Source organism: Alosa alosa, chromosome 17 (assembly GCF_017589495.1).
Source record: "Alosa alosa isolate M-15738 ecotype Scorff River chromosome 17, AALO_Geno_1.1, whole genome shotgun sequence".
Taxonomy (NCBI): Eukaryota; Metazoa; Chordata; class Actinopteri; order Clupeiformes; family Clupeidae; genus Alosa; species Alosa alosa.
In genome coordinates this window covers 22,322,821-22,375,891 of record NC_063205.1, presented here as the reverse complement: position 1 = coordinate 22,375,891, position 53,071 = coordinate 22,322,821, and the positions used below count along the sequence as shown (strand labels likewise).

The following is a 53,071-nucleotide window of genomic DNA, read 5'->3' as shown; positions in this document are numbered from 1 at the left end:
GGTTAAATTGTTTAACAGTGAAATATTGTAGTGAGGACTTTTTTTTATTTTGAAACAGTTTTTGGCAGAGGAAGCAGTTGAATAGGGGTGTGTAGTCTTAATAGGGCCAGTTTGTATGCTTAAAGCCTGAGACTGGCAGTTGATGCAGGTGGTCCGGAACACCTGCCATAGGATTCTAATTGCTTAACGGCTCTATTGTGATGTCATCAGCCCATGTTAAGTCTATGGGGAAATTTTGACTAGTTTTTAATTAATAGTTTAAAAAGTATAAAAGTTACAAAGTTGAAAAATACAAAGCCCACATGTCCTAAGTAAGACCTAATTAACATAGTTTGAATGAAGTTTCTAATGTTAAACGGTTTAAGCTGCATTAACTGCGTTAGAAGAAGAAGAATAAGAAGAACTAGAAAAGCATTTCCTGAAGGAAATACAGTGCATGAAAATGCAAAAAATATACAGAGTAAAAAAACAAACTATATTGGTTGCTAAGTAGATGAGGTTTAATATAGTTGGAATGACTGAACAGTTAAATAGGTGGATAGTTTAAAATGGTTAAATTATTTAGGTAGATAGTTGACGATAACTGACAGTTGGAATGGCTCTAATGTTTGCTAGTAGTTATGCTAACTATGTTAACAAAGATAATAATATTAACAAAGTTACTATGCTAACTGGCATACTAACACGCTAGCATGTAAACTATGCTAACCACGTTACTTAACTAACTTAGCTAATCATTTTAAGCAGTTTTGCTTAAAAGTTAACTAGCATGCTAACATCTTTGCATGCTAAACTATGCTAACCATGTGACTTAGCTAATCATTTTAAGCAGTTTTCTTAAAATCTAATTAACATGTTAGCATGTTAATGCTTATTGACTTAGCTAATCATTTTAATTGTTTTTTTTAGCAGTGTTTTTGCTAACCAAAAAAAAAAAGCAGTTTTGCTAAAAATGCTAACCATGCTAACCTAACCATGCTAACCACGTTACTTAGCTAATCATTTTAAGCAGTTTTGCTTAAAATGTTAATTAGCATGCTAACATGTTAGCATGCTAACTATGCTAACCATGTGACTTAGCTAACTTAGCTAATCATTTTTAGCAGTTTTGCTTAAAATGCTAACTAAAATGCTAACATGCTAGCATCTTAACTATGTTAACCATGTTACTTAGCTAACTAGCTACAGTGGGTAGGAGTCATAGTTGATGATAAGTAACAGTTACAATGGCTGAACAGTTAAAAGGGTCAGTAGTTTAAACGGTTAAATTGTTTAACAGTGAAATATTGTAGTGAGGACTTTTATTTTGAAACAGATTTTGGCAGAGGAAGCAGTTGAACAGGATGTGTAGTCTTAATAGGGCCAGTTTGTATGCTTAAAGCCTGAGACTGGCAGCTGGTCCAGGTGGGTCCAACACCTGCCATAGGATTCTAATTGCTTAACGGCTCTATTGTGATGTCATCAGCCCATGTTAAGTCTATGGGGAAATTTTGACTAGTTTTAATTAATAGTTTTAAAAAGTATGAAAGTTACAAAGTTGAAAAATACAAAAAGCCCACATGTCCTAAGTAAGACCTACGTAACATAGTTTGAATGAAGTTTCTTTGTTAAACGGTTTAAGCTGCATTAACTGCGTTAGAAGAAGAAGAATAAGAAGAAGAACTAGAAAAGCATTTCCTGAAGGAAATACAGTGCATGAAAATGCAAAAAATATGATGTCAAATATCATACAGAGTAAAAACAAACTATATTGGTTGCTATGTAGATGAGGTTTAATATAGTTGGAATGACTGAACAGTTAAATAGGTGGATAGTTTATATAGGTAAATGATTTACTTGGTAGATAAGGTTTAATATAGTTGGAATGATTGAATGGTTAAATAAGTGGATAGTTTAAATTGTTAAATTATTTAGGTAGATAACTGACACTTGGAATGGCTCTAATGTTTGCTAGCAGTTATGCTAACTATGTTAACAAAGATAATAATGTTAACCAAGTTACTATGCTAACTAGCATGCTAACAATGTTAAAATGCTAAGTATGTTAACCATGTTACTTAGCTAATTATTTTTAGCAGTTATGCTAACTATGCTAACCATGTTACTTAGCTGACTTAGCTAATCATTTTAAGCAGTTTTGCTAAAATCTTTAACTAACATGTTAGCATGCTAACTATCTTAAGCATGTGACTTAGCTAACTTAGCTAATCATTTTAAGCAGTTTTGCTAAAAATCTTAACTAGCATGTTAACATGCTAGCATGCTAACTATCTTAACCATGTTACTTAGCTAACTTAGCTAATCATTTTTTAGCAGTTTTTTTAAAATGCTTAACTAAAGATCTTAACATGCTAGCATGCTAACTATGTTAACCATGTTATTTAGCTAACTTAGCTAACTAGCTACAGTGGGTAGGAGTCATAGTTGATGACAAGTAACAGTTACAATGGCTGAACAGTTAAAAAGTTCAGTAGTTTAAAGGGTTAAATTGTTTAACAGTGAAATATTGTAGTGAGGACTTTTATTTTGAAACAGTTTTTTTGGCAGAGGAAGCAGTTGAACAGGATGTGTAGTCTTAATAGGGCCAGTTTGTATGCTTAAAGCTTGAGACTGGCAGTTGATCCAGGTGGCCGAACACCTGCCATAGGATTCTAATTGCTTAACGATTATTGTTGTGATGTCATAATCATAATGTTAAGTCAATGGGGAAATTTTGATTAGTTTTTTTAATTAATAGTTTTAAAAAGTATAAAAGTTACAAAGATGAAAAAATACAAAGCCCACATGTCCTAAGTAAGACCTACATAACATAGTTTGAATGAAGTTTCTCGTTAAACGGTTTTAAGCTGCATTAACTGGGCGTTAGAAGAAGAAGAATAAGAAGAAGAAGAAGAAGAAAAAAGCCTTGGAATAACAGTACAGTGCATTTTTATGCACTGTAAAAAGCCTTGGAATAACAGTACAGTGCATTTTCATGCACTGTAAAAAGCCTTGGAATAACAGTACAGTGCATTTTCATGCACTGTAATGACCATGGCATTACGCTAAACAACATAAATCCCAATTAGCAACATAGCACTACATCTCCTCCTCCCTATAGCTAGCCACACAAGAAATTAATGATACTAAATCTCTGCTTAGCATGCTTCTCCGCTTAGCATTCTAATAACAGAAGGGGCACATTTATGTTGACCACTACAACATGACTCATTATGTCTGTAACGTTAACTGTAACACTTACTTTCATAAAGGACGCACACCATCCAGCACATGGAAACCGATATTTTAGGTTCTTGGCCACAAACTCAAAACGTGTCTCTCTGACTCCCTGTTCTAGAATCTTTGCTCTGAAGGCTGTGTTGCTAAGGCAACATCAAATAAACGAAATGATAGTCTTTCAGTATTAAATGTGTACGTGTGATTCCGAATGGATGTGTGTGGTTTGCAATTAGAATAAACAAGAAATAACATTTCCAATAATTTCCCATGATAAATTACATAATATTTGCACCTTCCTTACTTGGGAATCTCACACCGTATTTCAAGTAGGCTACACTAGTGAAATGTAATACAACGTTGCCACCTAGCGTTCAGATAGTTCTAGGCTATTTAACATTAACGTGACATTGATTGTTTATTCTTTCGTCAACTCCATGCTTTTAGGAAAACAATCTTTTTATCATAGTACCCTCTTCAATGAGCGATTACCAGCTCGTTTTTGTAACAGAGATAGCTGTTTATTATCCCTAGGTTTACAGAAACACCTATTCATATTAATACGTAGCCTATGGAGTGCTGCCGACCACTGTTCATTACGGCCCAGAATCCCTTGCATGTCTTTACAACAAAACAACACAGTAAAACCTAAATGCCCGTAAACATATGCATTTGCATACTTGTAACATTTTTAATAATACTCTCCCATCATGATATTTAACAATAATGAAAAATGTAATTTGAATACCGTCAATGTGAAAACAACTCTATTATGTAAGCTATATATGGTTACTGTTCTTATTGTTATTTAAGTTCGTAAGTCCATACTATCCCATGGCAGAGCAAGGACTTCATGATTTGGCAAGGTTTCCTGGAGACATTGTGCATACATGGAAGGCATTGTGATAGAAGGTGAATGGTGTGAGTTACCAAATACCCGTGGGCGGTTTGCCAAATGATGGAAACTTTTGGAATATTTCTTTTTTTTATTTTGCCTATGCACCCTCACACTGGAGTCCCCAGTTCATATACAAAATTTGGTATCGATATGTGACAGTGTTCCTGAGATATGGACGACTTCCTGTTTCGGAGCTTCACCGCCGATTTCGTTTGGCTGTGATGGGCAAACGCTTTCGAAAATCAAAAATCCTTCCGCTAACATTTGTGAGGCTTGGTCCAAGGAAAATGTACGTCAAGTTTCGTGGCGTTCGGACCAAATTTGTGACCTGTGAAAATTTAATTTCGCTTTCTGTTCAATCCAATATGGCGGACGAACGGCACGCCCACCTGACGTCATCTTCGCGACCAACTTACACCGGTACTGACCGGACGTTTTAAAGTTGGAACGGTGTCTCTGTCTCAAAGGGCCTAGGCGCTAGGGCTGACAAAAAATTAGGGAGACGGGAAAAATAACAATAAAACTTAAGAAGAACAATAAGTGTGCTGCTTTGCAAGCACACTTAATAATAAAACTTAAGAAGAACAATAAGTGTGCTGCTTTGCAAGCACACTTAATAATAATAATAAAACTTAAGAAGAACAATAAGTGTGCTGCTTTGCAAGCACACTTAATAATAGTGGATAATGCTGCTATAATGCTGCTAGCCTACTACTGATACTAGGCCTACTACTAGTTTATCAGTTAATTTGTCAGGGGTCTTGCACATGTCAAGCCAGAGTTATACAGCTAATTTACATCTGTGCTCCCTGGGAAAGGGGATATAAAGACATCTAGTATGACTACTACTCTTACTACAAGTAATAACAACAACAATAATGATGATGATGATGATGATGATAATAATAGTCTAATAATAATACAAGGAACTTTCTTCATATAAACAACAAAACAGAATGGTAGCACTTGCACTAATGCTGTCTTGCTACAAATAATCACACTTAGTTTGTGTAGATGTATGGTGTTATTGTTAGGACTTATTAGCAAACCTTTTCTTTGTTCAGCACTTTGGCTCAACCCCTGTTGTTTTAAATGTGCTATATAAATAAATGACTTGACTTGACTTGACTACTCACTAATCATATGTGTGTGTGTTTACTTACTCCTTTATCTAGCCTACATGTAGCTATGGCTGTCAAACAAGTAGTGGGGAATATGGAGAAGCAGCTCAATCCATCAGCCTTTCCTCATCCATGTTCCCTAGACTCCTCACCCGAGGTTGACAGGCATGGCCTCTTATATGAGATCCTGCAGCTTACCTCAAGGTATGTTCTGACAACAGTTTATCTAATTCTCAGTCATTATGGTGCATTTCTCAAAGATCTCAAGATACCTTTTACCATACCATTATATTTTACATTTACATTTAAGTTTAAAAGCATGGGTATGAAACTGAAATATTTTATAAATTAAACTTCATCTCTCTGCTCACAGGCCTAAAGATCTTGATAACACCACAGTGGAGCAATTTTCCTGCGAGCAGACAGCAGATTATATCAGCTGTCCAGGAGATGGAGATGGCAGCAGTGGTCCTGATGCTGCCTTACAAGCATCCAAGACACCTGTAGACCAGTCCATCTCATCTTCACCAACTTTTGCACAGCAGGATGAGAGCATACCCTCTGACGGAACAGCTGCCTTGAGAAAGCAGATGACAATAGTCCGTCATCATCTGGAGGAAGAAGGCACAGCGGCAAACAAGATCAATGTCCTGATGTCGGACAGAGTCCTCGGCCCACTAGTGAAACCCTTGGTGGATCAGGTGATGGACCACACGAGCAACAACAGCAGCTCACCAGCCTGCAGTGCCCCCTGCAGGTTGTCACCGGAACCCTGTCTTTCTGAGACGCAGGGGAGTGGACTCGTGGAGGGCAACTTAGAGCCTTATGCCTTAGCAGCAGAGGTGGAAAGTAACGAAATACATTGACTCACGTTACTGTATTGAGTAGTTTTTCTGTGTATTTTGTATTTTTTAAGTAGTTTATACAATCGGTATTTTAAATTTTACTTGATTACATTTTGAGTGAAGTATTGTACTTCGCTACATCAAAAATCGCATCCGTTACTTGAGTAAAAAAAAAAAAGTTAAGACTAACGAAAACAGAAAGGGAGAGAAAAGAAATTGCGCCCTAAACCACTAGCCTAGTGATAATGATCAGCATGTAGGCTAGCCTACAACAGGACATGAATCAAGCTGGCGCCATGCAGTCTTTCTGAAAGTGATGGAGATGGAGCTGGATCACGAGATGCATCAGATTACATGTGTATGTATTTTCCGCTATTTCAATGAGTTGTCTCAGTTCGTTTTAGCACTAATGATTGCGGAGATATTCAAGCAAACACCATGGAATTTCGTGTTTTGACGTTTGTGCTCACCTTTCTTTGGAAATAAGTTTATTACCAGTTGTTTCCCCTCATTTTAATGTCTCTCTCTTTTTCCTGTTATGGCCTTTGTTTTTGGTAACCTGACTTGGCTTTCTTGGAGAAAGGCATTGCACCAGCAGCACAACAATTAGCGGTCCACTAGGCCTACTAGCGATGCTCAACTTAATAAACAAAAGATAGACTACCTTATGAATCGTGCAGGCGGACTAAACCATTTAGCTCTTTAGCAAGGAAGAGTGAGTGACCGTAGACAGTTTTCACTATGTTGTATTCAAAATCCAGTCAGTCAAACTTTAAATTTCGTCTGACATTCATTTTGACATTTAATTTGGAAGTTAAAATATTCAGGTAAAATAAATATAGGTGGAAATAAGTATTGAACGCTTAAATGTTTTTTCAATAATTAGCCTAAACTTCCAGTGAGTCTATTTGAAATTTTCACCACACATTATATCAACACATATAAAAAATCCAAACATAAGAGTTATGTGTAATAAAAGTGGAATGACACAGGAAAAAAGTATTGAACATGCCTAGTGAAATTTCTTCAATACTTTGTGGAAAAGCCTTTGTTTGTAATGACAGCTTCAAGACATTTCCTGTATGACAAAACGTATTAGTCGCAGTATCAGGTGTGATTTTGGCCCATTGTTCTAAACAGATTCCAGGGGTCCCTCTTGTGAATCCTGATCTTTAGTTTTTTTCCAGAACTGTTTAATTGAATTGAATTGGCTGCCTTCAAGTCTTTCTGGAGCTTTCTCTGAGTGGTCCTTGGCTCTTGGAATTGACTATTCTTCTGACTCCCTGGTCAGAAATATTGCGAGGAGATCCTATGCATGGCCGGTTGATGATGCAATGATGTTCCTTCCACTTGCAGATAATGGCTCCCATGCTGCTTACTGGAAGATTCTGAAGTTTTGAAATGCATCTGTAACCAGTTTTCTTGATATGTTTTGCAACAATAAGGTTGCAAAGGTCTTGGGAGAGCTTTTTGCTTTTATCCATCATGAAATGTTTCTTGTGTGACACCTTGGTAATGAAAAACCTTTTTATAGCCCATCAATATGTAGGCTACTAACCAAGCTTATATTAATTTGCACAGATAGAAAGGATAACTACTCTCTAACTACTTACAGATTCCAGCTCATTCCTTCCCTTTCCTTGCCTTAGTGCTTTTTCTTAGTGTGTTCAATACTTTTTCCCTGTGTTATTCCACTTAATTACACATGACTCTACTTATGGAGTTGTTTGGATTTTTTATGTGTGGATTACCTATTATTGGGGCCCTATACTTCCCACTTTCCCCGCCAGTTGGATGGCCTTTAATCTGCTGAACCTTCTGCTCGTTTCCAAATATAAAAAAACTCAACTCAACATTGGCCTGCCTGCCTCAGCTGCCTGTGAGGGGCTTTTCAGTTGTGCTGGATTACTGTTCACTGCAAAGTGACCAAGGATGACTGCAACTAACTTTGAAAATCAACTACTGCTCAAACTTAAAGGAGAATTCCGGTGATTTTTCACATTTCTGACATTTTTCAACGTCACCGAGTACTGTCGGTATGAACAAAACTGAAACAATCGGTTTTACCTAGCTGGAGTTGTTGCAGCTACAGCGCTACACACTGGGAGCATGAACATGGCTGCCGTAGCTGTTGGTTGCAGCAACTTGAGCTAGGACCAAAGTCCTTTTAGGCAAGTACTTCCACTCGGCGGCCATATTGCACCGCTTTTTGAGCACTTATCGGGCATCTATTTCGGCAGAAATGCGTGTGCGTAAGGCTTCACAACACCAATCTTGCTCCAGCGGCGAGATCACAACAGATGATTGTCACGATGTCTTCACAGCACACCACATGATTGGCTCAATGTATTCACAAAACACCACATGATTGGCTCAATGTAGTCACATGTCGACGTTTGGCCGCGGAAGGGTTGTGATATGTGTAGACAAACCAACCCCATGCATTACTATGGAGGATTTTTTGAGTGCTGCATCTCCTCATTAGAAAGTCTCTGGTAAAACTGGTTGTTCTGGTACCCCCATCCCCAAAAAAAAAAAAAAAAAACTTTTATTTTTGTATTAAATACTTTTACTTAAAGTACATTTTAAATAAACTACTTTTTACTTTTACTTGAGTGCATTTTCAGATCGGTATTTTAACTTGTACTTGAGTAATATTTCATCAAAGTATTGGTACTTTGACTTGAGTACAATATTTTCGTACTTTTTCCACCTCTGCTTAGCAGAAAGGCTTGTGGAGTATCTGGTTCTACAGTTGCTGGGGATCCTCCTCCCTTTGTCAGGGCCAGCTGCTGATGCCTCTGAACGTCACGGAAAGGACATGGCCACCAACATCGTACTGTACCAACAGAGGCCATCGAGAGAGTGTCAGCCAACACCAGGCACTCTGCTGTGGAAGACAGCACCACCAGTAAGTCTAAACTGCTGATATTTTGTTGGAAGTTGGATGAATGGTTATGTGTCTTATACTGGATGTGCACACACACAAACACTTTCACATGAGTATGCTGTGTGTGCATGTGCCTTTGGTTAATATATAGATTATCCATTTATATATGTCTGTATATTGTGTAATACATATTATAGCACTTGAATGAATTAATGTTATGTAAAATACAGTATTACAGTATGGATATATGTACAGAGTGTGTAAGATAACGTTAAGAGAGCTGGTGGACCTGCCTGCTTTTTCTATAGGCACGACCAAAAATCGCATGCCTGTGGACAGGGATGACGTCCCAACAGTGAGCTGTTTCACAGGTGTGTCGAAAATCTTCAGAAGAGCGTTCAGCAAATGGCGAAAAAAATCTAAGGTGGGCCCATCCAGTTGAGAGGTGAGCTCCTGTAGATCTGCACTACAGTTGAGACATGAGCTCCTGTAGCACCTTGGAAATCTGCCAAACAGCTGAGACGTGCGCTCTTGTAGAGCTTTAGAAATCTGCTCTACAGTCGAGACATGCGCTCCTGGAGAATTTTGGGAATTGGCCTAATTGAGACATGCGCTCTTGTAGAGCATTATAAATCTGCTCTACAGTTGAGACATGCATAATTGGATAATTTTAGAGATCTGCTGAACAGTTGAGACATGCGCTCTTGTAGAGCTTTAAACTGCTCTACAGTCGAGACATGCGCTCCTGGAGAATTTTATAGTAATACATACAGTTGAGACTTGCGTCTAAGAAACCTCTGCCACATTTGAAGCTCACGCTTGCGCTCCTGCAAAATTAGGAAAAGATTGGATTGGTCTGTATGTGTGTGCATACACATCTCAAACACACAGCAAATAAAAACTTCTAAATGACCAGATGGACTGTTTTTAAAAATGTTCTCAGTAGCTTTGGTGCATTTCTCAAATCTTTATTAACGTTTGCCCAACAGTTAGTATCTCAAAACAATTAGCGCAAACGTCACCACATAGTGGATACAAAACTAGACAGTTACACATTACTGTGTGTGGGTTGATGCAAGAGAGTGGATTTGTTTCAAAGTTTTTACTGTTGACAGACTTTATGACAGTATAAAGAAGGCTTTTACAGCATTGTGAAAATGAATGTTGTTCCTCTCTGTCAGATGATATGTAGGCCTATATATGATAGACTTACTATGACAGCTAGTTATGATAGGTAGTTCAACACTTTTGGATGCAACGACTCAAGCTATGAATTAATGGCAGTTTTTTTTCTGGGGTAGGACTATTCAGCATGAAACAAGTATAGTGCATTTTGTACAAACTCAGTTGCATGGATGTATTAACGCAGTGCTGTTTGCTCAAGATGGGGAGAAACTGCGTCAGTGATGTGCATGATTAATAATGGTAAGAGTGGTAAAATGATGGAGTTTGAACAACCAGTTTTGAGAATTTCAAATTCTGATCCGAGAAATGTGCCAAAGCGACTTTGAAAACTGTAGGCATAACGTAATGTCTGTCCCATAGCAAACAAACACAGCCAACTAGCTTCAGATGCAGAGCGGGAAAAAGCCATGTCTGTCATTGGTTAACAAAGTGTGGGGAAGTGCTTTATATGCTGCAGGAATCTGGCTGTATCTCAAGCCTCTTTGGGGGAGAAAGACAGCGTCATCCACAAGCAGATGAGCGAGTGAGAACCGGATGGTGAACCGACGACGAAGCGACCGGCATTCTGCCAGAAAAGATATAAGCACACACACACACACAAATATAACACGCCTACGCCTACACAGTGTTATGACTCACATGTGTTAGTGTTAGAAGCCCCTCCCTCAATACGCAGGTTACTAATGTAATTCGGTTACATTAGTAACCTGTAGTGAATACCCCCACTATTTTGAGCCGTTGAGGAAATTTTAACCACAACACTGACTAACCACCACCCTCCCAATCCCCCACCCAGCTGGAGAAATGGAGGAAATGTTTAACTGAACCCCGACTAGCTACTGTCCTTCCCCCTTGTTCCCAGCTGTGCCCCGGAGAGGCGGGAAGGAGCATCCACCACCTCAGATTATCGGAGGACTGACCTACACCACACCCTGGTGGAGAGAGTGAGGCCCTGCACCACCCCCTGGTGGAGAGACTGAGGCCCTACACCACCCCCTGGTGGAGAGACTGCTCTCCCTCGTGGAAGCTGAGACGTCAACCCCCTGGATTACGTTTTTTACTTTTATGCACTGCAAAGACACTTCTACAGACTTTATTCAATACATATAATTGTTTAACTCCATATTGGCATCCTGGCATATTTGGAGGTTGCAGTTGCTCCTCAGTGTAGTTGGTAAAAGAGGCGGTGGCACATGCAATTGCCTTCATGGAATCATATGGTCATTAAAATGCTATGAATTTCAATCCCACAGAATTAGCTTGACCATACATGAACCAAGATGTATGAAATAGGCTGCTTTTAAGTGCATCATTGGCACAGCTTCTTAAAGGGGAACTTGGCAACTATTTCAACTTAATAAACCCGTTTAGAAATCATTTGGATGGTTAAATGACCTGTTCCGGTGAAAATGGTGACTTTCCCCGCTGCGCCTAGCGTCCCCAGGCGGAAAACCAACCTTGCAACATTGAGACTACCGTCCCGGAAAGAGAAGTGAGAAACAAGAACTGGATTTTTAAATCGTGTTTTTACCTTGTAACATCCACATAGTTCTGCCAAACTTATGCTAACAGTTCGCTAGCTTGTAAACAAATCCATGTGCTTTATCATTACCTTTTCACACAGTTTGAAATAGCATAATGTGCAATTTCTCCAGCAGAGGGGGGAATCCTGCCAAGTTTCCTTTTAAATTAAAAAGCTCAGTCAACATCATGTGAGCATACTGTGTCCTCCAGAGTTATTGACACTCCTGGTAAAGTTGATGAAAAACAGCTATCAAAAATCTTTTGGTGATTTATTGTAATCTCACAATGGAAAAAATCCAACCTTAAAGGGAAGCATATATATTCTGAGAAACAGAAATGTCTGAAACTGGAAATATTTTTTAACAGAAAGACAATGACACAATTGTTGTCTCCGCTCCATGTTATACCTTATTACGCCCTCCTTTGCCAATAAAACAGTTCATAATATTCTCCTATGACATCTCATAAAGTTGAAGAATACAAATGAAGGGGTTTGACCATTCCTCTTTCATAAATCTCTCCAGATTGTGCATGTTCCTAGGTCTTCACTTGCGCATTCTCCTCAATGACTCACGCCACTGTTTTTCTAGTTAAGATTAAGGGATTGAGATGGGGGGCGGGGCTTAGCGACAGGTCAATATTCCTGAAGCATATATTCTACTAGTTATACCAGGGGTCTCCAACCTTTTTGGTAATGAGGGCTACCTGAAGGACCCAAAATTATATGGAGGGCCACTCATTTGAAACAAACAGACCCTCACTCCTTTTTTGTGAGGGTAATCCTCCTAAATAATAGGCCTATGTGATTTTTACATTTAAGTTATCAATATTATGTAGACCTATGAGCCTTCATATACTAAAGGTTGTATCAGCGTTAGATGAATGTGATCATTTATGTTTGGGTAGCCTAGAAATTTAGACGCACCTTAGCGGCAGCAAATTACATTTGCTTCCAGGGCTAGTCTAGCAACTCTCCGTTGGCTTGTGAGTTCGAAAAATTAAACTTTTATCAGGCCAATCAAATCGTGTAGTCGTTAGGTGGGCTTAACATAGTGATTGATGGCAGAGTTGCAACGGTTTGGCTTGAACTCTTCTAAAAATCACTTTAATAAGAAAATATTGCACAACCTTACAACAGGCCTTTAATAAAGAGATAAATTATGAATATAATAACATAAATAATAAATTGATAACATGAGAAATATTCTGTTAAAACAGATACAAAGCACCCCCCCCCCCCCTCAATACAGAGGTACTGGTATTAAATGCCCATAGAATTATCATACATTTCCCTACTGCTGTGATATAATCAGAATCTATATCAGGTATTTTTTTCTTATCTGTATAATGATATCAATATATATCACATTTGATGTAAATACAGCACAATTAAGACATTCTTCAAATAGCACAATGTGTGTACATAAAAAAAAAATCATCAGAGATGGGTGGTACCTAACAAGTATAAAGGTCAAAGGTGAAGTAAATACATTCCTAACGAGTACTACACTGCTATTGAAAATCAAATGGTATGATTCTACCTCCATTAGTACGAAGTGAATTAGGTGGAAATGAATTAGGTGGAAGTAAATATATCAAAGGGATATTTGACATCACAGGCCCAATGAAGTGTTTAGGTTTTTAATGATGTGGGATCAAAGTTAAAGGTGCATGACATCTCTCAATGTTCATCATTTGGCTTCTACCATTAAAAGTTTGATCTCTTCACATAAACATCAATAGAGTAGGTCCTGAGCAACAATAGTCCAGCAGCTTTGAATAATGTAAAGGTGACACTTGTTAAACTTACATCAGCATGACATTTACTGAAGGTAGAAAAATTAAAATACACCCAAAGCTGAAAACCCTTGACAGTGTCAGACCTACCTACGTGACTACATGCACAGACGTGTGACGGTATGCACAAAATGAAAGCAGTCATATAACCACAGCCTTTATATTTGTGTGTGTGTGGTGTGAAAGAGACCTTGTCACTCACTATTCCTCTAACTCCTCTAACTTAAAGCTACGTGACTACATGGAGAGACTATGACGTTATGCACAAATTCAAATGAAAGTAGACATTAGTAGACCACAGCCTTCCTATCTGTGTTGAAATATGCTGGACTAGTTCACTGAAATCTTTCCACACTATTAAAAAAATCTGTACAGTTTTTATAATTCTCACCACATTTACATTGATTCATTTAGCACACACTTTTATCCAAAGCGACATACAAGGGCCATTCTCATCAGAGCAACTCAGTACAGTGGCCGACAGGTGCAATAACCTGCAATTTATGACAACACAGGCAAACAACAAAACCCTTACAAATTGACAAAACCCAAACAACTTAGGCAAACATCATCAATTTGACAACTACAAAAAGTGCATAGTCTGCCTACTGCCCTGCAGGCAGGTTAAACCATTTTGCGCTTTAGCAAGGGTTGAGTGTATCATTACTATTTTTTATATACAAATTTCAGTCAGTCATATATTCAACCAAGTTATGCAGCATAGGGTGCAGATGAGAGGGATTTGAAACCAGACTTTTTAACAGATTGGGAAGGCACATAATATATTATTTACTTAAAGCAGGAACTGCAAAACATATCTGGAAGAAATCATCTTGAGGCAAATGTAAGAAAGTCTTACCCCAGAGAACTATGAGAGCTGGCGAAACTGTGGCACTGGACAGTGGCGCCGCCAGCCGTAATCCAGTACGCACTGTGCATACAATTTGTCAACGCTTTATTCATGAAATTATTAAATATTACAACAACAAAAATAGCTTGTGTACTGTCTTAATTGAAACATGCTTCGGGCACAAATGATGTTTAGGGCAAAGAGAATGGACATCTCAACATAAGGATACATTAGAAGATGATTGGTAAACTTTGTCACGACATGATAAGCAGTTCTGGCGCTTAAAAACGCAACGTTCCATTCAGTCATAAATCATTCAAGCGTAGTGCTCGTCATGAAAAGAAAACAGCAGCTTAATATTTTTCAGGTGTTTAACAGTAATAGGAGCACTGTTCTTAGCAGGTATGCCGAAGGCAGTGAGATTAGGCATTGCATCCTACAGTCACGCTGTTTGGAACATATCAGTTCGGGTTTCAAGATAAGATTCAGTTAATGCGGAGTATGGATCATCTCAAAGTTTGGGAAAACCAAACAGCAGTGTAAGCAAATCATTATTGTTAGGTTACCATAGCTGTCCTTTCTCTAGGCCTATCGCAAATTGCGACATAGGCCTAAGCTTATATTGGTTTCTTTTTTCTTTTCTTTCCCTTGTTCGCGTGTTAGTGAAGCGATAGTTAGTGGGTAGTGAAGCGATAATGCATTTAAAGCAATGTTCACGTCATGTGAGCCAGAGCCGATATGGCCAGAGCTGCTTGCTCTGTAAAGGTATTAGGTATTTCTGTCCCACCCAAATTGCGTTAAAATGGTGTGTTTAGCAGCCAGAATCTAAAAGAAAATTCCCGGGGGTGAAATCTCCCTCATCCCATAAAAAGCTTGAAACACCTCTACGTGTAGGGTATCCACCGTTCTTTTTTTTTGGGGTGATTAGCCTAGCGCCTTTGGCCATGGTGCGTACTATGGAATACAACCCTAGCGGCGGCCCTGTCACTGGAGACCCATGCATTGTAGCTTAATGATGCATCGGACTGTAAGTTGCACCACCATAGTTCAAACTATTGTTTTGGGAAACATTTGTGTTATAGCCTACATATATTCAACCATGTTAGTTGCTACAGTAACTATGCTTTTGGGAAACGCCCCCCTGGTCCCCATGCTTACCCCAACGTGGAAGCGGTAACCTTTATGCAGACTGTGCCACCTGTCAGTATATCGACTGTATCTACAGTATACGGCAGTGGTGTTGGTATGTTTGGAGACACATGGAGTAGCCTACGAATATGGCCAACGCGGAGAGCTCCGAACGAGACAAAAGCATCGCGCCCTACAACATCGGGGCGATGATTTTTGTTGTGATCTGTTGCGGAGCAGCGGCGCTAATTTACTTAATCTTAGAGGCGTTCCTTCGTCCACTGTTTTGGGCTGTGCTGTGCGGGACTTTATTGCACCCGTTTAAAGTCTCTCTTGCCCATGTCTGCCGCTCTGGGCTTGATGGACTGAAGAAGACGAAAACCCCGCTGGTACTGGGGACGTTGTTAGTTCCAGTTTGGTGTGTCAATTATGTTGTTGACATGTTGGAACCACGCTGGGTGCTGGAATGGTTGAAAGTACCGATGGTCGCGGCAGTAGCTTCGTTACTTGCACTATACCCGCCCTGGAGCCTCAATGGAATGCAGGTGATCCTCGGGCACGTCTCGACTGCCATCTCTCTTGGGCTGGATTGCTTCAGCGCCGTGTGGGTAAGAGTTTACAAAGTGACTGCTAGCATGGCACACACAATTACAGGTGGGTTTCAAAATAATACAATATCGTGGAAAAAGCTATAGTAGCATAGTAATCTATTTCAAAAAGTGAATCTTTCATATTCATTGGATATAAAGTGAAACAAGGCATTTAAATTTTGTAGATTACGCTTATAACTCATGAAAACCAAAAATCAGTTTCTAAAAATATTAGAATAAAAATGTTATAATACAGAAAAGTTGGTGTCCTGAGCCTTTAATGTCAGTCTGGTTCAGTAAACACCACCACAATTGTGGGAAACACTGCTGACTTGATAGTTGTCCATGAAGACACTCATTGACACCTGGGGCGCTGCTAGAAAATGTGGGCCCTATGACAGAAAAATGGTTCTGGGCCCCCCAAAATGCTAAGGGATCCAGGGGCAATTATTATATGATAGCATATTACAGCCTATAAAAACCTACACTGGTATTTAACATTTTGAATTTTCCTAACACCATTTTAGGCGAGTCTATTGGGAGTTTGATCTCTTCACATAGACATCATCAATAGAGTTCTTGAGTATAGTCTAGCAGCTTTGAGTAATGTGAAGGTGACACCTCAGCATGACATTTACTGAGGGTAGAAAAATGAAAATACACCCAAAGCTGAAAGCCCTTGACAGGAGGGGACATAAAACTAGCTGTCAGAGCTATGTGACTACATTCACAGACTATGTGACAATATGCACAAAAAGAAAGCAGTCAGAGAACCACAGCCTTCCTGTGTGTGTGTTTGTGTGTGTGTGTGTATGTGTGTGTGTGTGTACAGTATGTGTGTGAGAACAAGAGACTATATATCACTATTCCTTTATTCCTCTAACTGACTACAAATTCAAATGTAAGTAGACATAACCAAAGCCTTCCTATTTGTATGGAAATATGCTGGACTAGTCCACTGAAATCTTTTCACACTGTTAAAATGTACAGTATCCAACACGTTTATGTATTCACTTAGAGGTACATTTTTATCCAAAGTGACTTACAAGGGCCATTCTCATCAGAACAACTCGAGTACGGTGGCTAACGGGTGCAAACGATTGGCAATTTATGACAACACGCAAATCGACAAAACACAAGCAACTTACAGCGATGGTTCGGAGTAATTTCACCCTAGGGTCCTTTGCACCATGACCCCGAGCCAAACACCCTCCCAGAACCTGTTTTCCCTTGGTCGAACCCTGGTCGAGTAGCGCTGCAGTCGTAATGGTACCAACTTTTATCTCGTAAATTACCCCACTAATAATGCCCAGGAGTTTATTTAAATAACACTTGCCTGATGGATGCTACTATCTGCTACTATACCGCTGAGTCAACGTTACTTCCGTGATTTGGGAAAAGCACGTAAAAGAAAAAAATCCAGGAATGCACTAATATTTTGTTCGTAGTACCAGTTTGCAACAATTATTAGTTAACACTAAGTTGTTAAAGGGGAACTTGGCAACTATTTCAACTTAATAAACCCGTTTAGAAATCATTTGGATGGTTAAATGACCTGTTCCGGTGAAAATGGTGACTTTCCCCGCTGTGCCTAGCCCCCCCAGGCGAAAACCAACCTTGCAACATTGAGACTACCGGCCCCGAAAGAGAAGTGAGAAACAAGAAACTCGCTTTAAATCGTGGTTTCTTACCTTGTAACATCCACATAGTTCTGCCAAACTTATGCTAACAGTTCGCTAGCTTGTAAACAAATCCATGTGCTTTACCATTACCTTTTCACACAGTTTGAAATTGCATAATGTGCAATTTCTCCAGCAGAGGGGGAAATCCTGCCAAGTTTCCCTTTAACACTTCGGAAAAAACGTTGATGTAATCACTTCCTGCCAGGACTTTTACAGGCTTTTCCCAAATCACGGAAGTAACGCCATATCATTAAGGTACGTTTTGAATACACGGGTTTCCCGTTTACCAACAAAACTAGATGCGCGACGCAGCCGTGGGGCAGAAGACGCTTTGGTGGCGCCCACAACGCTATAAACTTAACCTAAATAGTCGGCTGCTGTAAGCTACAATCAGATTTTTTTGTATACCCCTGTTGTCTCAATGATAAAAACATCTCATTTCAGACTATATTTCAAAGTTTGCCGTTCATTTGCATTATTAATACAACATCGTATTTTGTCATTTTTGGCGAAGACATGCATTCCGTTAGGGATATTGAACATATTTAACATTCTCTAACCATCGTGATTTCGAATTGGTGCAGTTTTCAGCACAAAAACTAATTTTATTCTTTTGCTCTTTTGCATCGCTCTATGCTGTTCTATGGTGCTTTCTGCCTCTTGGTTGCGCACGCATGTTTTCGTGACGTTGAATAGAAATCCATGTATATCAAAAAATTTAAATATCAAAATATCAATAACATTACTCATGCTATTATTTTTGTTTGATCGTGTGTACTTACCTTGTGCTATCAGCGGAATCAACACATGGTTAATTTACGCCAGTTAAGGTGAAGCACACACTAAACCAGAGCAGTAAGCTGCCTGCTACAGCGGCACACAGGGAGCAGTGAGGGGTTAAAGGGACACCAGGCAAAGTTTTCGTAAGTCGGTATATGGTTAAATGACTCATTACGGGGCGAATGAAGGCTCTCTCGCCCGCCCCTACTGCCTGTAGGAAGAATATCCCACTTGCAAGTTCGGTGTATCCTACCCGCCGACTGAAGCAGGATCAGTTTACAGCACAGAGGCAGGCTAACGTAACGCTAGAGATTGTTGCAAACGTGTATAATGGCAGAGCCGATTTAAGAAGCAGCTTAAAACCCTTTGACGGAAGACGCAAAGAAAAAGAAAAGAGCTTCAGACCGAGCGAGGGGGAGTTTCGTAGAGAAAAAGTATCAGGCTTGCCTGGTGTCCCTTTAAGTGCCTTGCTCAAGGGCACTTCAGCCGTGGATGTGGGCATAGGACAGCAGTGCTCAACCAATTTCCCCGCCCTCATTTTTTAAAATTAAGGCATTAAGAACAATTTCTAACAGATGATTTTATATTCTTCTTTTTAGTCAACTTTAGCATGGGTTCAAATACTTTTTCTCCCCACTCTACGTAAAAAGGTTACATCTGTAAACATATAAATATATAATATAACAATGGTGTTCTCTGTGACTCAATCAGGTGGGCACCTTAGTGGTTGGCTATGTTCTTGCAGTGGCCTTCAAGTGGACTCCAGGGACGGAGGGTTACCTGTGGAAAATTTATTTTCCTGTGTGGATTGTTCTCATATTCTACCTTGGTGAGAAGCGAACCATTATCACGCACAATTATACACATTCCCATTCACACACAAACATATACTCGTTAGTAGTACAACATTAGTGCACTACTATGTGACTTTCAGCTTAGGCTTCTTTCTCTTCTTTGTCAACTTCACCCCTGGTCACACACCATCATGCAGAGCACATGTATTCAGCCTGGGCCTTGGCTTTGATTTGTCAGTTGCCACACGTTTGGAGAGTTCTAGAACACAGCCGTGTCTTTCTCAAATACTGTCCCTGTAAACGGCATTACACAATACACACAACTGCTCACATTTCTGTCACAGTCATTCTGGCATTGAGCTGGCCCAGTTCTACCGCATTCCTCTCCCTATATTTTACATCTCTTCCTCTTATCTATATCCCCTCAATATCCCCTTCCCCACACACACACCTCTATCTCAGTGTCTTTGGCAGGGTCGTGGAGAGTTCCTGTGTTTGTATTAGCAGTGGTACTGCTCTTCATTTGGTCCCAACCTGGTAGAAGTAAGCAGCCTCGAGATTCAAGTGTTCAAGTTCAAACACTTCAGATGCATACCTTGTGAAATTGAATGGTTGAATCTGTCCCAGACTCCCTCAATGTGTCGTTCTCTCTCTCTCTCAGAGTCATTTGATGCCATTTATGGCCTTTACACGGCCATGTCCAACAACATACTGGGCTCCATGTGTCAGCAGAAACGGGCCAGTGACATCTACTTTGTGCTGCTGGGATGGGCCTTCGTTGTGGTACAGATATTCCTCAACCTATGGATCAGACAGCTGCTCCTCATACTTGTAGTTGGTACAGTCTGTTTCTGTTTCTCTCTCTGTCCCTCTGTGTGTGTGTGTTTGCAAGCTTTTGTTAGGGCCGGGACACACCAAGCTGAAAGGCTGACCGTCGAAAAGCAGTCGCACTGATCAGTCAGCTCCCGACTCCCCGAGTCAGTCAAAAAAGTGCCTTGGAACACACTGAAGCAACGTCGCCGAGCGTACGTTCTGCGCGTGCACAAGATGTAATACATTTCCATAACAGCAGGTGGCGCTAAAAGATTCATAGCCGGAAAGATTGTCGAGTTAGTACCAAGATTAATCTTGGTAAGGATTCGCCAATGGAACGAAATGGCACTAGTTTCGGACTTCTCTGATTAAGCAATAAGAAAATATAAATATATATTGTGTACTATTTTATTGTCATTGCTTGTGTGTGATGCCAATGAAACGTTCGGACACAGAATAAATAATTGATTTTTACACGTTAACCAAGCTAGCTAGCTAGCTATATAATGAATATAATGAATTTAACACGATAAGCCCGGCGGCAGTAAGAATAAACAGGTATGATAAGGGTGATTCCAAAATAATTCAGTAGGGGAAATGCATGGATTCCAGTTTCTTCCAGTAGCAGCAACTGGAATCCATGCATTTCCATGGAATTATTTTTGGAATCTGATCGCTTATCATACCTGTTCATTCTTACTCGTCGTTCGACTTATCGTGACTAAATTCAAGATGGGCTGCAAACGCTAAACTTCGTGAAGATACTGTCTGTATAAATCGTCTTGTAAGTAAACTACCAGTGTTTTTTCAAAGTTCTCAATGTCTCGTTTTAAATGTCAGGGCCCTCGGAAGTCTACCAATGAAGTGTGGAGATACATTGAGCCTCGTAAATGGTGTAAAACAGTTATTTATTTGCATGGCTAGCCCGATGCGAAGCACCACTATTGAAAAAGCTGTTGGTAGCATCGGCTAACTAGCGCCAGATTTTGGAGTGCAGGGGACAAGCCGAGATGGGCTATGAGACATACGTTCACACTCGGTATCATGTTTCAACACACTTTATGTCAATATCACCTTTAAGTTTGCGTTACATTGAATGGTTTCAGCAAAATCCTAATGGACAGTCTGTGATGAACTGTATGTGTATGTTTGACACCAAATATTAATGTTATGTATATAACCACAGTTCTCTGAATGAGAACACAAGGCGTTAACCAATGGGAATGCATTCCCCGATCATATGATCGACACTGAAGAAGTCCTCTCACAGGTTCTGCTAAGGCTTTCTGGGGCGAAACAGCCTGGCTATATAAACGGGCACAACCAGCAGCCTTTACTCTAGTCATTCTGAAGCGAAGTCATGACATAATTTCAACAAACATTACATGCCACAAAGACTAGGTGGCCACAAAGGGTTAACACATCGTTTTCTCAACCTTGGGGTTGGGACCCATGTGTGGGCACCTACAATTTAAATGGGGTCAGCTGAGATACTGCATCTCTCAAAATTGACCAGTACATTACATAAAAATAAACAAATCAATTAAACAAATCCATATCCAAGTTAAGTAACAAATCCTTCATTACAATCTAGCTAAGTAAAATTTCACGTAGACAACCCGCATGAGATGTTTGATCGACGGAATTATGCTTGATCAATGTTTGGAACAAAGTAGCAAAACAACCAGGCACGCAAGGACATTTGGGGAAAATCAAAGTACATGTGAATGATTGGGGTCGTCAACATCAAACCTGCCAAATTAAGGTTGGGAACCCCTGGGATAAGGCCTTGTCTTCTCTTTCAGAGAACTGTGGTTATGTACATAATAGGGCTCTCAAACGATTAAAAAAAATGAACTAATTAATCTCATATTTTGAAATGATTTAATCTAGATTAATCACAATTTAAAGGGACACCAGGCAACGTTTTCGTGTTAATTAATCATCTTCGTAAGTCGGTATATGGTTAAATGACTCATTACGGGGCGAATGAAGGCTCTCTCGCCTCGCCTCTACTGCCTGTAGGAAGAATATCCCACTTGCAAGTTGGTGTATCCTACCCAACACCGAAGCAGGATCAGTTTACAGCACAGAGGCAGGCTAACTAAACGCTAGAGATTGTTGCAAACGCGGTGTATAATGGCAGAGCCAGCTTAAGAAGCAGCTTAAAACCCTTGGACGGAAGACGAAAAAAAGGAAAAGAGCTTCAGACCGACGAGGGGAGTTTTGTTGAGAAAAAGCATCAGGCTTGCCTGGTGTCCCTTTAAAAGTATATTTCCTCCCTAAAGACTAAAGCTTCTTAAATGACATTAAATACAACATTAATATACAAAATTAAAGAATAACCACAGAGGTAAAAGTAAAACACTTTTATATTATTTAAATGATAATAATGTCACAGTAATTTTGTTTTAAAGTATTAATTTCTTAAGAAATACTACTCATTTGATGCTGTTTAACTCATTTGTAAATGGTGCACTGTCACTTTAAGCCCATTGTGTCCACACATCTTTGTGTTCTCATAATGATTTTTTTTTTTACCAGCTCCATTCAAGTATAGTCTATGGCTAGTCCACAAACTCTAACATTGTTTGTGCCACATGTATAGCACCCACAAACGAAATAGGTAAACACAATGTGTTAATTGCGTTAATATTTTGTAACGCATTATGTATTTCAAAATTAATTGTGGCGAAAAAAATAATTGTGGCATTAGTTTTGACAGAGAACGTTAAGGTTATGTACTAATGCTATCAGTTGAACGACTTACTTCAACCGACTAGGCTGTCAGAGGTGTTCCAGGGCATGCACGGACACTCCTCCATGCCACCGCTTTGGCCATTGCCCACAACGGCACACTCAGTGTTCCCGGGGGGCGTCCGTAAGAAACACGGTCACATTCAGGCATTCACCAGTCCCTGCCCACGAGTCGTGGGGAGGGCGATGCACAGTCACAATGCACACAGTTCTAAGCACCTCGGCTAGACACATGAGCTCGCCCCATGCACTACATTATGGGCAGTTAGCCCTGGCGCGCCGAGGACACACATACCGGCTGGGGGCGTCAAAAAGGTGCTGCAGAAAAATCAGTATTTTCCATTGAGCACGTAAATGCATCGTGAGCATGCTCTTGACACCAGTCCACCAGCCGTCCAAAAGTGAGCCGTGCCTCTCTGGTTGCTCAGGCCATGCGATTCCCAGCAGCTGGGTGGCATGGCCGAGAACCATGGCAAGCTCCCGGGAGACTGGGGCAGACTCTTGATGACCAATTACTCAAGCAAACGCGCACGGAAAAGGACAGCCTCTGGCCCCAGCCTCTCGCGGTGCAAGCAGAAGTGGGAAACCGCCAAAGGCTGTCTGGGCGTAGCGGGGATGAGTCTCCCACACCCCTGGGCATACCACTTCATATTTTGGGCAGGTTCCACCATGAGTTTTGCTTTTTAGATACAGGAATAATTGCTTTTTAGGATGCCATGAGGTGAGTAAAAATCTTATTCCAAAACACCGGCTTATATAGCTGGCTCGTTTTGCGTCAGAAAGCCTTAGTAGTATCTGTGAGAGGACTTCTTCAGTGGCGATCACATGATCGGGGAATGGATTCCCATTGGTTAACGCTAAGTCTTTCGACTGATAGAGAACTACATAACCCACTCAAATACAGAGGGCCAGATGTACTAACGCTTTTGCGCCCACTTCAGGCGTATTTGTTTCGCAACGTCTGAGTAAAAACATAGCGAGGTATGTACAAACAGGGTAAAAGCACAGACTGCCTGTCGTGGAAGCTGAAAATGGCAAATTGCGTATTTCCGTGTCATGCATATATGCATTCAAGGGAGGGTCAAGGGGAAAGTGGGAGTTTAGCATAAAAAGATGGGAGGGGAAGCGTAAGAGGGTCTAATTATGTATTTTGCGGTATGTGCAAAAACTGTCAGAGAAAGCGCATGTCTATTCTGCACCTAAATATTTTCTCCTTCTAAAAGCAGGTGTTAAATGCGGTTTGCGGTTAAATGTGTCAATAAGAGAACCTTTCAAAGACAACATAATCGCTATTTAGAGCACCAGTTTAGTGTCTTTGTGCTATATCAAAAGCAACCTTAAAGGGACACCAGGCAAGCCTGATGCTTATTTTCTCTACGAAACTCCCCCTCGCTCGGTCTGAAGCTCTTTTCCTTTTCTTTGCGTCTTCCGTCAAGGGTTTTCGCTGCTTCTTCGCCGGCTCTGCCATTATACACACGTTTGCAACAATCTCTAGCGTTTCGTTAGCCTGCCTTTGTGCTGTAAACTGATCCTGCTTCGGTCGGCGGGTAGGATACACCGAACTTGCAAGTGGGATATTCTTCCTACAGGCGGTAGGGCGATGAGAGCCTTCATTAAGCCCGTAATGAGTAATTTTAACCATATACCGACTTACGAATTGATTATGAATTGATGATTAATTAACACGAAAACGTTGCCTGGTGTTCCTTTAACAACCAAAGCAACCTTACGTCCACGTCATCCACTTAAACTTTCTTCTACTTGCTAGATTTTACCAATCTTCCATAGCCTACGTGCACAACTTAGAACTACTGATCTTCATTATCTCCCTGCTTGTTGACATCTTATCATGTATTGTATTATTTCCTGATCGCTAAACTTTTGATTTTTTTTTAATGTTCCATCAGTTAACATTCATTCAACTGTGCTTGTAGACTATGCCGTTCAGTTGTGGACGTTCATAAATTGTGGTAGGGGGCGGAGAAAGGCGCAGATAACTTGATGAAGTGAAAGTTTGATAAATACAACATACACTGCGTTTGTTATCTGTGGCTTGTCCATGGCGCTGATAACGCTACGTTCGCAAATGTACGTACATCTGGCCCAGAGTGTCTGAAAGTTTGTGTTGTTTGGTTTATTCAGATGTTTGTGGTTTTGTCATGACCGTTCATTTTTGGGTCCCTAACCTGAATCTGTGTGTGTGTGTGTGTTCTAGTGTCTTTTCTGAAAAAAGCCATAGTGCGCTTTGTTCTGAAGGATTTTGCAGAGTGCAGTCTGTCTTCCTGGTGTGTCAGACTTCAGCAATTCGTTGGAAAGAGACAGGAAGTGCTTCTGCCTGGACCAATCAGGGGCCTCTCTCAGAACCTGCTTTATGTTGACACCAAGGTAACACTCCTCGTGGCCTTGCCTACTCTCAGATCGTGTCCCCTACATTAGTTGAGTGCTGTGAGTTTGAAGGCTGAATATCAGTCCTTGTGGGAAAAAATGCTACTCTGAGACACACTGGAACAAGACACACTGGAACAAGATTCTGCAAGCCAAGTCTTTACTGAGTTCAGCACCACACTCCACAGTGAACCATTGCAGTGGCCTGTCTATGTCCAGAAACATTTGTTAGTTGAGTAAAGGCCCATTCACACCAAGAACGATAACTATAAATACATTTCGTTCTTGTTAATATGAACAACGACGTTCACACATAAACTATAACAATAACGACATGAAGAACGAAGAGGATATTCCAATTGAAAACAATGTAGTCTATTTAAACTGATTTTTTATCAGTAATGCTTGCTCACATAGCATGTAGTAGAGCCATGTAGCCAGCTATTTCCAATCAGTTCTGTCGTTGTTCAGTGTGTGTGTGTGTGTGTGTGTGTGTGTGTGTGTGTGTGTGTGTGTGTGTGTGCTGCTCTGCATGAAAGTCACCGTCAGAGTTTAACAAGGTAAATGGCTTAAAGGATAATTCCGGTATTTAGCATTACCATTCATGCGGGACTATTAGTAAGAGTTTGAAATAAATACTTATTTAACAGCTTCAACTATGAAAATACTTATTTAACAGCTTCAACTATAAAAATGTGAAATTAACTTAATATTTAACATGTTGTTAACAGTAGAATAAGCGGGATAATGGACTTCACTCCATTAGATTATCCGAAAAATAAACGCACTACGAGGTTGATCCCTTCACAGATTGCAATACATTCAAAACTCTGCAGCCAGGCTCCTCACCCATACCAAACAATCTGCACACATGACCCCCATTCTCCATCAACTCTACTGGCTACCAGTTCCGTCCGGTATTAAGTACTACTACTCACCTTCAAAGCTCTCCACAACCTTGCTCCCCCTACATCTGTGACCTCTTGACCCCTTACAATCCTTCCCGCTCACTCAGATCCTCCGACCATAATCTTTTAACTATCCCCCGCACCGGACTCTCCACCCTGGGTGGCAGGTTCTTCAGTGCCTTGGCCCCCAAACTCTGAAACTCCCTCCCCCAACCTCTTTGTGACTGTCCCTCTCTTCCTTTCTTCAATGCATATCTCAAGACCTTTTAGTTTAATGATTACTTCTCCTCCACACCCAACACATAGCTCTATAAACTTAGCTTCTTGTCCACACCCAACACATAGCTCTATAAACTTAGCTTCTCTTTGTTGTATTGTTTTGTTTGTTTGTTTGTTTGTTGTACATGTATTTTCCTGCCCACTATGTAAAGCGACCTTGGGTTTGAGAAAGGCGCTTTATAAATTAAACTTATTATTGTTATTATTAGTAGTACATGCCTCCATAAGGTAGCTTGTAAGCAATTTGGCTGACAGCGTCAATTTTTTTCCGAAAAATCTCCCTGAAAAATAGAAAGGGGCCGATTGGAGTGATGCGACGGCGTCGGTCGCCCCGTCGTTCCACTTGCCGCCATGCGTTGCCCCATTCACTTCAATAGATTCTAATCAATTTTGCTGGTCGCCTGCCATATATCGCCGTTTCCAACTGTGTGTGACGGCCTTTTATTCTAATATTCTCATGATCTTGAACTGTCAGTTTGGTTAGATAGGCCTATTTAATTAACATTCGCCAAGCATGCATTTGAGATTAGTTTGAAACTTCTCTGAACTCTTTATTAAAGGTGTTCTTAGTGATTTTTTAGTTTTGAGGCTAAAACTTACAGCAAACATCACCTCACCATCCGCTAGCTGTCTGTGTCCTGAATGCACTGTAAAAAAAATGCGATCTCTGTGGACAACCCAAGTTCCAAAGACAGCCACAAAACAACTTACTGTAGGCAATTACATTTGCTGCTGCTAGGGTGCGTCTAGATTTCTAGGCTAGGAGAATGTCCCATTCTTACGATAATAGGAATGTTTGATTTTATTTGCCGATCGACATATCAAAATTTAAGGCTGGTTGCATGTGACGGCTTTATTTAAATTCACCAACAGAGAGGTCTTGCGTCTCGCCCATTTCAGAGTCCCTGCCTTCCGGTTATTGCTACAGCTTCACCGCAAAACTTGCCTCCTTGATGTGCATGGGGAAATGACATGCAGGAAAAAAAAGAAATTGGTACTAACAGCTTTCCGTTGCATTAGCTGTGTTCTCACTCCCATAAAGGCACAGCTATGAAATTCCAACTTACTAAGACTCCCCGATGACTAATTAATCAGCACGTCTGTTTCCCAGGTGGTGTGTGTTTTTTCGTGTGTGCATATGCTCAGTGAGGTGACATGCTGAATGCTGACTCATGGTTTCCAAGGCCTCTGAGTCTCAGGGCTGGGACAAGGACCTGAGAGGTCTCTAATTTCAACACATGGGCGCACATGCACACAGATATTTCAAAAGTTATGTCTAATTTAGTGCTCCACTTTTTGCCCTCTCCTTTCCATCTTCTCCTTCACTCTGTCCATCCTCTCTCTATCTCTCTCTACAGATGATCGGGTGGCTGGAACATTGGCGGGAAAAACTTATTAGCATCTTCATCATCTGTCTGCTAGTTATTGGAACTCTGATGATGACCCTGCTGCTAACAGCCATGGTATTGTGTCCCCACTGGCTTACCATACTGCATCATAGTCGTTTACAACATATCAAAGGCTGCAGTGTGTGCTGCAACACCATGCTGACTGTCTGACCTTTGATGTGTAGGTACACCATGAGAGTGTTGAAATCATTGAGGTCACAAGTAACCTGATCAATGAGACAGTCTCCAACCACCCAGAGTGGGCAAAGTAAGAGCTCTTTAAACAGTTAATCACTAGCACTACTACTGCAATACACTGTAAAAAAGGAAAAGTCAGGGCGGTCCATTTTATCAAACAATGTTACCTTACAATTGCATGAAACAATCGAGTTTTTAATTAATAACAGCCTTATTGTGTTCAAATAGTCATTCCAATTGAGTAATCATTTTTTCTAATGAATCAAGGAAGATAAGCATATATACTGTGGAAAAAAGACACTTTGTCACAGTTACTAAACCACAAAACATGAAATTAAACTAAATGTTTTTCTTTCAAACACAATGTTATTACGTTGAACTGACATATTTTGCCACAGCAATGAATTTATCCAGCGGAAGATCAATGTGAAGCACCTAAGTACTGAACCAGTAAGGCAAATAATACACATGAGATGCCTTGGTGTCAACCAATTTATTGTGTTCCCATTAGCCTTCACAAGAACACTGAGATAATCATGTAGCTAACAGTGTTGCCAAAAGTTTTCACATGAGTTTTCTTAAAGAGGGTCATGCTTAGAGACCAGTAGAGTTTTATCTTATGTTATGCTTTGAGTATGGGTTAAGTATGACTATGAGCATGTGTTAGGTATTGAACATGCAAAAGGTACAGTATCGACATGGCACATGTTTTCAACCTCAATGAATGCTTTTTAATACTGTGGCACAACATAATCAGTATGTTTCATTTTAAGACTTCATCTTGAAGTCTTTAATATCAAAATGATCTTCCTTTAACATTGATGTTGCAATACTAAGTACATCGGAATGCCTATCCTCAGTACTTGCCACCTGTATAACACAATGACATTGAAATACATGAATAATTCATGTAAAATTAACTTTCAATTAAATATTAATTATTAAAAATAATTTAATTGGCATTACTTTATCAAATTGGGTAACCACAGCATGAATCAATTTTGTAAACCAAAAGAGATATGCTGGACTAATTCTAGACATTTCATTCAGTGCAACCGATGTACACAAGGAAATCAAATTCAGCAGTTCTTTTTTTTCAGTGTAGGACACAGACTATACACAGTGCAAGCACTCCCATTATTAGGAACATTTTGTAGCACACAGTACAAAACATTTCACAAAATTATGAAATGAAAATAATGAAAAACACTTGTTTTAATCTCTAACGTTTGTGTGTCTGTCTGTGTGTGTGTGTGTCATATGTGTGCATGTGCAGCTGGCTTCCAGAGGCACGAGTTGTCCAGAACGCCTTTAACTCGGCTGCGACCAATGTCTACCAACATGGTCGAGAATGGATAACACACAAGGTGACAAGTTTGTGTTTAGGCGATAAAGTTTTTGATCTTAAAAGGGGGTATGTGTGGCACGTGTCTGCATTCTCCTCATTCATATGAATTTGTGGTGTGCACTCATGTCTACTCGTATGGTTCTGAGCAGCTGCACAAAATGTTGGGGGACAAGGTGAATCACACGATAGTCATAGAGAACCAGGTGCTGGAAGTCTGGGACAGATTGTACCACTCTTGGTTTGTCAAGGTAAAGCTTTTTACTACTCTCTCTCTCTCTCTCTCTCTCTCTCTCTGACATACAGAAACCCTTACAGTAAGTCAGTTCCATGTATAACACACACACACACTCACACTCATCTAGTGGGTTTGTGTTGCAGAATGCCACACACACTGAGCACCAGCGCCAGTGGCATGTGCAGAGACAGAACAGCTGGTTTGGGGACATTTCGGTCGTCTGGCATATTGCCTCCTTCCTCCAGGTGAACATTCAGACCCTTCCAGCGGTGAGTGAGGGTAGGGGATGCGCACACTACATCTTCAGTTGTCTAAATTCAGTTGCTTAATAAGTAAAGCTTTGGCAACAATGACTTCATTCATGCCAAAAAAGCATCTTTGATTTGATGTGAGACCTCCTTTTCTTAGCATATTTGAGCCTAGTGGTCTTTTGTGTTTGAGAAAGAGTGTGTTTAGATACAGTGCTCTTAATCCTAGGAGGACTTGTGGATCCTGTGTGTGTTTTAATCTGCCGTACATGTTGAATGTTTGGCAGATTTTGGAGTCTTTGTGGATAGTGATGAGCCAAAATGTGAGACTTCTAACGACCACTCTGTTAACGGTCCTATTTCACAGCGGCACGGCGCTATTCAACTTGGTTTTGTCTCTGGTAACTCTCTCAGTCTGCTTTCTTGATGATGTTTCATAGGATATTGGTATTATACTAATATGTACAGTATAATAAAATGTATAGTAGATATGTATCATTTTATACAATGCTGTCAAACTAGTAGAATGATGGCACATGATGAAGTTTGTTAAGTTAAAAAAAATTAAGTTAAAAAGTTGTGGTATGCCTTTATCAGAATATTCACAAACTTAATAACACATGTGTAATCATGGACAGATCAAGAGGGAGGAATATCACTCACAGTCAATTCAGTAGCCTTTGCTATGTTAACAATTCAGCCCAGGCAATATGAAAACGGGTGCTGGTATTTTTTGCAAATTTGGTTTTGTGGTTCTCAGTTTTGGGCCCAAAAGATGAGTTACCCAAAAATATGAGCTGCAAATACCTCATGACCAATGACCACTGAAAACTGTTATGTTGATTGGCCATACTCAGAAAAAAGGTTGAGAGACAGCTATGAGAAACAACCATCTTAGCACATTATTAGGGCAGCTGGGAAATAATGTAATTACTGAATATAACTTATAGAGCAGCACAGAGGTTTTAGAAAGCAGCTGAGGGAAGTTTGATATTCTTACAGCTAATGATTCTGCAGTCACACGCACGCTGAATGGTTTGTTGCTATAATTGGCTGAACAGGAATCTCTCTCTGTTTCTGCCATTCAATCTGTTGTGTGTGTCCCGTTGCTGTGCAGGTGATCTTCCTGACCACACTCTTCTACCTGCTGAGCTCCTATGAAGATAAATATAAGCCAGTCGAATGGCTGATCAACCACACCCCTCTGTCCCAGGTCGTTACCTCGTCCGACATCATCAGCCAGTCAATGGAGGAGGCTATCAGGTGTGTCCTGACAAACACCTCCACAGACACACACAATATTACTTCCATATGCTGCAAACATGTTTGCATACTCACACATGTTAAATAGATGTCGTGGAGGCTAAACGCAAGTAAACACAGTTTATCCACCTCTGAAATTTCAGAAATAGAGTTTGAGTCAGGTGAGTTTAAATAGAGTCAGGTGAGTTTAAATATTTTTTCATATGTCCATCTATGCTCCCTCTGCGTCTTTGTAGTTCATTGTTTGCATAAAAATGGACCTTCTATTCTAAATGTCTGGAGTCCATTTTGGGTTTCTGATTCTGTTCGTGTGTGTGTGTGTGTGTGTTTGTTTGTTTGTGTGTGTGTGTTCGTGCGTGTGTGTGTGTGTGTGTATGGGGGGTCTCTGCAGGGGGTGTTTCATGCATCACTGAAGATGGCGGGCTTCTACGGTCTATACACTTGGCTCACACACACCATTTTTGGCCTCAACATTGTCTTCATCCCCTCAGGTGAGTCAGGCTCATGACACACATACATGTGAAACACACCCACCTTCTCCCAGCCCGTGTGTCCCTGTTGGCTTGGTTTGTCTCTCCCAGATCTCGTCAGAGAGACTTTAGGAAGTATTTATTTTTTACATAAATTGATGACACAAGAATTTTTGTCACAAAACTGTGCTTTGAATGCATTCTGACAAAGTTTGACTGACTGTGAGTGAATAAAGTCACATCATTTACAAAGCTTAAACATATATTGCAAAGTTGTTTAATATTTCTAATTGACAAATATTAATTCATATTTCTAATTGAACTTTAAAGAACTTTAATTTAGGTCAAAGTTGCAAGTTGACTATAGATATCCCTCTTTCCCTCCCTCTCCATGTCCTCTCTCTCTTCCCTCTGTCGGTGGGTTAGCCATGGCTGCTATCTTGGGTGTGGTGCCATTTTTGGGGACGTACTGGGCAGCTCTGCTGGCAGTGCTGGACCTGTGGCTGGCTCAGGGGGAGGGGTTCAAAGCGCTGCTCCTGCTGGGCATCCACGTGCTCCCCACATACTTTGTGGACACCGCCATTTACTCCGACATCTCTGAAATCTCCGGGTACGTGTGTGTTTGTGTGTATGTGTGAGAGAGAGAGAGAGAGAGAGATAAAATAGTACTTCTAAGACTGCTGTATATTTATTACATACTTGTGTGTACATATGTAATACATATACATTTTAAAACATGATGTTGGCAATTCCATAATTTGTGTGTGTGTGTGTGTGTGTGTGTGTTTGCTAGTGCCGTGAGTTAGACAGTTTGCAATGCAGACTCTGGTCTCCACCCTGTATGAATATTTAAAGAGCCCTCATCAGAATCAGATTTGTTAACAAGCTGGGCAAGAAGGAGGCTGGTCAGCCAAAAATCATCAGACAGAATTAAGAACCTGGCCAGACTGGGGGCGTATGTGTGTTTGCACGAGCACTGGAGTCCTGCCCATGTTGTCTATAATACTAATGCCAAACAAAAAAATGGTGTGTGGTGAATTTTAGTTTCCTTTCTAGTTGCGTGCAGCCACATATGTTTAGCAGCAGAGAGAGCAACATACTGATGATGGGGTGGAAGCTAATTGGATGAAAAGCCTAAAGAGCGATCTGTTAGGCCTAGCTGCATTCAAGTGCTCAGTATGTTAGGGTAAAAGTTTATTTGTGTGTGTGTGTGTGTGTGTAGTGGAGGGCATCCTTACCTGACGGGTCTGGCAGTTGCGGGAGGCGCGTACTATCTGGGCCTGGAGGGGGCCATCATCGGGCCCATCCTGCTCTGCATCCTGGTGGTGGCGTCCAACATCTACAGACACAGAGCTGAGGTAGACACACACACACACATTTAACACATACACACACACACATTTAACACACATACACACACACACACAGACATTTAACACACATACACATTTAACACACACACACACACACATATATACACACACTTAAACTCACTCACACTACACCTCTGCATGCACTCAAACACACTCATGTTTACATTTGCAAACAGCCTGAAGCTAGTCTTGTCTATGTTCCTGGTGATATAGGATATATTATTTTGATGTACATATGCTTACAGACATGGCAGTAAATGCCTTTAACCAATACTGACTCTTTTCCTTTCATCCATCTGTGCTCTCTCTCTCACCATTTGTGGACATCCCGCTGGTGCCGAAGGAAAGGAGTGAGTAAAGAAATGGGTGCCCTGTCTGCAGTGTGTTTGTTGTAATTTCTCTCTCTCTCCCCATCACCCTTCTCTTACGCCTTCGGGTGTGTATCTCTCGCGCTGCTCAGCAGGGGCTGTGCTGAGGCACCTACAGCAGACAAGCACCAACCCCCCTCTTCCTCCTCCTCCCTTTCCGCTAGATGTTATTGTGGCAAGATCTGTTTTTTTCTCCAATGGGTGTTGCCTCTGAGCTCCCCCTTTGCAAGACCTTTGCAACATTTTTGAACTGTTTCAATCCCTAGAGTGAATCACTAGTGACTAAAGTGTGCATCAGAGGGACACCCGTGGAGGGAGTGATGTCACATGCTACAGCGCCCGTACCATATATGGGTCCGAGTGCCCACAGGGACCCAAGTTTGAATCCGACCTGCAGTCATTTCCCGATCCCGCCCCATCTCTCTCTCCCACTTGCTTCCTGTCTCTCTCCACTGTCCTGTCCAAATAAAGGCTTATTGAAAAAAGAAATGGGTTCCAATTCATTGCATTTTTATGCTAGCCTAATAATTGTTTTACTCGGTTTGAAAAAAATGTCACTAGTTAAAACGTCAAATTTCTAAATATTGTACACCTGGATTGTTTTGCATGCTGTGACTTTCAGTTCATAAAAGGCTATTTTTCCAGTCATATTTGATCATTGAAGATTTCTTAAAAATAGTGTTATCGTCGTAAATATCGTTGTCTTGTATATCGTCACACCCCTAATTCAAATACCATATGTACAGTGTTAGGAGGGATTTAATCCCAACACAAAGCATGTGAAGGTGAGAGAGAGGAGATGAGCATGACTGAATGTAGGCATATAGACCCTTTCAACAAGGTAAACAAAAACAATGCTTGAACGTTCTATTTGGGCCCCAATCTACTTCCTCTGCATTAAGATAACATATGGAATGTTAAAAAGGAAGTCTTGTGGGGCCAACTATGATGCTGATAATGGAACTCTCTTGAAAGGGTCCATAGGCATGTATGTGTGTACACAGTGTGCTTTATTTCAGTTTTTTGAGTGCTACCAGAGCAAATAGAAGAAGTGGGGGATGGCCACAATATTCAAAACGTTTTTTCAGTGCAATCAGTCATCATTCTGAGACTTTGCATCATTTGAATACCTATGTGCACACATTAGGTCTTCTCCTCAGATTTTGTTACTGACTATTTACAGGCCTCGAAAAAACATTCAGCTAAAGTATTTATTGAAAAGCTAGGTGAACTGCTGTCAGCCATTTGCATATTGTTTGACCGTCTTATTATATCAGGGGATCTAAACATACATGTGGATACTCCTAAATCAATTATGCCAAGGAATTAATTGCATTACTTGATGCTTTCTTCTTAACACAACATGTACAGGGGCCAACACACTTTCTTGACCATACCCTCAACCTTGTTATCACAGTTGTAGAGTTGTCTCTACACCTGACCTAGCCTTATGCGATCACTCTGCGTGTTCTTTGATGTGTCTATGTCCCAACACACAGATCTATGATGGTCGTCACGTCAATTGTTAGATTCGGTAGAAGACTTATTGAATCATTTTTTAAAATTAAAAAATGGAAAATATTACGGATGACATTTCTCCATTAAAATTCAAGAAAGTTAAGATGTGGCCCGCGGGCTGCTATTTGGGGAACCCTGCAATACACATTGTTGTTTGTGGAGGGGGTTGATGCGAAAGAGTAGATAAAAGTTTTTACTGTTGACAGACATTGTGACCAGGGAGTAAAATAAGAGGTGGGTAAAGTATGAATTATGTGATCTCAGTGACATGGACTGTGCCATGCAGTATCGATTTTTTTTAAAAAGGCATTTAGAACATGTTTGATGATGGTGGAGGTTATTGTCCAATGTTTATAACAAAACCAGTGGTATTATTATGGTTCCTAGAGTGTTGATGAGTGTACATATTGTGAATGTGGATAATAAAGTGGGATTTTTGAATAATATGAATGACGACGTTCACATATAAACTGTTACGATAACATGAAGAACAATATCGTTGGGAATCACTTTCGTTCTTGAGAACGATAAAAAGCTAATAGCCAATCAGAACTCAGAAATTTTAGCCTTCACATTCATTAACACAAGGAGAGACTTGATCGTTGTTCAGTGTGAACGCTTTTTATCGTTATGGTTAGTTATAGTTATCGTTACCAATATCATTCTTGGTGTGAATAGGCCTTAATTCTGGAGTAGAGGGCAAATATAAGCTTATTTCCAAACAAGTTGATGTGTTCCTTTAAGAGTCTAAAAAAATACTCCATGTATGAAATGTGTTCATAAGCTTGTTTTGGGGGGTAAAGAAGATCCTTCTTTGTTTTATTCCAGGGAGTTACTTTGCCAGAGATGCCTCATACTCTCACAGATACACCAGCTGTGAGGGAACCAGGGCCATGTTTGTCTGTCGGGTTCTGGTAGGGGAACCCACTCAAGGCAGCTCCAGCCTCCTCCGACCAGCCTAATTAAGATCATTTCATTTAATGCATGGGAGATGGAGTCTTTTTGGTTTGTAAATTAACATTTTAATACATTTTCCCTTTTTAACTACCAGAGCACCATCTACTGTTATTAGCTTCGTAGGCTACTACGCACACGAGAGAAATTAATATTTTGATGTTTTGTTTACCTTGACCTTTACATAAATGCATTTTCTTGAACTCTGGTGGTTTCAAAGTTATCAGATACAGAATGGGCACCCAAAGGTTAGTGGGAAATGACATCTTAAGTGTTTTTCTACTGTGTTTGGTTCCAACGTGAGGCACTTTTGAATATTATTGGCGGCCATCTTGGATTTGACCTCTCCCGGGCCTCAGAGGTCAAATTTGACTTCCCTCCAAATCTGAAAATAAACCTTATGGTATAACCTAACTATGGTAGAAGTTTCATGTTTCTTTCAAAAAGTGCACAATTCCCCTTGATTTGAGGGCTTAACCGCTGTACTATAACATTTTCATAGTGCGTCCTGCTCTACCTCAGCAGCAAGCCTTCCGTGACCTTCCGGTAAGTTGGTAATAATATATGGTTATAGTTAATGTAATTAGCATTATAATAATGGTAATAGTGATGATAAGAATAATAATAGTGCATAATGCTGCTAGCCTACTACTGATACTAGGCCTACTACTAGTTTATCAGTTAATTTGTCAGGGGTCTTGCACATTTCAAGCCAGAGTTGGCTATACAGCTAATTTACATCTGTGCTCCCTGGGCAAGGGGATAAAAGGACAACAAGGGGATATAAAGACATCTAGTACGACTACTACTATTACTACAAGTAATAACAATAATGATGATGATAATAATAATAATAATACAGGGAACTTTCTTCATATAAACAACAAAACAGAATGGTAGCACTTGCACCAATGCTGTCTTGCTACAAATAATCACACTTAGTTTGTGTAGATGTATGGTGTTATTGTTAGGACTTATTAGCGAACCTTTTATTTGTTCAGCACTTTGGCTCAACCCCTGTTGTTTTAAATGTGCTACATAAATAAATGACTTGACTTGACTTGACTACTCACTAATCATATATGTGTGTGTTTACTTACTCCTTTATCTAGCCAAGCTATGGCTGTCAAACAAGTCGTGGGGAATATGGAGAAGCAGCTCAATCCATCAGCCTTTCCTCATCCATGTTCCCTAGACTCCTCACCCGAGGTTGACAGACATGGCCTCTTATATGAGATCCTGCAGCTTACCTCAAGGTATGTTCTGACAACAGTTTATCTCATTCTCAGTCATTATGGTGCATTTCTCAAAGATCTCAAGATACCTTTTACCATACCATTATATTTTACATTTACATTTAAGTTTAAAAGCATGGGTATGAAACTGAAATATTTTATAAATTAAACTTCATCTCTCTGCTAACAGGCCTAAAGAGCTTGATAACACCACAGAGGAGCAATTTTCCTGCGAGCAGACAGCAGATTACATCAGCTGTCCAGGAGATGGAGATGGCAGCAGTGGTCCTGATGCTGCCTTACAAGCATCCAAGACACCTGTAGACCAGTCCATCTCATCTTCACCAACTTTTGCACAGCAGGATGAGAGCATACCCTCTGATGGAACAGCTGCCTTGAGAAAGCAGATGACAATAGTCCGTCTTCATCTGGAGGAAGAAGGCACAGCGGCAGACAAGATCAATGTCCTGATGTCGGACAGAGTCCTCGGCCCACTAGTGAAACCCTTGGTGGATCAGGTGATGGACCACACGAGCAACAAGAGCAGCTCACCAGCCTGCACTGCCCCCTGCAGGTTGTCACCGGAACCCCGTCTTTCTGAGACGCAGGAGAGTGGACTCGTGGAGGGCAACTTAGAGCCTTATGCCTTAGCAGAAAGGCTTGTGGAGTATCTGGTTCAACAGTTGCTGGGGATCCTCCTCCCTTTGTCAGGGCCAGCTGCTGATGCCTCTGAAGGTCACAGAAAGGACATGGCCACCAACATCATATCAACAGAGGTCATCGAGAGAGTGTCAGCCAACACCAGGCACTTTGCTGTGGAAGACAGCACCACCAGTAAGTCTAAACTGCTGATATTTTGTTGGAAGTTGGATGAATGGTTATGTGTCTTATACTGGATGTGCACACACACAAACACTTTCACATGAGTATGCTGTGTGTGCATGTACCTATGGTTAATATATAGATTATCCATTTATATATGTCTGTGTATTGTGTAATACATATTATAGCACTTGAATGGATGAATTACATGAATGGATATATGTACAGAGTGTGTAAGATAATGTTAACTGAGCTGATGGACCTGCCTGCTTTTTCTATAGGCACGACTAAAAATCGCATGCCTGTGCACAGAGATGACGTCCCAACCGTGAGCTGTTTCACAGGTGTGTTGAAAATCTTCAGAAGAGCGTTCAGCAAATGGCGAAAAAAATCTAAGGTGGGCCCATCCAGTTGAGAGGTGAGCTCCTGTAGATCTGCACTACAGTTGAGACATGCGCTCCTGGAGAATTTTGGGAATTGGCCTAATTGAGACATGCGCTCTTGTAGAGCATTATAAATCTGCTCTACAGTTGAGACATGCATAATTGGATAATTTTAGAGATCTGCTGAACAGTTGAGACATGCGCTCTTGTAGAGCTTTAAACTGCTCTACAGTCGAGACATGCGCTCCTGGAGAATTTTATAGTAATACATACAGTTGAGACTTGCGTCTAAGAAACCTCTGCCACATTTGAGACTCACGCTTGCGCTCCTGCAAAATTAGGAAAAGATTGGATTGGTGTGTATGTGTGTGCATACACATCTCAAACACACAGCAAATAAAAACTTCTAAATGACCAGATGGACTGTTTTTAAAAATGTTCTCAGTAGCTTTGGTGCATTTTCAAATCTTTATTAACGTTTGCCCAACAGTTAGTATCTCAAAACAATTAGCGCTAACGTCACCACATGGTGGATACAAAACTAGACAGTTACACATTACTGTGTGTGGGTTGATGCAAGAGAGTGGATTTGTTTCAAAGTTTTTACTGTTGACAGACTTTATGACAGTATAAAGAAAACAAAGGCTTTTACAGCATTGTGAAAATGAATGTTGTTCCTCTCTGTCAGATGACATGTAGGCCTATATATGATATATGTTACTATGACAGCTAGTTATGATAGGTAGTTCAACACTTTTGGATGTAACGACTCAAGCTATGAAATAATGCCAGTTTGTTTTATGGGGTAGGACTATTCAGCATGAAACAAGTATAGTGCATTTTGTACAAACTCAGTTGCATGGATGTATTAACGCAGTGCTGTTTGTTCAAGATGGGGAGAAACTGCTTCAGTGATGTGCATGATTAATAATGGTAAGAGTGGTAAAATGATGGAGTTTGAATTTCAAATTCTGATCCGAGAAATGTGCCAAAGCGACTTTGAAAACTGTAGGCATAACGTAATGTCTGTCCCATAGCAAACAAACACTCAGCCAACTAGCTTCAGATGCAGAGCGGGAAAAAGCTGTGTCTTTCATTGGTTAACAAAGTGTGGGGAAGTGCTTTACTGTATATGCTGCAGGAATCTGGCTCTCAAGCCTCTTTGGGGGAGAAAGACAGCGTCATCCACAAGCAGATGAGCGAGTGAGAACCGGATGGTGAACCGACGACGAAGCGAATGAAGTGGAACCGGCATTCTGCCAGAAAAGATATAAGCACACACACACACACACAAATATAACACGCCTACGCCTACACAGTGTTTTGACTCACATGTGTTAGTGTTAGAAGCCCCTCCCTCAATACGCAGGTTACTAATGTAATTCGGTTACATTAGTAACCTGTAGTGAATACCCCCACTATTTTGAGCCGTTGAGGAAATTTTAAACTCAACACTGACTAACCACCACCCTCCCAATCCCCCACCCAGCTGGAGAAATGGAGGAAATGTTTAACTGAACCCCGACTAGCTACTGTCCTTCCCCCTTGTTCCCAGCTGTGCCCCGGAGAGGCGGGAAGGAGCATCCACCACCTCAGATTATCGGAGGACCGACCTACACCACCCCCTGGTGGAGAGAGTGAGGCCCTGCACCACCCCCTGGTGGAGAGAGTGAGGCCCTGCACCACCCCCTGGTGGAGAGACTGCTCATCCCTCGTGGAAGCTGAGACGTCCTATCAACCCCCTGGATTACGTTTTTTACTTTTAAGCACTGCCAGGACACTTCTACAGACTTTATTCAATAAATATAATTGTTTTAACTCCATATTTGCCTCCTGGCATATTTGGAGGTTGCAGTTGCTCCTCAGTGTAGTTGGTAAAAGAGGCGGTGGCACACGCAATTGCCTTCATGGAATCATATTGTCATTAAAATACTATGAATTTCAATCCCACAAAGTTAGCTTGGACCATACATGAACCAAGATGTATGAAATAGGCTGCTTTTAAGTGCATCATTGGCCATCCTATGTAAAGGGGTAAGTCTGAAATCGAACTATTTCAACTAATAATAAACCCGGTTTAGAAATCATTTGGATGGTTAAATGAAATGTTCAGGTGAAAATGGTGACTTTGCATTGTGTTGCTCAACTTTCAAAGAAAAGCAAAACCAACCTCCACAGTGAGACTACCGTCCCGATTCAAACAAAAGTGAGAAACAAGACCTTCCTTGTTTTAAATCAGAGGACTGTTTCTTACCTGTTAACATCCACATAGTTCTAACAAAATATGCTAACAGATGAAGTCCTAGCGTAAAGAAATCCATGGTTTTATCATTTACCTTTTCAAACAGTTTGAAATAGCATAATGTCTAATTTCTCCAGCAGAGGGGGAATCCTGCCACAGTTTTTTTTAAATTAAAAAGCTCAGTCAACATCATGTGAGCATACTGTGTCCTCCAGAGTTATTGACACTCCTGGTAAAGTTGATGAAAAACAGCTATCAAAAATCATCTTTTGGTGATTTATTGTAATCTCACAATGGAAAAAAATCCAACCTTGAAGGGAAGCAAATATATTCTAAAAAACAGAAATGTCTGAAACTGGAAATATTTTTTAACAGAAAGACAATGCTACAACTGTTGTCTCCGCTCCATGTTATACCTTGTTACGCCCTCCTTTGCCAATAAAAAAGTTCATAATATTCTCCTATGACATCTCATAAAGTTGAAGAATACAAATGAAGTGGTTTGACCATTCCTCTTTCATAAATCTCTCCAGATTGTGCATGTTCCTAGGTCTTCACTTGCGCATTCTCCTCAGTGACTCACGCCACTGTTTTTCTAGTTGAGATTAAGGGATTGAGATGGGGGGCGGGGCTTAGCGACAGGTCAATATTCCTGAAGCATATATTCTATTAGTTATACCAGGGGTCTCCAACCTTTTTGGTAATGAGGGCTACCTGAAGGACCCAAAATGATATGGAGGGCCACTCATTTCAAACAAACAGACCCTCACTCCTTTTTTGTGAGGGTAATCCTCCTCCTAAATAATAGGCATACTTATGTGATTTTTACATTTAAGTTATCAATATTATGTAGACATATGAGCCTTTATATAGGTATAAGGTTGTATCAGCGAAAGCCCTCCCCCTCCCTCCTGTGCAACTAAAACTCTCCTAAACGCGCATCTCCTTAGTTATTGGTTGAATTTTGGTTGGTTTTGGTTAAGTTATTTGGTTGGTTTATTTTGCCTTTGTGTGGGTTGCCAACTGCAATAACTGCTTATCTAACAAAATCTAACCAAGTGTTATTAATCTTATATCAAGATAAAAAAAAAAACTAGTTGGTATTGTTTTCAGTATAAAGAGACTTACCTAGCGCTTTCTTGTGAAATCATTTGACTTAATTTAAAAAAAAATAAAAATTAAAAACACGCAAATTTGTCTGCCAGTGCGTTGAGCAAATTTGTCTTGATAAGACTCCTTAAAATAAGTTAAAGTCTTCTTAAATTAAGTCAAAATGATCTTTTGAGAGGGTGCTAGGTAAGTCTTTTCATACTAAAAACAATACCAAATAGATTTAATCTTAATATAAGATCAATAACACTTGGTTAGAATTCATTTTTTGCAGTGTAGCAATTTTTTTTGTGTACAGATCTTGGAGCCTAGGCTGCCTACAGAGACGCGTTTTTGTGATCATTTATGTTTGGGCCTTTTTTGGGCCTGAAATCGGGGGGGGGGGGGGTTTCTTTGAAGTTTTACATTTTAAAGATGTTGTGTGTAGCCTATTGATGATGGCAAATAATAAAACACATACATTAACAATGAAGTTGATTATGATAAGGTCACATTCTTAAGTGGACATAACACAAACATATAGTTTAATTAATTATGAGAGACATAGAACTCTTCTAAAAATTACTTTATTAAGAAAATATTGCACAACCTTACAACAGGCCTTTAATAAAGAGATACATTATGAATATAATAAACAACATAAATAATAAATTGATAACATGATAAATATTCTACAAAGCACCCCCTCTCAATACAGAGGTACTGGTATTAAATGCCCATAGAATTATCATACATTTCCCTACTGCTGTGATATAATAAAAATCTATATCAGGTATTTTTTTTCTTATCTGTATAATGATATCAAGATATATCACATTTGATGTAAATACAGCACAATTAAGGCATTTTACAAATAGCACAATGTGTGTACATAAAAAAAAATCATCAGAGATGGGTGGTGCTTAACAAGTATAAAGGTCAAAGGTAGAGTAAATACATTCCTAGACCCTAACGAGTACTACACTGCTATTGAAAATCAAATGGTGTATGATTCTACCTCCATTCGTACAAAGTGAATTAGGTGGAAGTAAATATATCAAAAAGGGATATTTGGCATCACAGGCCCAATGAAGTGTTTATAGGTTTTTAATGATGTGGGGTCTAAGTTCAAGGTGCAGGACATCTCTCAATGTTAATCATTTGGCTTCTACCATTAAAAGTTTGATCTCTTCACATAAACATCAATAGAGTAGGTCCTGAGCAACAATAGTCCAGCAGCTTTGAATAATGTAAAGGTGACACTTGTTAAACTTACATCAGCATGACATTTACTGAGGGTAGAAAAATTAAAATACACCCAAAGCTGAAAACCCTTGACAGTCAGACCTACCTATGTTACTACATGCACAGACTATGTGATGGTATGCACAAAATTAAAGCAGTCATATAACCACAGCCTTCATATTTGTGTGTGTGGTGTATATGTGAAAGAGACCTTGTCACCATTCCTCTAACTCCTCTGACTTAAAGCTACGTGACTACATGGAGAGACTATGGGTTGTATTTTGGGCACCAGCGCATGGCGTAAAACTCTTTTTCCACCCGTGCAAAGTTTAATTCGGTATTTTGCACGTTTATTTTTTAAACATTGCGCCCAGGGGTGTGGCAATTAACAACCTAGGGAGATGTGATAAGCTATTAGATGCAGACGAAGTGACAGCACTTAGAAAACTAAAAATAAAATTAGAAGAGGAAGATGAATCAAAAGTAATAAAGGGTTTCATTCAGGTGATACAGGCAGTCCCTCTTAAAGTGATATGTTTCAGTGAGGCAGGAATACGCTTGTGGCATGAGCTTACCCGAACATGCCCAGCATGTTGGGATGCTACAGGTGGTATAATTAAGTCTATAATAACCAAGAAAAGAGTCCTATATTATGAAATAACAATTTGTGATCCAGCAACACCAAACCTATCAGTACCAGTGGCATTAAAGGAACCATATGTAAGATTGTGGCCAAAACTGGTACTGCAATCACTTTCAAAATACTGAAGAGCGGTGTTTCCCCTTCCCCTCCCCCCTGACTCGAGGTTGCACACGCGGATGGCGAAACACTACTGACTTCGTGATTAGTAGATAGATGGAGGGTGGTGCATCAGTTCAAAACACAACATGACATGACAAAACACAACATCAACAACAGTTGAGGGCTGCAACTTCACTTTTTAAATGACAATATCCTGGCTGGACTACTGTTGTCAGTGATATAAGTATTTGAAATGAACATGATTTCTTAATGTCTAGTGACATATCAGGGCCATTTTATGATTAATTGAAATATTTTTCTTACATACGGTTCCTTTAATGATTAGTGAGGAACATCCACGAAGTGCCATAGAACATCTGTTAGTAAGCCTCCAATTAGTATGAACGAAAGATATTTACAAGAAATACTCAACCCTGCCAAATAATTAGTGATAGGTCAATAGTGTTACTTCAAGCAGCCTCAAGAGTTTTTAACAGACAGACAATGGAAGATTATTTAAGTCGTTGTTGGAAAATTGTAACAGGCACAGCAACTGCTGATGACCTTCAATTTACAGTCATTAGGGCTTGTAAAAGTCATCTAATGAAACAAGCTAGCGATCTAAGAAAGCATTTAATGGCAAAGGTGATAGATATAATGTTGGGATGTATACAGTATGTTCAGTGCCTTACTTAATTGTACAAATATTGATGATGCATCTGAATTAATCCACCAGATATGTGTAATTCTTGCTAGTGAAAAAATAAGCATGGTAGTAACAGAGAGTGTTTTTAAAACTGAAAGTAAACATCGAGAAATTAAATGAGTCAGATGTGTTATTAGACAAAGAAGATCTGGAAGAACAGGAAAAAAATGTTCCAAAGTCAGCCTTTTTAACGTATTTTAATAAAATAAGAACCCAGGCCATGAATGATGGTCATATGTTAATCTTCTTAGTACAATAATAAAAAATACAGGTAGAGTAGTGCAAATGTCAGAGATAATTCCAGTCTTGGAGGACCTATCAAAGTGTTTCACACAACTACAATTTTACAAACAAAATTACTTAATGGACTTAGTGTATCCAGTTGTAGGCTGGTGTAGAGACTTAGATCTAGTGAACAACTTTACATTCACAGGTGAATGCAATATATGCAAGTATTTCCTGTGCATCGTAAACATGCATGAGGCAGGAAGCATAGATGAACTAGTGCAAAATAAATTAGTAGAACAATTGAGAGCGTTGCTTTGTAGTGTGTGTAGTAGTAGCAGCGTATTTACATGTAACTAGTAGTAGTAGCAGTATTTAACTGTAGGTGTAAACGAGAATAATTCTGTGGTGTATACAAAGAAGTCTGTTATCTGTCACAGAGGCCAGTGTAATAGTGGCCATTATTGGACTGTGTACCTTTTCGAGAAGAATTCAGTTTGTGAAGACAACAGTGCAATTTAAAGTAGTGCAGATGACAGGGATAAAAGCATTGAAGCACCTCAAAGTCATGTTAGGACCACCAGGGATGAAAGCTTTGAAGCCCCTTAAAGTCATGTCAAGACCACCACAGTTCTTAGTTGCCTATTTCAGCTGTTAATGTCTTCCTGTTCAGGTTACCATAGATCAGTGGAAGACTTAGATAGAGCGAGCAAACTGACGGTGTCAGCTGCTCTGACAAACATATAATGCACTGTTGAATTGTAATAGTCAGGTTATTGAAGAGTGTAACATGACAGTGTGTGGACATAGAGCAGTGGCTAATGTGAAAGACAGTGTAGTGTTATTAGTCAGAACTACTGTAGATCTTCAGGATGTTCAAACTGTTTTAAGTAGTGCTGCCATTAGTGAACAAAGTAGATGTAAAGTGTGTAGCGGCAATGGATTAAGTGAGGAAGTATTTGTGAGTCTTATAGTGGGAATCAATAGTCCATGTAGTTCTTTTGAAGATAGTTTTACAGTTAGCACAATTTTTTAAGAAATATACATATACACTATCTGGTGTGATATTGTGTCTAGAGAAGATGCCACATTTGAGGTTAGTTAGACTGGATAGGCAGACTAGAAGATTATATATTGGAGTTGATTTAAATGAAAATATTTCATGGGAACAACTTTCAGAATTGATAGCTGGTAGCAGTTGGTGGGTTTTTGAACATTCTGTTCCACGACAATTGAAGGATAAACAAGTGTGTTTGAATTCAATGAACCCAGATAACCTTTTTTTTAACTTATTTTTTTTTTCATCAAAGATAGTCAGCATAAGTATCCATTACAGTAAGAACACAGATATTCTTTAGGACATTCATTTGTAAACATTTCCGTCGGTACACCTTTAAGGGTTAACACTACATTTTATGTCTGATTTAATGTGACTTACTAATTCCTTACAGTATATCTGGGTCATTCTCACCAAATGTTGCTTCTCTCTCTCTCTCTTTCTATGGACCCTTTCTGGAGAGTTCCATTATCAGCATCATAGTTGGCCCCACAAGACTTCCTTTCTAACATTCCATATGTTATCTTAATGCAGAGGAAGTAGATTGGGGCCCAAATAGAACGTTCAAGCATTGTTTTTGTTTACCTTGTTGAAAGGGTCCATATACAGTATTTACTGACATATCAGGCGTCTGCCTCTGGCCATTGAGGGGGGTTGACATTTTTGGGGGAAATCCTGTATGAAGGATTTATAGCCTCATCCTGTGACAGGATCAGGTGCATCGCCTTTGCTGCTCATCATGTAAAGTAACTACTCTGGTTTTAGTCTAGACTTTAAAACAATATTTACAAAAATGGATATATACAATATACACAATTTATGTAGAAGAAAAACGCTTAGACGACCCGTCATGTCCCAACGTTAAAATACCACTATGGTATCAGTATTTACTGATATACTGGTATCGGTATTTCTTTCAGTTTTAAGAAGCTGGCTGGCTTGTTGGTGCGTAAAACTCTTAAAAAAAAAACTTCATCTTAAAATGTTATCAGAGGGAAGGCAGAAGGGTCTCAGTACGGCCTGTACTGGCCACGGCAAGTGTGCTGCGGTGTCTAATGCCGTGTGTGTTGGGGCCACCCCGAGACTTCTCCATCTGACCATGTGTGTGTTGGGGCCACACATGTGGGTCAGAGTGAGAAATGTTGCTTCTCTTTCTCTCTCTCTGTCTATATTAGGGTGCATCATTGGCCCCAATTTTGGAAATTCAACTTGTACCCAATTTTAAAATGTGACAATATTAATGAAAAGAAAATGTGTAGAATAATAGCTGGATTGAATAGCATCTAAGGGGTCCACCAAGCCTCTAAAGTTGCTTCTTAGCAGAGCCTGCATCCCCGCTCTGGAAAAATCAGTTTTTCGTAAATACAGGGTATCTGCACATTTTCCAAATGCAAATTTAAAGACTTTTAAGACCTTTTCAAGACAGCTAAATGGTAAAATTAAGACTATACCACGGCAAAAAGATACATACGACAACTTAAAACTGTTTCATGCAATATTTTTTTTCCCCTACTAATTTTAACCCCCAACCCATTTTGGATGTCTACAGAAGTTACCAAATATATTTTGGCGAAAAAAATAAAAAATAATTGTCTATCACTAGGTGGCAGTCTCGCCAGGTCTCGCTGATCACTTCCCGGAAAGTTTACACAAGTAAGTAACAGGCAACACTTCATATTTCATGAAAGACGTTATATCTCCATTTCTAGAAAAAAATAAGCGATTTTGATGAAAACTAGCCACTGTTTAGCTTGGGATTTCTCAGGAACAGAGGCGTGTAGAAATACACGGTTTGCACCCAGCGAGAGCTTAAAGTCTCACCTTTTAATCGAGCTATTGTATGTGTTCATAGCTATCAACAATGGTCTAGATTGCTGGCACTCTAGGACAAAGCTCCCGAAAACAGCTTGTCATTCAATGAGTTAACATTATTAAAGAAAATGAATTACATAATGTCAAATGTGATTACTTGTTAAACTATGCCATCAATACTGTATAGTCCCACTCTGTATAGTCCCATTCATCCTTTCCACTAGACCACTAGGGATTGGTATGGGGAACAGAAGCTTCTGTGTATGTCCAGCTTCTCACACAGTGAAAAGTTGATCTGTAATAGAACTAGAAAATGTAATTTCGAGGAAATTACCAGTGCATGAAAATATAAACATACTGTATATTAACATAAAATGCCAAACAAACTTTTATTTGGAAACAGTTGGCAGGAGTCATAGTTGATAACAACTGACAGTTGAAATGGCTGAACAGTTAAATAGTAAAGTAGTTTAAATAGTTAAATTATTTAATAGTGAATTATTGTAGTGAGGACATTTATTTTGAAACAGTTGTGGGCAGAGGAAATAGTAGTCTTAAGAAAGCCAGATTGTATGCTTAAAGCATGAGACAGAGTAGTTTAAAAGTTGAATGTAGATAGTGTAATGGATGTTGATAGACAGAAAGTTGAATGGATGTTGATAGGCAAATTGTTTATTGGATGTTGATGTATAGTTTAATGGGTGGATGAGTGAATGGTTTGAAGAGGATGAATGGATAGAAAGTTGGATGGAATGTGCCTTATATCCTTGTAGAATGGAGACACATAGCGTGTTTCCATCCAACTCATGCGAATTACAGTAGTGATGCGCATCCGTCAGTCTCGGTTTGGGTCAGGGCTCGGGCTGATTTCTGTGGGGCTCGGGTCTTGTCGGCCCTAAATTTTAAGGCCCGATTATAGCTCTACTTCACTGACCAACAGTGGGTGGAGACCTTTAGATTCCCAAGTCAGGGTTTGAAGAATTATGACGAATGATAGACCTGGCTGTTGCCAAGTACTCGTTGTCGGATGCCTATCCCAACAAACAAGCCATCGCATCTATCTATCCATAAATTGCAGGAACGTCTGTCTGCGTGTCGTTGGTCCGTTCGATTTCAAACTTGGCAGGTGTCTTGCTACTGGCATGAGTAGTGTCTTGTTACTGGCATGAGTAAGTGCAGTGCATAGATTGACATTGTTTGGATATAAAAAGCTAAATATATCGCTATATATCGGTAAAAGAAGCACACGTTGGCTTTCTCCGCTATAGCCACCCTCTCACACAGCACTGCGCAGGACCAGACAGAGGATGGGCGGAGATTTGGCAGCACTAAATCACGGTTAAAATGCAAGATGTTTGATTATCATCTCTGACCTCAACAATAAAGACTTCTTGTATGTTTGCTTGCATAAAATGATTACGCGGATTTTGCAACAACACGCCAACAAACACGGGTATGTAGTGGCTATTCAAAATTACATGAAAAGTATGTTCAATAAACTGACGCTTTGAATAGCCCAGGCTACATTGGACGTGAGACTTTGAATAAACAAACTACATTTCCGACTGCAAGGTCCCAAATTGAAACAAGCGATAGGCTAATGGTCCTGAATTTAACATTTCACACAGCTAGGCAACAAGTGGCAGACAGAGCAACGTCACTTATGCTACCAAACACTGCTTTTGAGTCACATCGTTGCAAATGTCAAATGATCACAAAATGGCTTGTCTTCACAATCAGGAAAGTTTTGCAATAAGCTAGGCCTATAGCCTTAACTCAAAACATTTGTTATGCCATTCTGATCTGTAGAAATCACATGCAGGCATGCCTAAATTCTGCTTACTGCACATTAATTATAGGCTAATATATTATAATATTCCGTATACATTATTTAATGCTTAGCTGGAATGATGTTTTTCCCTATCATCCTATTGTTAAAGCAGGAATACCTGCGGGCATGTAATCGGGCTACAGGTTTTCTACAGGAATGGCATGTTTGAACGGGCACTGCACTAGTTGTATGTGAGTGTAAGTGTGCCGATCGAGTTGTTGGCGAAAACTTTAGCGCCAGCAAAACAACTGTGCACCGATGTGTGTATTCAGTTTGTTTTGTCTTGAGAACACATCAAGTTCCCTAATGTTATAGGGAAGCGCCAGAGATTGCTGAGATTCTCTGAAGGTTATGTCACACGATGCGAATAAACCGTTTCCATCAACTTTATCCGCATTATACCTTATGCGCATCGAGAGTTAATCCACCCCCCTCTAGCGAATCAAATATAGATGCGCATTAGGATTTTTGATGCGCATTTCACGTGTTTCCAAACGGGATTTCTTATTCGAATAGATTAAATGCGCATTAGGAAGTTGGATGGAAACACGCTAACAGAGAGAGTTGGCCTAGTTAAGCAGAAAACAGTTGATACAGGTGCAATCAGTTTAACTGGCCCTTTGATGGGTCCTAGTAGTGAGCAGCTGGAAGTTGATACAGGTGCAAATCAAGTTAATTAGTCCATTGTGATGTCATAGTGCTAATGCAAAGCCTATTGGGGAAAATAAGCTTGTTTTTTATTAATATCTCAAAAAGTATAAAGTTTACAAAAGTGAAAAATACATTCCCCACGTGTCCTTTTCAAGACCTACGTTACAAAGTTTGAACAAAGTTTCTATGTTAAACGGTTAAAGCTGAATTAGACGCAGAAATTTGGTGGGAAGAATAATAAGAAGAAGACTTCGGATAACAGAACAGTGCATTTTCATGCACTGTAATAAAAAAAGAACATCAGTAAGGAGCAGTTGTGTGTAAAGCCCGCCTCAAGGGTTCTGATTGGTGCCTAGATCTTTTTTTTAAGTATATTTTTTGGGCTTTTTTGCCTTTATTTGGACAGGACAGTAGAGAGTGACAGGAAGCAAGTGGGAGAGAGAGATGGGGTGGGATCGGGAAATGACTGCAAGTCGGATTCGAACCTGGGTCCCCGTGGGCACTCGGACCCGTATATGGTATGGACGCTGTAGCCTGCTGCGCCACAGCGGCCTCTGGTGCCTAGATCTAAGAAAATTGGAAATGGGCTAGAATGGGTTCTTGGCCAGACGGACTTTCAGAGCGAATCTCGAAGTACGTCTGGGCTTTTCCCAGAATTTATCAAACAGGTGCTTTCTCATCGACCTCCACAAATTAAGCTACACGTAATTCTGTTGAGAGACTTTTGAATAAATTTGCGTTTGCAATTGACAACGCGATTGACAACGTTGTGATAAATAGGCTGTAATGTGAGTAACGCAGGAATGGACGTTACAGTTATTCAGTAACTAACAAATTACTGAAATTAAAATTGTAATGCGTTAACTTACTTTGTTACCCAATAAAGTAACGAAATGACAGTAATGCGTTACTTTCTAACGCATCACCCCCAACACTGGGTCTGAGCGATAATTGTTTTTGGCGAGTTTACCACCCTCAAATGGCACCCATTTGCTGAGAATGTCCAATTTGTCCTTGAAAATGTGTTTGTTGTCAGTAATTGTCAACAAACAAGGGAATGTTCATTTTCCCATTAACACGGTTTTCCATCTTGTCTCGTCTTACTAACATCCCACTCATGGCCTGTACCTTGACGTGGTGAGTGGGCATTCCACTAAACAGGCGTTGCTTTATGGATGTTTGCAGCCATGTTTCTGATAGTAATGGTAAATGCCATAGTTTTTTTGTGTTGATTAAGATGCTTTTTCTGCTCCAGATTTCCCATGCATCCATTTGTTAGATTTTCTCCATATCTGAGAGTGAACGACAAACTACGTAAGTCAGTGCATCTCTGCACATGCTCAGAATATACTGTAGTAAGTCTTGTATTCTTGATGGGGTTCACTCTTTATTACGACATCCCGTTATTACGACAACCCTCTATTGCGACATACCGTTATTACGACATGCCTCTATTTAGACATGCCCCTACTCCGATTTTTTTAGTACCGCTATTCCGACATTACCAATCCTCATTTTCAATTTATCTCTGCAGTTCCTGTATCCTATCAAATTCCAACATCCTAGATGCATGGATGAGCTGTAGTCTAGTCATGTCATCTGCACCTGCAGCTACATCAACAATCCACCCGCCATCCACTCCAAACAATGTTTTTCCCAATAATTGATATCGGCACACATTTCAGTCAAAACCTCAGGTGATTTTGAACTGGCCATGTGAATAAATGTTACACATTATTTAAAACACAGGTAACTCCTCATTTTATTCTCTAAGCTCTCAGGGGAAAACGGTCGGAAGCTCCATGCATCAAACAAACTCTGTGTGTGCAGGCCACCTATATTAATTAATTAACGGCCATCAATCAATGGCCAATTGCGCAAAGACGGGCGGAATTCTTACGCCCCAGTAGCCTAAGCCACTTCAGTGAACGTTCAAATAACCCCCAGAGTGTCCATCAGGGTGTTCAAACTGGATGTGCGATATATTATAATATAAGTTGCTATATTGCATTTTAGAGGACAATGATAAAGCCATGTGCAACACATTTTGGCTTGCCAGCAGGTTGGATAAACTCAATTTACTAGGCTACACAATAATGTAGGCTAGGAATATATCTTTTATATGTCATGCGTGCAGCTGTTGAATTGCACATAATATGTCTGCATATTTATTTAGTCTTCTTTCTCTCGACTCTAGGCTAGCGCATGCATTATCATGGCCCTATAATTGTGCAAAAACAGGCGGGATATCCGACGCTCCTTTTACAGTAAAACACTTCACAACAAACGTTCAAATAACCCCCAGAGTTCAGTGTCCATCAGTCCCAACATTTAGAAGCGTAATCGAAAAGTCCAAGCGTGAATTGGGTGCGTTTTGATTTTGAGAGAGACTGGAGAAGGGCCGTATGTCTCACAGCAACTGCGATAACCTTGTTTCTTGAAGGTTATCCTTACCTCCAGATATCCACATCTAATGAGGGTTGGCGACTATCCAATACCCAATAGTTTATGGCCGTTTGTGTGAGTACAATAACTTAATTTTGTAAATTTTACCAAAACGACTGGTTTCGCCTTGCAGGGTCACATTTAATTTGTTGTCTTATTTTTTTTTATTCAAAACAATTCGTAAGTATCCATACTCAAGTCTAATTACCACTAGACACAAATAATCATCACCTAGGTTAAATCCTCTCTCTCTCTCCAAAATCTCTTTCTCTTAGATGCACGCGCTATAGGCTATAATTTAGGCTACCCGACATTTCTCAAATGTGACTCTCTAATCAACTTTTTTAGCTCTTAAACACGAAAAATACACTGTTCAACGGAGCTGGTGTGTGTGAGGCGCACTCTCGGACTCCTTGACATGCGACTAACCTCTCGGTTGAAGTTATTGTACGTAGCCTAGGCTACTATAGAATCCAATCCTGTTGCCCCTGCTATTTATCAATGTAGCCTTTTATTGTTTTTAGCCATGAATCATCTGAGCTGTGATGAAATCGTATGTTGTTTAAAGTTGGGATTACTGTAGGCCTGTCTAACAACCAAGTTAGACAGGATTTAGCCCTGTGAAAGGTGAGCTAAATTAGCGTGCGCAACCTAGAAACTAGCTGGTGTGTAACTTGGCAGCTAATAAGAGCTACAGCCATCAAGCTGGCCATTAACGCTAACGTTACGTTATAACAAATTTCTAATCGGATTATATCAGCAGGCAAAGCTAGATAAGTAA

At 40.0% G+C, this 53,071-nt stretch overlaps 2 protein-coding genes across 2 annotated transcripts; both read left to right on the top strand.

The window, feature by feature from the left end:
* The first annotated feature begins 5,296 nt into the window (after positions 1–5,296).
* Positions 5,297–11,543, top strand: LOC125310723. Its single transcript, XM_048268362.1, has 4 exons — positions 5,297–5,439; positions 5,609–5,936; positions 8,807–8,991; positions 9,279–11,543. Exons 1-4 carry the CDS (start codon positions 5,303–5,305, stop codon positions 9,313–9,315), a joined length of 687 nt encoding a protein of 228 aa, XP_048124319.1. The 5' UTR covers positions 5,297–5,302; the 3' UTR covers positions 9,316–11,543.
* A 4,060-nt stretch (positions 11,544–15,603) lies between these two features.
* LOC125310298 (transmembrane protein 245-like) lies at positions 15,604–33,800 on the top strand. Its single transcript, XM_048267596.1, has 16 exons — positions 15,604–16,062; positions 19,218–19,335; positions 19,763–19,843; positions 19,962–20,138; positions 25,086–25,255; positions 27,801–27,905; positions 28,016–28,098; positions 29,305–29,395; positions 29,526–29,624; positions 29,755–29,880; positions 30,147–30,260; positions 30,977–31,126; positions 31,514–31,613; positions 32,019–32,202; positions 32,815–32,950; positions 33,309–33,800. Exons 1-16 carry the CDS (start codon positions 15,604–15,606, stop codon positions 33,321–33,323), a joined length of 2,208 nt encoding a protein of 735 aa, XP_048123553.1. The 3' UTR covers positions 33,324–33,800.
* Positions 33,801–53,071: the final 19,271 nt, after the last annotated feature.

Excerpts from the sequence above, each read along its gene's own strand:
- LOC125310298 (XM_048267596.1), top strand. The coding sequence starts at position 15,604 with ATGGCCAACGCGGAGAGCTCCGAACGAGACAAAAGCATCGCGCCCTAC. Across the intron at positions 31,127-31,513 it reads TGGAGGAGGCTATCAGGTGT|GGGGTGTTTCATGCATCACT; the intron begins GTCCTGACAAAC and ends GGGTCTCTGCAG. Across the intron at positions 31,614-32,018 it reads CATTGTCTTCATCCCCTCAG|CCATGGCTGCTATCTTGGGT; the intron begins GTGAGTCAGGCT and ends TCGGTGGGTTAG.
- LOC125310723 (XM_048268362.1), top strand. The coding sequence starts at position 5,303 with ATGGCTGTCAAACAAGTAGTGGGGAATATGGAGAAGCAGCTCAATCCA. Across the intron at positions 5,937-8,806 it reads TGAAACCCTTGGTGGATCAG|AAAGGCTTGTGGAGTATCTG; the intron begins GTGATGGACCAC and ends TCTGCTTAGCAG. Across the intron at positions 8,992-9,278 it reads TGTGGAAGACAGCACCACCA|GCACGACCAAAAATCGCATG; the intron begins GTAAGTCTAAAC and ends CTTTTTCTATAG.